This window comes from Nansenia antarctica, assembly GCF_963989245.1.
Source record: "Nansenia antarctica genome assembly, chromosome: 1".
In the NCBI taxonomy this organism is placed as follows: Eukaryota; Metazoa; Chordata; class Actinopteri; order Argentiniformes; family Microstomatidae; genus Nansenia; species Nansenia antarctica.
This window is the reverse complement of record NC_137674.1, coordinates 63,550,805-63,622,893: the sequence shown is the minus strand read 5'-3', so window position 1 is coordinate 63,622,893 and position 72,089 is coordinate 63,550,805. Positions and strand designations below refer to the sequence as shown.

The 72,089-nt window shown below is 43.8% G+C and overlaps 4 protein-coding genes across 5 annotated transcripts in view; 1 reads left to right on the top strand and 3 right to left on the bottom strand.

The window, feature by feature from the left end:
- The window catches only part of ppp1r14c (protein phosphatase 1, regulatory (inhibitor) subunit 14C), a gene marked incomplete at both ends in the record, with an annotated part of 18,939 nt that extends 14,150 nt beyond the window's left edge, over positions 1-4,789 (bottom strand). The window contains one exon of the mRNA XM_080534024.1: positions 4,550-4,789. Within this exon, the coding sequence (XP_080390150.1) occupies positions 4,550-4,789 (240 nt within the window). The remainder of the gene's footprint in view (positions 1-4,549) is intronic.
- Positions 4,790-10,602: 5,813 nt separating this feature from the next.
- On the top strand, positions 10,603-14,701 carry iyd (iodotyrosine deiodinase). The gene is made up of 5 exons (XM_080533977.1): positions 10,603-10,861; positions 12,145-12,342; positions 12,551-12,710; positions 12,825-12,981; positions 13,816-14,701. The coding sequence occupies exons 1-5, from the start codon at positions 10,675-10,677 to the stop codon at positions 13,996-13,998; spliced, it is 885 nt and encodes a 294-aa protein (XP_080390103.1). The 5' UTR covers positions 10,603-10,674; the 3' UTR covers positions 13,999-14,701.
- A 5,856-nt stretch (positions 14,702-20,557) lies between these two features.
- Positions 20,558-49,512, bottom strand: LOC308151933 (structural maintenance of chromosomes protein 6-like; the record flags this gene model as incomplete). Its single annotated transcript, XM_080524828.1, has 15 exons — positions 20,558-20,663; positions 38,536-38,633; positions 38,952-39,104; positions 39,273-39,378; positions 41,356-41,481; positions 41,649-41,794; positions 42,831-42,929; positions 43,409-43,528; positions 43,787-43,888; positions 44,809-44,889; positions 45,041-45,102; positions 45,533-45,669; positions 48,679-48,784; positions 49,005-49,125; positions 49,372-49,512. The coding sequence occupies 15 exons, from the start codon at positions 49,510-49,512 to the stop codon at positions 20,558-20,560; spliced, it is 1,704 nt and encodes a 567-aa protein (XP_080380954.1).
- Positions 49,513-70,918: 21,406 nt separating this feature from the next.
- The window catches only part of slc25a27 (solute carrier family 25 member 27), a 6,794-nt gene continuing 5,623 nt past the window's right edge, over positions 70,919-72,089 (bottom strand). Inside the window, exons 8-9 of one of the 2 annotated variants that reach the window (XM_080533956.1) lie at positions 71,658-71,760; positions 70,919-71,534 (exon numbers count right to left, since the gene is read on the bottom strand). In XM_080533956.1, the coding sequence (XP_080390082.1) occupies positions 71,463-71,534; positions 71,658-71,760 (175 nt within the window). In that variant the 3' untranslated portion in view covers positions 70,919-71,462. The remainder of the gene's footprint in view (positions 71,535-71,657; positions 71,761-72,089) is intronic. The other variant, XM_080533955.1, reaches the window with a different exon arrangement.

Here is a 72,089-nt window from a genome sequence, read left to right as displayed (position 1 = left end):
AGAAAGAATCAAACAAAAACCAGAGCAAATTGGAATGCTATTTGGCCTAAAGAAATCCCTGACTATGTACAGACTTGACATCGAGAGAGGCCACCACAGGCAGACCTGGCTCCCAAGACAAGACAGACTGTGCACCCACTGCACACAAAATGAGGTGGAAACAGACCTGCACTTTTTAACTACCTGCCAATTGTACAAAGACATCAGAGACACACAAGGGATACTTCCCACAGATTACAAACACCCCAAAACATTTTGAAGACATGACTAATGACAAAAAAACTGCCATATCTGCTGTACAACAAAGTACAACAATGTGCAAACACAGTTTAACAAGATCTGTGAGCCGTTGTGACAGTAAAAGGACGTCCAATGGAGCACAACCACCGTAAAGATTGTAAATAAGTATATGCACTATTTGCACCATGCGGATCTCTGTACATAATGTTCACACAGTTCTCATTTATTTGTATTCATATTATTTCAACTGCCACACCTTGTGCACATGTCCACACCTTTCCATTTTTATTTCAAGTTGTCTTTATTTACCTGTATATAGCTCTGTTTAATCCTTTCTTTATTCTAGTCGTACGTTAGGCTACATTCGTTTTTTTTATCTTCACACTTGCTTCGGCAATGTAAACGTATGTTTCCCATGCCAATAAAGCCCTTTAAATTTAAAGGAGTGGAGAGGGGGGGTCAGGAAGGAGAGGAGGGAGGAGACAAAGATAAACTGACAGATGTGGAGGTTGGAGGGTAAATGTGTTACCTTGACAAGCAAAAAACATTCCTCGGGGGCTTTACTGAATCTGGTTGGATCTCTCTCTCTCTCTCCCCCCCCCCCCCCTCTCCCCCCCCCCGCTCCCCCTGGTCTGTTCTAGCAATGCCTATAGTCGTCCTACAGTATCCTTCTCTAGTTTCCCTCCCTCTCTTTCCTCCCTCCTTCCCTCTGTCCTATGAACATGAACAGGAGCATATCCCAGAGGAGAGAGGGGGGAGATTCATCACTGCCAGGATTTACCCTTACGTAATGCAAGAGAGAGAGGGGGGGAGAGAGAGAGAGAAAGAGAAGTGAGGGAGGAGAGGACAACATAGAGGTAAAGACAAAGTGGACATGAAGCACAGATGACAAAAGAGGATTATTGTTTTATTATAGTTGATTATAATTGTGTTGTACAACCTGTGTTTTCAGAACCCCTGCCTCCACACAAGTGCACACACACACACACACACACACACACACACACACACATCCACACGCTCACTGTCATTGAGTTACCAAAAGTAAAAATCAATTTCTCTTAAGTGAAGTATGAAGTCACCATTTCTCCACTCTATTAATTTGAGCGCACAAACACACACACAGCCTTATTCTATTCTGCAAACTGGTATCAGGTTTTTATATGAAACGGATACAGAGACTGACCTTTACACCAGCACAGCACTGCCGATTCAGCAGGCGGAGAACAAATTAACACAAACACACACACACACCAAACCCATAAGAACACAAACCCGAAGCATAGACACACTTGTCAGACAGACACACACACACACACACACACACACACACACACACACACAAGTCTCCCAGTCATCGAGCATCAAGGTGTTAACAGGCGTGAAGGGAGTGTGACTTCCTGTTCCCTGTGTCATGTGACAAAACAACTGAGTCGTAAACAACAACTGGTCAAACACTGGCCTGTCATCATCATCATCACTCAGACGTGTGTGTGTGTGTGTGTGTGTGTGTGTGTGTGCTTGTCCCACCCCAGGTCGTCTACATTGCAGCCAGATTGCGCATATTGTTACGTCATATTGATGTGGTTCCTGAGATGTTAAATGTGTCCAGGCGTTGTGAGATCTGATCATCTGTGCAGCGTCACTGTAATGTATCGGTGACCTGAAACAATAATGGTACATGAGCTTGTGCTGCTAATCTTCACATCACATGGATCCATCCAAGACCAGTTGTTTTGGAGATTGACGTGATTTGTAGATTAGTTACTGTAACCTTCACTGCACTTGGGTTGGCGAAACCTCTGCTTTCAGAGGACACTCTTTGGCTCAGCTCATCTTTGAAATGCAAACCAGAACACCCCCCCCCCTTCTCTCTCTCTCTCTTCTCTCTCTCTCTCTCTCTCTCTCTCTCTCTCCGTCAGAGCAATCTGGGACCGCAAGCCCTGAGTTCTTCACAGAGAAGGTAGTTTGCATACAAAATGATCCCTGATGGAAACTGCAACAGGAAACAATGGATTTCTTACATACAAGCGTGTTACTATCCTGTAGGCATAGAGGACCCAAATCGCTGTGAGCAACACTAGGGGCGATAGAACCGGTTACATTCATGTATTCTGCCGTTGCTTGACGGGAGGAGAGTATTTGCATAGAAATGATTCTAATGTACCGGCGATCAGGGATGAGTGTTTGAGAAAGAGAGAAAGAGAAAGACGGAGGAGAGAAAGACGGGAGGGGGAGCGAAAGATAGAGACAGAGAGAGAGGGAGGGAGAAGGGGAGAGGAGAGAAAGACAGGGGGGAGATAGAGGTGGGGAGAGAGAGAGAGAGAGAGATAGAGAGGTGGGAAGAGAGAGAGAGAGAGAGAGAGAGAAAGAATGCATTGCAGTTGCCTTCCTTCTGTGATTGGGATGCATGGGTTGTTCTCTCCCAGCACACGGGTCCAGCTGGGCCACTGCTGTGACTGGGCTCTATTGGCATAGTTATTTATGAAGCGTGCGATGGTGGACACACACACACACACACACAGTGGATCGGTCTCCCTCAACTACTAGTCTGGTTAGAAATACACATGACTGCACACACTCTACCCCCTCCCCACTCTCTCTCTCCATACTCACACGTTCTCTATCACACATACACACACACACACACACACACACACACACACACACACACACACACAGTCTGTCATGTCTCTGGATGGTAATGTCTGAGATGACAGTGTGTGTGTGTGTGCGCGCGGGCAAAAGTCTCTCCCTCTGGATGGAAGCAGGTCATAGCTAGGGGACCGGATTGGTTGAAGAGAAGAGAAACATAGCATCAGCACATCGTTCTTTAACCCACTGCCCTTCTCTCCTTCCTTCTGCTCTTCCATCCCCTCCCCCTTTTCTCGATCTAGCAGCATACTGTATACTCTATGACAACACAGCAGGAACACACACACGCGCACAAACACACACACACAGTCAGGCACCCTGTGGTGGAGCTTGACTCTTCTCTTTAAAATGTTAAAGAATGCGCCACAGACATACGCATGCCAGTTCTGCGCTCAATACCGTCTACGGTGAAAGACGTCGCCTCCCACGGAGCCAAATGTGGGTTAAAGAGGTCACTAATCAACATAGGCTAAATGTGAATGTCATCATCAGCTATACCGTGGCCTGTATAACACTGCCTTTTTATCTTGGTAAAATATTGTTGTGTGTTTGGTTATGTGTGGTTTGGATTGGTTGGTTAATCAAACAGATTAAACATGGCTTTCGCGTTTATACTCTCTCAAGTATTGCGCATTGATTATTTAAAAATCTTTTTCCAGGAATCTTTTTCATATAAGCCTACTGTGTACCTAAAGCAAATCCACAAACGTGACCAATAAATATCAAACGTAAAACAGTCAAATAACCTCAAATTAAATGACGACCCCAATACAGCGTCAATACCGTCTGTTGACCCGTCAGTGATCCTACTGTACGCGCGCGTCCGGGTAATAACAAAGAAGGAGCCAGTAGTACAATAGACGATCAGTGCAGCTGTGGGGTCTCTCTCCCTTTACCGATCTCTATCTGAAGTCTCTTTTGACTCTCATAAAGTCACTTATCTTTTCGACCCCTCTCCCTGCTCAAGCGAAACCGCAAGACGGGGAGAGAGGAGACAAAAGACCGGAGATCTCTGAGGAGGTGTCATGTCCTCAACCCAAACCAGTCGCCGTGTTTTACGCACTCTGACTCCAGACGACTCCTAAGGTATTATCCACCGACGACCCACAGAGAGCACTTGAATGAATGAATGAATGAATGAATGGTCTTTATTGTCATTAATATAGTACAGGTACCAAACAACGAAATTTGGGAGGGGGGGCTCCCCTGGTGCTAGGAAAAAATATATATACTAAAAACAAGAAGGGAAAAGAGCTGGTTTACATAAATAACTTAAACAAGCATGACAATATTATATATCACCCGTCCTTATCATGGCTATGGATGCATCTTCTGAATAAAAAAATCAACTCAGCGCTCATTAACGGACCTATTCATTGTGGGATGCTGGCATAACGGGCCAGACAGTATAGATTGCAGATAATTGAAACGCCTTTCATATGGTAATGTAGGCTACATCCGACCTGGCGACTATCTTCGTGGGCTTTTAGGTTCGTAACAGTTCGGACACCCTGATAACCCAGATAGATAGATGCCATGTGCAGGATTGTCTGCAAGCGGTCGACAAGACACTTTCCTATACATGGACGCATCAGAAGCCAAACAGTGCAACACAATAGCATGTAACACCTTTACAGCCACACTACTCACTCACCTCGCAGTCGTATAACTCGCTCAGCTGCTCAATGATCCACTCCTCCAGGATAAGCCTTTTCCGCAGTTCCTTCCTGTCGTACTTCACGGTGACTTTGCCCTGCTTCCTCTGGACCGGGTCGTCCCGGGGGGGCATGGGGGGTCCTGAGCCGGCGCAACCTACCCCGGCCGGCGGCTGGAAGAACACCCGGCTGGCAGCCGCGGGCAGCGGGGCGCTCGTCTCGGTGCTGGCGGCTGACATTGCGTGTGGGTGTGTGAGGAGTGGGACTGTGTGGTGGTGATGCTACAGACAGAGTGAGAATGGACACTGTATTTAAACACCTGCTATTTAAAGCTCGTCGCACTTTCCCCGGCGCGAGGGACTGCCGAAGAGGCGGGGCTTACCAGCCAAATTCTCTCAATGTGTATTTAACCCTCTCTGCGCTGCCGCAGCCAATTCAGTGTAGACACCTGAGGGTCTCTGGAAAAACAGAATGTTTCTCTCTCCGATAGATTCGAAGTTTTATTAATTGATTCACAGAGTAAAGTATAATGGTTAAGGATCTGAAAAGTGGATGGTTATGCAGTCACTGATTTTCTCAAAGTCAGGGATGCACAACTCTTCTACTCAAAGGACATTCAGTAGACCTATTATTGGTATTATTGGTATATATTTGTATATGTGCCCTTGGAAACCAGGTATGCGCACTCAAGGACTGATACGTGACATGGGACAAGTGCCAGGAAGAAGCAACCACCGGCAGGACTTTGCTCTACCCAACCCCCTGGAGCTAGGTGCCACTGCTCCATCTCCACAGCTATGGAGGTTTCATATTGTTTACTTTTTAATTAGTTTTGACTGTTGAGTGTACGATCACATCACATCACATCACACTTTCTTTTCACACTTTGTCACACAGGCACTTGACATCACATCACAAACCCTCCCTCTCTATCTCTCTCAAACACTTTTGGTCCAGAACCACTGGCACGGACAGCGACATTAGGCCAATCTCAGCGATTGATTAAGCAGCTCTCTCTCCAAACACAATGGCACAGGCCTATTCAAAGGTAAAAGCAGAGGAAGTCTTAAATAAGAAGCCATAACCAGCAGCACAGAAGTACTCAAACCATATAAACAAGCACAGATCGCCACCAGCCTCGCGAATCATATAAATCATATAAACCACTCATACCAGGCTTGCTGGAACCCCCTAGCGACTCTCCCTTTCTGGGTGTGAAGATCGGTGAGCGGTGGCTTCGGGCGGCATTTAGCCAGTAGTTCTGTTTTTCCAGTCCAGTCCAGTCTACGAAATCCCTTTAGGTCGCTGACAGTAATGTCCATATTCACAAAATCAAGCAAGTTATCCTTATTGATGATTATTATTTAGATCGTTTGAGCTAGCTAGCATAAGCTATTCTGCCGGGCGAGAGGTGAAATGTTAAGTGAACTTGAAAGTGATAAGAGCCAATCAGTAGCTCTTATCGGAATTAAAGAACTACTGATTGGCTAAGCATGCTTACCCTGGCCACATTAAACAGCGGGTTGAGGCATCGGAAAAAAATAAAAAAGACATTTTCACGCATTCGAATGTACGCGAGGGAAAGCAGAGAGAGAAGTGCTTATAATGCAACGCAATGCAAGCAGGCAGAGTAGGAAGTGCTTACTCCTGCAGCAGGTGGCGCTAAAAATGCAAGGTCAAAATGAATGACTCCTGCTGCCCTGGGACCTAAAATACGACTCTTTTAATGAAAACAAACAAACGGTTACATGCACTTTTATTTAAATATTTTCACTGTCCTTTTTAATTTTTTCGTTGGGTAAGCACTGCTTACTCTGCTTATATGGACGACACGTCCTTGATGAGATCACATCACATGAGATCACATCACATCACATGAGATCACATCACATGAGATCACATCACATGAGTGAGATCACATCACATCACATGAGATCACATCACATGAGATCACATGAATGAATGAATGAATGAATGAATGAATGAATGAATGAATGAATGAATGAATGAATGAATGAATGAATGAATGAATGAATGAATGAATGAATGAATGGTCTTTATTGTCATTGCTATAGTACAGGCAGTGGCGTAGCGGACGGGCCCGCAAGCGACGCACCGCGGGGGGGCCCCAGCCACTAGGGGGCCCCCTAACATTGGATCCAATTTATTTTTTTATTTTTTTAAATAATTTAAAAAAATATAAAATAAAGAAAATAAGTGGCCCTTCATTGTGTCAACCTTAATTTTAATATATAGGCCTATATTTAAAAAGATATACATAGTTAGCCGTATCCAATAGCAACATGACTTTGACGTCACACGTAGGCAGCGAGACACAAGGAAAATGAGCAAGCGAAAATACAATACAAAGTACAATAAGCATTCTTTAGGTGGTGGTAGATTCTCTATTCGGACATTATAGCCGCTATATGTGGGACTGTCGGTCCGATATTGTAAAAAAATCTAATAAAAAATGTATGTTTACGGAAGTACATGTCTCAAGTATTATCTCGGCGGTTAGTCGAGTGAAAGAAAAACAACATACAGATGATAATTCACACAATATAATACCACGAAAGCGTACAGCACTAAACAATAACATTTATTTGGGCAGCATCATACTCAAACTCAGGCAGAAGTACATACTGTAATTCAGCATGAGTAGGCTATATATAGCTGTTTCTTTTTTCTATTCTACTATTCGAATCTACTTCTGCTGTCTGCGTCTCCCTGGGTATTCCTAGACCAGATGGCAAACAGTAAAGAAATGCCACAATATACCAATATACGAGATGTCCAACAAAGGATTTGACTAACCCTGGCCAATTTTACGCGACAAGTAGACTCTGATGCAGCGGAGACAGGGTTGCCAGATGGGCTGGTTTTTGGTGGATTTAGAAGTGTTTAGATTGGTTAGGTTGGAAATTCTCAATCCCATCTGGCAACCCTTAGCGGAGAGTCTACAGATATGTTTACAGATATCACACTGCTGTGCACACCACACTTTGTTAAAAGAAATAAAGCTTGTACTATTCTACTTATAATACATTCTACTGATGTAGTGTAGTCTACCATTTGGTTTTAGTTATAGGCTATTGCTCTCACTTGTTTGTACCTTTTGCTAAGTCAAGCATTTAGAATGTAGAGTGCATATTGCGAAATTTCGCAACGTCAATAACGCATCGGCCTTTTTTTTTTTTTTTTTTACTCCGTTGCGAAAGGGCCCCCGCCGCCACCTTGCGGGGGGGCCCCGGGATTTTGCGCTACGCCACTGAGTACAGGTACCAAACAACGACATTTAGGAGGGGTGGCTCCCCTGGTGCTAGGAAAGAAAAAAAAACAAAAACAAAACACAAGAAGGGAAGGAGCTGGTTAACATAAATAAAGGCTATGTACACTATCCACTATACTATACTGTACAGATAGACGACTAGGGTTGTCATATTGCACATAGTGTTATTGCACATTCATTTGAAGTGTCGCAGTTTGCAGGCTTGAAATGTACATATTTGTGCCTCGGCACTACACCTGATTTTTTCAGTCCAGCAGCTGCCATCAATCCGTCCAGACTGTCCAGGGCCCAGAACCTAGGTCTTTGCTGTGTTCAGGGCCTGGATGGCCCTGGGGTAGAAGCTGTGCTTCAGTCTGTTTGTCCTTGCGGCCATGGTCCTGTACCGCCTTTTCGAGGGCAGCCGGGCAAAGTGTTCGTACCCAGGGTGGGTTGGGTCTCTGGAGATCACATGTGATCACATCACATGAGATCACATCACATGAGATCACATCACATCACATGAGATCACATCACATGAGATCACATCAAATGAGATCACATCAAATGAGATCACATCACATGAGATCACATCAAATGAGATCACATCACATGAGATCACATCACATCACATGAGATCACATCACATGAGATCACATCACGTGAGATCACATCACATCACATGAGATCACATCACATGAGATCACATCACATCACATGAGCTCACATCACATGAGATCACATCACATCACATGAGATCACATCACATGAGATCACATCACATGAGATCACATCACCTGAAACCACACAAATCAATCCTTCGCTCATGGGCATTGGAAGGTGGCATGATTGTGTATTGTTATTATGTGTATATTATGTGTATTGTGTTACTGTATTATGCTACTAGTTGTGTTTTCAAAGAGGGGAGCTTATAAGTAAGTAATACTGTAATTGCATTCCCCAGAATTCATGACAATAAACTTTGAACTTGAACTATTTAAGGGGGAAAGCAATTATATCCCAAATCTTTCTGTCCACCAAGCTCAACATGGTCTGAGAGTGGAATGGCTCTAGAGTAGAACTTGAATTGAATGGATTCAACCAGCTGCTGTGTCGTTTACATTAAGATACAATCCTATCCTCACTTAATTAACATGCGTCAGTGACTTTAAAGTTTAAACACTCATTAATAATGAAGCTTATATAAGAAGATTATATCCCAAATTTGACTACTGCATGGGAATGCGAGGACACACACAGACACACAGACACACACACACACACACACACACACACACACACACACACACGCACACACACACACACACACACACACACACACACACACACACACACACACACACACACACACACACACACACACACACACACACACACACACACACACACACACTGTCAACTGTCATTGAGGCCCAGCTGGATTTTATGTAAATGCTTAATCCGTAGGACTGTACTGCCCCCTCGTGGTGCATTTTAGACACAACAGGCCTACTAGGTCTATTGTACATCCTTTCCCTTATCTCCCTTTCCCTGACAAAACACTACTGGTAAAGTGGGTTGGAAAAAATGTTTTACTGCATATATATCACCTAACAAACAGTATTAGCTTGATTTTAAGGTAGGGAGGAAGGAAAGGTGGATTTTAGGATTCTGGCCAACTTATTGCTACACCATTGATAGCATCCTAAACAACTGCATCACAGTGTGGCACGGCAACTGCACTGTGTCCGACCAGAAGGCCCTACAATGGGTGGTGAAAACCGCCCAGCGCATCATTGGCACCAAACTCTCTACCATCGAGTCCAGGCAGACCGGTGTCGACGGAGGACGACAAGCATCATCAAGGATACCTCGCACCCCAGCCACGGTCTGTTTGATCGTCTACCATCTAAGAGACTCCGGAAGTACAGGATCCTGAGGTCCCATACCAGCAGGCTCCAGAACAGCTTATTTCACAGAGCTGTCACTGTGACCAAACAACCACCCCCCCACACACACAATGACTCTCAGTATCTCCCCTTTGTACTATACTGCTGGTTGCACACACCCCTGGTCAATGTGACTCAAACACTCAATTCCCCTTTGCACTACTGCTGTTTACAAATATTACCTTTGCACATACCAAATGTTTGCGCATTGCACATACCTCTTTGATTTAGCCTCTATTTATACATCTGTACATACCTTACTGTACATAGCTATCTTACTACCTTAACTGCACACAACTGTATGTGTATACTCTACCGTTCTTGCCATACTGTAGGCTACCTATCACTACCACTGTCATGTTTTATATCACTATTTGCACTTCTGGTTAGATCCTTAACTGCATTTCGTTGTCTGGTGCTTCTACTTTGCAATGACAATAACATTGAATCTAATCTAATCTAAAGAAGGCCTATTCGATCAGGGCCTTAACTATAGCCGATTGTATGTGCACGTTCATGTGTTCACAAGTTGTCAGAATTTGATTTGTACAGACTGTATAGCCTAGAGTGATTACTGTGTTCAGAAACACAACATCAGGAATCATTACATACAACAACTTGATAATTATTATAACTTGATGTTATGCAGATAATTCCTATGAACATCATACAGATACAATTCCCATACAGCCAATGATGGATATCTATCGGCCCACCAGCAATAAACAATTCTAAGGTTGATCACACTCTCCATGTACGTGCGTGCGTGCACTAGTTTGATTATTAACCGTGAGCAGCCATGCCCCCTGGAATGTGACTCTTTTGCAAGGTTCAGTGACGAGACTGTCAAGAAGCCAGTCCTCAAGAGCAGCAAGTGTGTGCAGGACTATAGGACTTTATCGCGGCCATGGCACTTTTCTCTACTCTCACGCCCGTGTTCGTGGCGGTTTTATGCGTGGTTATAGGCGTTATTCTCAAAAGCTCTCAGAAAGAGCAGACGACTTCAGAGGCACCATCCCAACGCGCCGCGGAGGCCAGGCCGTGGGTGGACGAGCACCTCCAAGATGACACAGATATCAGACCCAAAGACGACGGTACGCCCACGTCCCATTTGAGTTTTTTTGTTTGTTTGTCATAATGTTTTCCTCGCCGATTGAGTGGGATCGTCATGGCTTGCCTGTTGTCCTGTTGCCTTTCTCTGTTTTTTTGTACATAATTGCATGAAGTCGAATGGGTCAAAATCAGAATCAGAATTGCTTTTATTACATCCATGGTACAGGTACACGAGACTAAAATCAACAATAATAGAATCAAGTAAAATAAGTCAAGTAAGTAATCAAGTACAATAAGGTGTTAACGTGATGCTAGTCGTACAACAGCGGGACCAGTCGTAGTGCAGTAGAATAGTAATGCAAAATGCTGTACAGGATGAAATGCAATATCATACAATATGCAATATAATACAGATATGATACAGTACAGGAAGTCAAGTAGTCAGGTAGTGTTCAAGTAATCAGATAGTGAGCACGTATAGGCATGAAGGCATATTTGGGTATAGGTATGAAGGCATATTTGGGTATAGGCATGAAGGCATAGCATGAAGTCGAATGGGCATAGGAACTTGTGGTTCCCCTACCTTTTACCCCAGTTGACTGGTTTCTCCAGCACTATTCTTTGCGCCATAGAGCGTAGGTCAACGACTTCTGCTGTGCTGAGGTGAAACAAGGTGAACTCTTGAATTTGAGAGCAGGAAGTGGAGGTAACAGGTTTGAGGAGAATGTTTCTCTATTTCAATGTAGCACTAGCCACCACTGACCCTCATACAATAAAGCAAAGTAAAGCCACCACTCAACAATGAATAAAACAGGTGAATATATAAATAATCAACATGAATAGAAATGTATTTAAATGTCAGTGTTTCAAACAGAGCAGATAGACAGAGGGTGCGATAAACGTCTCTCTCTCCCTCTCTCTCTTCCTTTGACAGACAGACAGACAGATAGAGGGAGATGACGCTTGTGGGAGATGTGGGAGAAACTGATAATGTGCATGTTCAAAAGGATTCTCTCATGCTTGCATGGGCTTCTCTCCAGCTGCTTAATAGCTGCTTGCAATTTAACGGCACCTTCGGCTTATAGCCTAAAAGGCAGTCTATAAAGTTGGATTCCGTAACTTTTAAATCAAGTAAATCAAGTAAATCAAAGCCAAGGTACTACAAACACATTCAGACAACAAAAAACCGAATGGCTCCCCAACCCTACCTTGTTGTAGGGTTGTAACCCACCTGAAATCAGGAGAAAAAAAAGCTCTCTTACTTAGAACACTCCCAGGCTGTGCATTTAGAGCCTAACCATTGGTGTTGCCTATCTTAATTCAGAGGATAATGAATGGGCGGACAGCGACGGGGAGGAGGACCTGGCCCACGTGCCCTACACACCGGTCCGTTACCCAGAGGACCTTATGGTTCAGAGGTCACATGACTTCTACTCTGTGATGAACCAGAGAAGGTCGGTCCGCTTCATCAGCCCCGAGCCTGTACCACGAGAGGTCATCGATAATGTAATTCGCACTGCAGGTAATCACACACACACACACACACACACACACACACACACACACACACACACACACACACACACTCTCTCTCTCTCTCTCTCTTCCTCTCTCTTTCTCTCAATTGTTAGCACCCATACAAATATGAAATGATACACTCACACATATACACACACACACACACACACACACACACACACCATTTATAGTTGTCTTATCTCCGTGGTCAGGCACAGCTCCCAGCGGAGCTCACACTGAGCCCTGGTCCTTCGTGGTGGTGTCTGACCCTGAGACCAAACACCAGATCAGGCTTATTGTAGAGGAGGAGGAGGAGGTCAACTACCGCCAGAGGATGGGGGACAAGTGGGTCAATGACCTGCAGAGGCTGAAGTAAGTAAACACATGCACACACACACACACACACACACACACACACACACACAAACACACACACAGTCTATAACTATCTCCCTCCCTCTCCATCATTCCTTCTCTTTCCCCTAGAACTAACTGGATAAAGGAGTATCTGGACATCGCTCCATACTTGGTACTGATCTTCAAACAGACCTATGGCCTTCTAACCAACGGGAAGAAGAAGACCCATTACTACAACGAGATCAGTGTCTCCATCTCCTGTGGACTCCTATTGGCTGCCTTACAGGTGAGGTCACACACCTGTTTGTTTTTAACCTTTGCACTTACTGTGTTACCGTTTCACCTGTCACCATAGTCATATACACTAGAGGGCGCACTCCCCTTGTTGAACTGTGATTGTATGGGGGGGTGCCATGTAGTCAACTGTCTTTTAACTTTCTTTTCTTGTGTGATTGACGTAAATCAAATGTTGGTGATTGATGCCACACTTGCTGTGCTGAAGTGTAGCTGAAGTGTAGCTGAAGTGTAGCTGAAGTGTAGCTGAAGTGAAGTGAACTCTGCTCCACTGTCTCAGGTCAATCATTCATTAGCACCAGTAAATGGCAACATGCACCGACAAAGCCATTTACAATGTACAGATAAACCTATTGAAGAGGAATACCAGGCATTGATCCAGTTTGCTGATGTCTTCCCAGCTCATAGGATATCCCACCCTAGTTGACAACATGCCCCCCCTCATGCTGTCACAAAAGCAATGAATGGGAAAGATTGCAAGTACTTTATCTAGGGCATCTCTATTACGGCTATAAATAAATATTATATATATATATAAAATGTTATGCTGTGCAGGTTTGCTAATCTTTGTATTATATAAATCCATTGACATGACCAGTTGTATTATATAAATCTATTGACATGACCAGTCATGGGAAAGTTGAGATGATTTGTAAATCAATGAATCTGTCCAGTACCTTGCTCAGGTGAGTACTTTTTCTCTTTTCTCTTGCCGCACCGTCCAGCTCAATCTCTTGCGAGTCTATCTTGTGACAGACATGCTCGCCACCCAATCACCGTCTCTCCCTGGCTTGACTGACCCACAGTTTGCCCAATCCCCTGTCAGAACGCAGGTCTGGTGACGGTGACGTCCACGCCCCTGAACTGCGGCCCTCAGCTCAGACTCCTCCTCCGGCGGCCAGTCAACGAGAAGCTGCTAATGCTACTTCCTGTTGGTTACCCCGCCCCTGACGCCACAGTGCCAGACCTCAAACGCAAGCCTCTGGACGACATCATGGTGTACCTGTGACATCATCATTAATGGCCAGGGACAAGCACCCTTATGGGTTCATTAAAAGGCCTCCTTTCCTCATCTCCTCCCCTTTCATCCACAGAATTCAAGACCACAAAAGTTGGAATCGATATGGTGTAAATACAAAGTATGATACTCTCTGAAGGCCAAAAGTGCATGCCTATGTCCATTCTAGGTTAGCGCTAACACACTTCACAAGCGCTTGATTGATTGTTTAGTCAATTACATCAGTTGTGTTACTGTAGTGCTGAGCTGGAACAAAAATATGCATGTACACACCAGCCCTCCGGGAAGCGAGTGCAAGACACTTTAGTTTATATATTTGGGGACGCACTTTCCCCAGTGTGTTTTCAGATCTGTACTGATGAAGGGAAGGAAATTCTCCATCCGTTTCTACCAGGGAAGTGTTTGATGTTTTGAGTAAGATTTATGTTTAAAAAAAAATACAGGGGTTGACATGCATGATCCATGATCCTAAACCTGCACCTCTCTGCCCTTTTAATAGCTGAACCTAAATAATCACAAGAACAAAATGAGAAAAAATATTATTGTATTACCGGTATAATATTATTATTATTATGCAGTATACACCATTGTCTTGACTCTAAAGTATGAAACTCAGCCGGCCACTCGTAAAGAGAAAAATAGTCAATACAAATAGAAAAACAAAAGAAAAACGATGAAATATCCTTAATTAAAGGTTTACACATATTTATACTTTCTCTGGTAAGTCTTTATGTTTAAAATAAGTCTTCAGTAATGCAGTTGTCGGTTCTTATAATTACTGTACTACTGCATTCTGTCCAAGAATATACACAATTTTACCTAACACCTATATTATATTAAGGCCAGTCGCACGACAACATTCGATTCTCAGCTAGCCTGGTCCGACTTCGTTGGTGTGAATTGAGAATCGAATGTTGTCGTGCGACAATATTGCATCGCACGCCATGTGCATTGTCTCATTCAAAACAATGGAATCGAATTCGGTGGTGCGACAAAATCGCACGCCGTGTGCATTGGCCTTTACACTGAGAAAAACAATAGTAGAATTACAGTGATCATATTTCTGAGTAATTACTATTGTGAGTACAGGGTATCAACAACAACTTGTGTACACTTAACAAGACCTTTGTATAAAGTCACGCACTACAGTTGACATACTTCACATGAAATGCATGGTTAGTTTTTCACATGACATTCTGAATAGAAAGGCCCCTGTAATGTGTTTTTATGTGTATCTTCCATCCGAAGAGTGAATTATGAAATCAGGAGTCTGGATGTGCGTCACAATATTGTTACATCTGAGGTTTTCAATGAAAGTGTGTGTCGCTGAGCTCAGAACAGCTGTGTTGACATACAAAAAAACAAGAGATTTAAGGTTTGTTTTTTAATATAGACCATGACAACCCCCCAAAATCTAAATTGTGTTTACATTTAGCTGGGTTGTCATGGTAACATTACATGATCATTGGAGGGTTCCAAGGGTGTGCTGTAAGACAGTGACATCACATGGGTGCAGGAAGGTCATGACAGACACATTATGTCATAATGGGGTTGTCAGGTGATATTCTAGGTGAGAGTAGAACAACAGATGGGTTGGCCTGTTAGTACAGAGACACTGAAGAGGTTAGGTGAGTAAGATACTGTATCTTTGGATATTATACATTTGAAATTTGCATTTTTATTGTCTTTAGTCACCTCACTGCTCATTTCATGGGATACTTAGGATCAAATGTGACCATAAATTGTTAGAATTTTATTTTGTTATTTGATTTCGCTTTATGCAGTGTGTGTGTGATTATTTTATTTATTTACAGCATTTGCACCTTGGAAAATGCACATTTAGCTTTGCTGACAGCATTAGCCCCAAAAATTATGTTTGTTTAGAGAAGATTGACTATGGAGGAGTCGAGTAGTGAGGGTCAGGAGGACTGGTGTTCTAGTGGCCTGTTACAGCAGCAGAAGGAGAGAAGGATGGAGAGAAGAAGCAGACTGATGAGAGAAACGCCACAAAAGATCCAACTCTTTGTGGGAATAAGGAGGTGTAATGGTTTCAGGCACAGAGGGAGGTCGACACAGAGAGATGGTTTGGGCGTTGCCCGTTTATTGTCTTTCGACAGAAACACAGCACCCCTACTTGGGTGTGCTGGCGATCAAAAGTCACGTAAACTTATCAAAATAATAATAATAATCAGCCGGCAGAGACAGCGCCTCGGCTCCGTGTCTCTCACTCGTTCTCCCTTTCGGGAATCGCTCGGCCGTCTGGTAACGTGTCTCTCTTGGGCAGGATCTCTCCACTGTGTTCACTGCCCCGGGGGAACAAACACACACAGGTTAAAAAGACCAGCTGGATGATGAGTCTGATTGCTGACACCTGTCCGCAATCAGCCCTGTCATCCATACTCCACCACAGTCTGGCTCCACCTGCAGGCCAGAACGCGCCATGCTCCCCACACACCCCCACCGCCAGATCAAGGCCGGGGGCACATCCAGCCGATAGCCTACTTCCCCCCCCCCCCCCCCCTGCACGGGAGAGGAAGTCAGCCACGACCATCTGCGCCCCCGGTCTATGGACCACAGTAAAGTTGAAGGGTTGCAACGCAAGGTACCAGCGAGTGATCCTCGCATTGGTATCCTTCATGCGGTGGAGCCACTGGAGGGGAGCATGGTCGGAGTAGAGGGTGAATGAGCACCCCAGCAGGTAGTACCGGAGGGCACCGACTGCCCACCGAATGGCCAGGCACTCCTTCTCCACTGTGCTGTACCTGCCCTCCCGCTCCGACAGCTTACGGCTCAGGTACAGCACCGGACGGTCGGCCCCCTCCACTTGCTGGGTCAGCACCGCCCCCAGCCCTCTACCGACACGTCTGTCTGCAGGGAAAAAGGGATATCAAAATTAGGAGCATATAAGACTGTCTCTCCACAGAGGGCATTCTTAATCCCGTCAAACGCCACTTGGCACTGCTCCGTCCATTGGACCGGATCTGGGGCACACTTCCGGGTGAGGTCGGTGAGGGGGCTTGCCAGCTCTGAAAACCCTGGCACAAACTGCCCGTATTAGCTGGCCAGTCCCAGGAACCGCCTCACGTCCTTCCGGGTCCTGGGCCACGGGGCGGCGGCGATCGTGGTGGTTTTATCCACCTGCGGCCGCACCTCCCCACCCACCAGGTTGTACCCCAGATACCGGATGTACGCCAGATACCGGATCTCCCCCCGCCCGATCACGCACTTCGCCGGGTTGGCCGTCAGCCCCGCCTGCCTCAGCGACTGTAGCACCGCGGCCACTCTCTGCATATGCTGCGGCCAGGTGTCCGCATAGATGACAATGTCATTTAGGTACGCCGCAGCATACACCGAGTGCAGCCGCAGAATACGGTCCTTCAGCCGCTGAAACGTGGCCGGGGCCCCAAACGACCTGAACGGAAGTGCGGTGAACTGGAATAAACCCCGCGCTGCACATGCCTCACATTTCCCTGCCAGTCGTGCACGCACCCCCATAGTAACCCACCTAATGCTTGTGGAAACCCGGCCCAATCTAACCCCAAGATTAGAGGGTGCGTGAGGCGCGAGCTAACCACCGCCCGAACACTATGTTTTTTTCCCCCATATCGAATTTCGATGGAGACTACCGGATACTCGTGAATATCCCCATTTACACATTTCACCAATACCCTCGATGCCTCTAACAATGCCCCGGGTCGAATCAGGCGCTGATGGATCATGGTCTGTAAACAACCAGAATCCAACAGCGCCTGGTGCGTCTCGCGCTGTACCCTCACCGGGATGTGAAACGCCTGCCTATCGTCCCGGAGCCGGGGTCGGGGCAGGGCATGGGCCCGGAACTGAAGCCAGTGGCCGGGGAAGGTGGTTTTCAGCGAGGGTTATCGCGGAGGCGAGGTCGCTGGGCCGGTGGTAGGAGACCCAAGCGGAGGTGCGCGCCGGCAGGCCCTCGATGAAGCGTTCCATGGCCACCAACTCCACCACCTCCGCCGCCGACCTCACCTCCGGGTTCAGCCACCGCCGGGCGTGGTCCCGCAGCTGCTGGGCGTACAGGAAGGGGCGGCCGCCCTCCGGGAAGGCCAAGGTGCGGAACCGGCGGCGATGTTCCTCGGGGCTTAGTCCCAGCCGGTCCCGTATTGCCTTGGCCACGGTGCTGTAGTCAGTCTGGTCGGCCCCCGGGAGCCCATGCGCCGCGAGCTGGGCCTCCCCCGTGAACGTGGCGAGGAAGGCCTCCGGGTCGTCCAGCTCCCCCATCTTCTGGGGCCGGACCCAAGGACCTCCCTCTGGTGGTTTCTGCCAGTCCAGGATCTCACGGAACATGGCCCGTTTCTCGGCCTGACCCCGCGTCATCTCAGCAAACATCGCCTCCTGCCCTTGCTGCATGCGGGCCAGGTGCGCCCCCACCAGGCCTAGCAGCGACTCCATCTCTCCTGCGGTCGTGCCGACTCTCCACTACTGTGCCCCACTATCTTTCGACAGAAACACAGCACCCCTACTTGGGTGTGCTGGCGATCAAAAGTCACATAAACTTATCAAAATAATAATAATAATCAGCCGGCAGAGACAAGCGCCTCGGCTCCGTTTCTCTCACTCGCTCTCCCTTTCGATAATTGCTCGGTCGTCTGGTAACGTGTCTCTCTTGGGCAGGATCTCTCCACTGTGTTCACTGCCCTGGGGGAACAAACACACACAGGTTAAAAAGACCAGCTGGATGATGAGTCTGATTGCTGACACCTGTCCGCAATCAGCCCCGTCATCCACACTCCACAGTCTGGCTCCACCTGCAGGCCAGAACGTGCCATGCTCCGCACAGAAGGAACGGAATGAGAGGAAGAAAGAAGGGGTATGAAAGGCTGGAGGAGGAGGAGAGAAAGACAGGAGGTATGGGAAGGAGATGGAGAGGGTGACAACAACAAAACAGTGGAGGATGGAGGAGGGGTGTGAAAAGAAGGAGAGAGAGGAGAGGGAGATGGAGGAAGAGGAGATGCTGGAGGAGATGAGAATGAGGGATAGAGAGAGAGAACTGGAGGAGGTGAATGAGAGGATTCATAGACTGATGGTCATCCAGAAGGAGAGAGAGGAGTAGATATACCAGATGGAGAGATCAGGATGGAGGAGTGTGAAGGGATGGCAAGACTGGACCAGGGAAGAGAGAGAAATCCTGAAGGAAGACCTGTGGAAGGAGGGAGGAAAAAGGAAAGCAAAAGATGACCAAAAGGAGAGCGACAAATCAACTCAGCCTGCAGGAGAGATTGAGCAATAAAACGAAAGAAGAAAAGAAGGAGAGGAAAGACTTGTTCCCCGGACGAAAGACAGAGATGAACAAGCAGGACAAACACAAAACAAGTGGAAAAAGAAAGAGAGAGCTACTGATGAGAGAGCAGGAGGAGAGAAAGAACCCCATTGAATTGGAGAGAATGATGCAACAGCAGAGGCAGAAAGAGGAGGACAATAGAGGAGGAGAGAGGATAGGGAGAGAGGGTGAAAAGACACTCATGAAAGAGGAGGAGAAAACAAGCATGGAAGAAGTGATGCAGATGGAGAGAAAAGTTGAGGAAAGCAAGAGGGGAGATGGAGTGGAGAGAGAGAAAGAGGAGTGATACAGTGATTGATCCCCTCCCCCCCTCCTTTCAGACACATATCTCCATCTTTCCAACTGTGAAAAAGGGTGTTGCTAAACACATTAGTGGATGAAGAGTCAGGAGAATCCAATGGTGAGACAGTACTCTTGTCTTTTTCAGATCATTCTGTTTTCCTGATGCATCCTCCACTGCATTTGTCTTCTTGTTTTTTCTTCACTCTATACTATACATATTAAGTAATTTCTTCATGCGTTATGAAAAATGAAAAATGAAACATCCATAGCAGAAAGTGTGTTAGTGTGTTGTTTGTGTGGGTCATACCACAAAGCTGATTTGTGGGGGTGTCGTTATCAAATATCACTGTGTGTGTGTCTGACTAGAAGAGAATAGTTAAATGTTACAATGTACAATAAAATAAAAGGATTTGCGTGAGTTTAGTTCCTAGTCATCTTAACCAAACCTGTCAAAAACTGTTCTATTGTTTTAAACCAGCAGTGACAATGAAGAACACAGTAATATACATTGACTTGAGATAGTCCTTTAATTTCAATATGTAAGGCAGAAGCAAAAACATTATACAGTAAACATCAGGCCAATAGGAAAGAGCAAAATAATGAATCAAAATAGAAAAACTAAAGAAATACTCAAATATGACATATCTTATCTAAACATAAAGGTACAGTATGTAAACTTTCTAAAAGCTTCCTAATGGTATTTTTTTTATTATTATATATTTTTTTTTTTTACATGAATAACAAAGAACAAAAAAACAGACAGGTCATTGTGGGTATCGCATTCTTACATATGTCCTCAATAGTTTGCTTAGTAATGACTATGTTTAAGAACAAGACAAGAAATATTTCATTCTTAAAGCCAGAATATAAATGCATACAGCTTAACAATTATAAATATTTACATTTGGGTTCCAATTTGGTATAAGAACCACTGGGAGAAGTGCTACCTATCCTTCTTCAGTCTTCCTCTTCCTGGTTCCTCTGGCCAAATGGCAGTGTGGTTTGACCACGGTCAGGGTCTTTCAGGCGGAGGATTTGGATCATCTTGTCCACTGGGAGTGAACTAGGGGAAGACAAACCAGCCATTTAACCACATTTTGCTAAATGAGCCTAGCTACATTGTGCTCTCATGCTAAATTAGTCTAGTTACATTTACATTTACATTTTTGGCATTTAGCAGACGCCTTATTCCAAAGCGACTTACAATCAATACATTTTAATACTAAGCATGTGAATCAGCAGTCCACTATTCGTTGCAGGAAGAGTACTCTAGCTCGGGCCCGGGGCCACTGATAGAAGGAAAAACCTTCTCCCTATTATCGCCTTCTACTAAAAAATTTTTTTTTTTTTTTTTTTATTACTGGAGAAACTGAGAAACAGTACAAGGGGGGCAATAGAAGTTCTAGGGACACAGTAGAGGGGAAAGCGGGTGTCTTTAGGAGACGTAGTGGTGAGGGTCGGAAGATGTCTCAGGAGGAGCAGTTAAGATGTAACCTGAAGAGATGGGGCTTCAGTCTACGACGGAAGATGGGTAGTGACTCTGCCGTTCTGACAGCCGTGGGGAGCTCATTCCACCAGCGGGGAGCCAGTGTTGTGAAGAGACGTGATCGGGCAGCCCGACTGCTGTGTAGAGGAGGTGGGGCCAGTCGGCCAGCCGAGGTGGAGGAGCGGAGTGAGCGGGCAGGGGTTTGGGGGGTTACCATTTCCTTCAGGTAGGCAGGGGCTGTCCCTTTAGCTGCCTGGTATGCAAGCACCAGGGTCTTGAATCTGATGCGAGCTGCTATAGGGAGCCAGTGCAGGGTGCGAAGGAGAGGGGTGACATGCGAGTATTTGGGGAGGTTGAATACCAGCCGGGCAGCAGCATTCTGGATGAGCTGCAGAGGTCTAATGGCTGAAGCGGGGAGCCCAGCCAGGAGTGCATTGCAGTAATCCAGGCGGGAGATGACCAGTGCCTGGATCAAGAGTTGCGCTGCCTCTCTGGTAAGGAATGGTCGTATCCTTCTGATGTTGTAGAGGAGGAATCTGCAGGAGCGAGCCGTTGCTGCAATGTTCTCCGCACAGGATAGTCGGTTATCCAGGATCACTCCAAGGTTCTTGGCTGTCAGGGAGGGGGTTACAGTAGAGTTCTCCACTGTGATGGAGAAGTCTTGGAGAGGGCAGGCTTTCCCGGGGATGAAGAGGAGCTCAGTCTTGTTAAGATTGAGCTTGAGATGGTGGTCAGCCATCCAAGTTGAAATGTCAGCGAGACATGCTGAGATACGGGTTGCCACGTGTACATCAGACGGGGGGAAGGACAGGAAGAGTTGAGTGTCGTCTGCGTAGCTGTGGTAGGAGAGCCCATGTGAAGAGATTACCGAGCCAAGAGACTTGGTGTAGAGGGAGAAGAGTAGGGGCCCTAGGACGGAACCCTGGGGAACTCCAGTGGAGAGGGTTCGTGGAGAAGATAGCGATTCTCTCCAGGTCACCTGGTAGGAGCGGCCCGCCAGGTAGGAAGAAAACCAGGAGTGTGCGGTGCCAGAGATGCCCAGGTCTGAGAGGATGGAGAGAAGGATCTGGTGATTGACTGTGTCGAAGGCAGCAGACAGGTCAAGGAGAATGAGAACAGAGGAGAGGGAGGAAGCTTGGGCAGAGTGGAGGGCTTCCGTGACAGCAAGGAGCGCAGTCTCAGTGGAATGCCCAGCCTTGAAGCCGGATTGGTGGGGGTCTAAGTGATCCATCCTCCGGAGATAGTCAATCAGTTGTTTAGATGCCGCGCGTTCAAGGGTTTTGGAAGGGAAGGAGAGAAGGGATACCGGTCTGTAATTGTGGACAGATGATGGGTCAAGGGTAGGTTTCTTGAGGAGAGGCTTGACTCTGGCTATTTTGAAGGCCGCTGGGACAGATCCAGTGGATAGGGAGGAGTTGATTAGGGTGGTAAGGTAAGGAAGGATGTCGGCGGAAATGGATTGGAGAAGGGGGGAGGGGATGGGGTCAAGAGGGCATGTGGTTGCCCGCTTTGATGTGATAAGTGTGAGAATCTCATCGGGGGAGAGGGGGGGAAAAGATGACAATCCAGAGATCGAGTGTCGAGGGGGGAGTTTGGAAGGGGTGTTAGCATTGTTAGTGGGAACAGTGTTAGCATTGTTAGTGGGAGGAGGGAGCGGTGGGGGGAGAAAGGTGCTGCTGATGTTGTCCACCTTTTTTTCAAAGTAGGTGACAGTCATCGGCGGACAGGGAGGAAGGAGGAGGGGGAGGAGGTGGATTAAGGAGTGAAGAGAAAGTGGAGAACAGTTTTCTAGGATTAGAGGCAGAAGAATGTATTTTTGAATGATAGTAGGATGTTTTAGCAGCTGATGCCGAGGAGGCGTAGTTGGCAAGGAGAGAGTGATAGAGGTTAAGGTCATCAGAAAGGCCAGTTTTTCTCCATTTCCTCTCAGCTGCTCTGAGCTCTAGTCTACAAGCATGTAGCGTTTCAGAGAGCCAGGGAGCTCGAGGAGAGGATCGAGCTGGCTTCAAGGTTAGTGGACAGAGGGTGTCGAAGGATGAGGTGAGAGCGGACAGAAGGGTTGAGGATGCCGCATCAGTGGATAGAAGGGAGAAGGATTCGACAGAGGGTAGGGAGGATAGGACAGAAGAAGAGAGGGCGCTGGGGGACAGGGTACGTAGGTTACGACGAGAGGGTCTTAAGTGGTTAGAGGCTGAGAGGGAAGAGGAAGTTTTGAGGGGAAGGGAGAAGGATATAAAGTGGTGATCAGAAACTGGAAGAGGGGTAACGGTAAGGTTGGAAGTGTGGGAAGATCTGGTGAAGACAAGGTCGAGCTGATTGCCTGCCTTATGAGTCGGAGGAGAGGGGGACAGGGTAAGGCCGAAGGAGAGGAGAAGGTCAAGTACTCCAGATGAGAGAAGCTTCTCAGATTGGAAATTGAAGTCACCTAGTAGTACGAGTGGGGTGCCATCATCAGGGAAAGAGCTGAGAAGGCCATCCATCTCGCCTAGGAAGTCACCGAGTTGGCCTGGGGGGCGATAGATGACAACAATGTGGAGTTTGACCGGGGAAGAGACAAAAGCAGCATGAAATTCAAAGGAGGATGTAGACAAGTGTGCCAGGGGAAGGACAGTGTGTGACCACTTGGGCGAGATGAGGAGTCCTGTGCCTCCCCCTCGACCAGAGGGTCTAGGGGAATGAGAAAAGGAGTAGGCGGCAGAGAGGGCTGCCGGTGTAGCTGTGTTTTCTGGTGTGATCCAGGTCTCAGTGAGAGCAAGGAAATTGAGGGCCATAAGAGATGCATAAGCTGAGATAGCGTCAGCTTTCCGGACCGCCGACTGGCAATTCCAGAGACCGCCTGCGGCGATAAAGTCATGGTCAGTAGAAAGAGGTGGGTAGATGAGATTGGAAGGTTTGCGAGGGGGGATGTAGCATCTAGGTGTCCTCCTGAGTGTCAGAAGAACAGGGATAGGGAGAAAGCACATTGTGGCAAAAGTCTGTAGAGGGGAAGAGGGCTAAGGAACCAACAGAACTAGGAGTAGCTAAGCGCACTCAGTAGACCGGAGTGACTAGAGAAGACAGCAGCAACACTACAAACAACTGGAAGAGAAGGTACTTAGTACCCTGGCTTCTGGCTTCCTCTCAGGACTCCCACAGATAGACTCCCTTGTCTTAGTGTCACGAGTCTTAGTGTCAGGAGGCTGTCGCAGGGGCTGTCGCTCTCAGACAGGCCAGATATTTATGGACACTAGCAGGCTTGTAGCCACTCCTCACTAACGAGCACTAATGACAACGACTGACAGGTGTTCTCACAGTCGCCTGTATGACCTCCCTGGCCTTGGTCTATCCACTATATAGGGGAGCTAGAAGTCTCCTCCTACTACAAGTTAACACCTACCGGTACTTGGTCAGAAACTGGTTAGTTTCACCAGAATTACTCTGAAGCCTTTGTTTTGAAAACAGACAGCTTAACTAGATAATCTTAAAACAGACAGCAATCACCCTATTACTTTCCCTATCACTATTACTAATGAACAGACATGTATCAGTAGTCCAATTTTAACTAGATAGCCTTAAAACAGACAGTTATTTACTCTATTACTAATAACAAGACAGGTAACAACTTATCAGAAGTCCAGCTTACTAGATAGTCTACTTACTCAGAGTGGAGAGAGAGATGACTTCACTGCTAGGTTTCCAAATGTAAGTTACATAATGCTCTTATGCGAAATTAGCCTAGCTAAACAATGCCCTTATGCTAAATAAGCCTATCTACATTGTGCTCTCATGCTAAATTAGCCTAGCAAAATTGTGCTCTCGTGCTAAATTAGCCTAGCTTAACAATACCCTTATGCTAAATTAGCCTAGCTACATTGTGCTCTCATGCTAAATTAGCCTAGCTACTTTCGTATATTTTGGTATCTGTTACTGCAAAAAATGAAGAAGAGTTCTTGAGCAAATTTAAGACTTGTTTATTCAAAAAAGCAGGTTACACAGCATGGCCCCTCAATGGAGCTGGTGGTCCGAATCGGTCACAGGATATTAAGTCAAAGATATGGATATGAAGAAAAAGAGAAAGAGCCCATCTGTGTATAGGATTTTATACCCCCCCTTGTCACTGTCGCTGAGCCAATCAAAACAGAGTCCACGTCATTTTAATTTGGTTAGATACAAAGTTTTGCCAGTGAGATCATAGTAGGTGAGGTCATTTTCTGTCCTGTAAATAGGATGTTATTATCTTATTATCTTCCTTTGCTGTGTATTATCTGCCATACCTGAAGGCAGATAATGTACTCTGCATTGGTTTAATGCAATTCACCCTATGGTCTAATACAATTCTAATGCAATTTATGTTATGGGCGTCTTGCTGGCTCGGGCCCTAATGCAATTATATCTTCCCATGATGATATTACAGCCTCTGCACATGCATGTCAAAAGGCCATTGTGTGTATTAGAGGGCCATTGCTATGGTTACAGAGCATGAAAATACACGACACAGCCCCCCTCGGAACACCCAGAGTGTGTTCCGAAACTAAACGACAGACAGAAAAACTACATCAACCCATCAACACATCAACAACATCAACACATCAACACATCAACACATCAACACATCAACAAATCTTGGTAGAACCTCCACACAGACCAACCCAGGACCAGTACTATGAACCAAAGATAACACATACAAAAAATAGAAAACAACCAATAATAAAAAGAATCTTGTAAATAACAATCACAATGAAACCACACTCAGTTCATCATGCATAATACAAAAACTGAGATACAGAAATTTCCAACGACCGATGTTTCCCTCGTCCTCGAAGCGGCAGGGTCAGAGGTTGCTAGCACATGGCCCCAGTTGGAGAACAGCCTTTACCGCTGTCTCAGATTGATAACACTTTCATAGTCAGGAGCTTCCATTGTCGCGTAACCATTACATCACTTCACAACCGACATCAATCACATGATATAGAAAGAAACAAACAGGAACCGAAGCAAACAATCACAAAACATCACTTAATAAACAAATCATCAAAAGAGGAAACAAAATCAGAAAGCAAAACAGAATCCAGCTTTTGCTCATCAGCTATGTCGGCCATCATTAAAGCATTAACCGGAACATCAGAAATACACTTTCCAAAACATTTGATTAAAATACCAAGTAACATAATACAGATGATAATGACAACAAGAATAATAGCGACGGACCTGATCATATTACCAATACCTGAAAAAGCAGAATCAAAGAAATCCAATGTATTCCAACCGTGTTCTTTACGTAAATCCTCTATACCCTTCTTGTTAGATTCATGGAAATCATACAGAGCGTTACCAGAATCCGAAATATAACTGCAGCATTCACCGCCTATCAAAGCACAAGTACCACCCTGACTGGCCAAAATAATGTCCAAAGCCATTCTATTTTGGAGAGCTACATTCTTAGTTTCAGTCAATTCAGTAGCCAGGGCAGATACTACAGCATCCGAAGCATTAATGTGTTTTTCAAGAACGGATGATAGGGCACTTAATTCAGTCTGAGAGTTGTAGACACCATAACTTGGGAATATTAGGCCAAAAAACTTCTGAGCGGTAGATAACGCCCTACGACTACGATGGTTTGCTTGTTTGTGAAGTACAGACATCTCCTCCCGAGTAACTTTCCTAATCAAAGGTATCAGATGAGCTAAATAACAAAGACCCTCACTCAAAGCAGGAAGCTTAGAGAATGCATTATTATCACACACAAGAAACACACCCTCCGGGAGTTGAAGCTCCGTACCAGGATACAAGAAAATGACACCACCTATACAAGACGCGGCCCCTAGCTGACGAATCGCGCTGCCCTTGAGCCGAGATTGTATGTCAATACAGGTTGTAATATTTACGAGAGGCATGACCTTAAGCTGCGTGGTGCCTTTCTGCCGTCTGGTAGTATTGGTATCATGTAATTTCATTTGAGGCACCATAGCACAATCAACAACTTTACATTTCAATCCAGAAATAACAACTGAACCTCTCCACCGTGTAGAAGTCACACTCCCAGAACATGACAGATGAGGACTCAATGCAGTACCATTCAATTGAACGAACATAGCTTGGATAATATATATCTTCTTCGGACCTGTTGGTTGTGACAAATGTGTAAGCCTATCAATAATAACCTTCCCCACACCGCTAGGCCTATGGTGTTCGTTAACTGCTGCTGTCAGACGTTCCAACACACCAATATCCACACCTGCATAGGAAGAATTTAAAGGAACCAGAATCGTGCTGGGCTGACAAGAAGAGCTCTGGTTCTTGCCCTGTAAAACAAATTGGGCTAAACCCTGCCAATTATAATGAAACCATTCTGCTTTAGTTAACGGTATGGGGAAAAACATAGGAGCAGATGTACTTACAGGGACCTGTTGACAAATCCAGCAATCAGAATAATTCATTTTTGAAGCAAAATCTTTCATGATACTAGTGGCAGAATTAGGGTGGGACCGTGTCCCCAGGTGATTAGAATCATATAACAAATAATCGTCAGTAGCGACTACAATCGCCTTCGTAGAAGCCTTCACAGCAACATTTTCAACCTTTCCTGGTAACTCAACGTGAACATATTCATGCACAAATTTCTCACAGTCCAACGAATAGTAGTGTGGAAAGTCAGGAGTGTTCCTACAAACTTTGTCCTTGAAATTGTTGGATTTACTAGACACCTGTTCACCGATATTACGTCTAGCACACCAATACGAGTTCAACACCTTGTCAACATTAGTTAATGTCACACGAGTTTCTTGCGTGTTGCTTGAGTGTTGATTAAGTGTAACATATTTAGCATCCAGTAAATACCACTCGTCCGCTTCGGCGGTATAGATCAAACAATCATCAACAGTACAACGTGAATGTGGGCAAACAAAAGCTCTACCTGCTGTGATCATTCTTCTCTGACGTCCAGGCATAACAGTGTGTGAGTGAAGTGTAACATTGTCCAAAGAAGTCAATGGGGTAGGAACACTAAGGGGTATATTAGTCTCTGAAACGGCATGGCTTGAGTTTCCTCCTAATTGGCCTTGGTGTATCACGGGATCTGTCTGGTTGGGGTGTATCACTGACAGGTCTGTGTCTCTCAATGGTACCTTGGTCCGGGCAGCCGCCCGGGTTGCTGACATCTCCGTCTGGAGCATTGTCAGGGTCGGAAGGGGTGACAACAGGGGCAACACCAGGCTTGGTAGAACCCCCAAGAGGGGTGTCGCAGTCACTGGATCCTTCACGATCTCCCTTGGCCCACTCATCTCTGGGCTGGACAGGGTCTGGGACGAGGCCCCCGGCATCATCTGCATCACGGCGCAGATACTCACCAACATCTTCGTCAGCCTGGATGTCCAAGCTGTGGACTTCCTCGTCCCCAGGGGTCTCCTCACCATCCTGCTGAGGCTCTCCCTCATCGTCCTCATTGGGTGCCTTGATGCAGTGATGAACGTGATACCAGGTGGGGGACCCCTTGATTTGGATGGCAGTCCCAGTGCACCGAACGACCTCGTATGGTCCTTCCCGTCGAGCCTCATGCCACTTCCGTCTGTAGACCTTCACGTATACTTTGTCACCCGGTTGCAACGCGTCCTTCCTCTCCTGTGCGTTCACCTCCTTTTCACGTTCCTGTTTGTGGAGCACATAAGAAGAGATACTCTTTTGCCGGTTAGTCATGTACTGTACATAGGCTTTCATGTCACTCTCCAAGAGAGCCAAACTTGGCCCTTTCCCACTGGTTCGTGCACAGGGAGCTGTCATTATTCTCCCCATAGCCAGTTCATGGGGAGTCAAGTGCAGCCCTCGAATCTCACTGGAACGACAGGCCATCAATGCAAGAGGGAGTCCTTCCACCCAATTAAGACCTGTATGCTGACAGACCTTAGAAAGACGGTTCTTAAGGACCCCGTTCATCCTCTCTACCATCCCCTGGCTTTGAGGTGAGTAAATACACCCAAATCTCTGCTTGATTCCCAACTTTTGTAGTATAAGCTTTACCGTCTTATCCACAAATTCCTTACCATTGTCTGACGCTATCCTATCTGGAATTCCAAACCTAGGTATGAATTCCCTGCATAGGAACTTTGCTACAGACTGAGCATCCTTTTTTCGAGTGGGGCATGCTTCTACCCATCTGCTGAACCTGTCCACTACAACTAACATGTACCTGTATCCTGCAACAGGACGAATCATGTCCACATAGTCAATCACCAAATGTTTCATTGGCCCGTTTGGGGTAGGGATATGCCCAGTTCCCACTGGTATTCCAGGTCTGATATTGTTTTTCAAACAGACCACACATTGACCAAGGATATGGTCTATTTGTTCCAATAAATATGGAGCCCAAAAACCATATTCCTTGGTGATCTTGCGTCTTACCTCCCCCCTGGCCACATGTGCTAATCCATGGGCTTCCTGTATCAGCATGCCTAATAAATCTGGGGGTGCCACAACCAGTCCCTCATGATTTCTCCATAGACCTGTGTCATCCTGACTAGCCCCCCTTGTTAACCATAGGTTTTTGTCTAGCGCATTTGCCCCACTCTGTAACATCAACAAATCCTCAAGCGTGACCATGCCCTGTAACTGTGCTTCATGTGTGACCAGCAGAACTTTACCTGCTTTGTCTGCTCCTGTAATGGCTTTGGCTGCATCATCTGCAGCCCTGTTACCTTGTGTGACATGTGATGAGTCAGATCTGTGTGCGGCACACTTCACTATGGCTAATTCCCTTGGTTTCATCATGGCTTGTAACAGCTTCATGATTTGAGCGTGGTGCTGAATAGGCGAACCATCAGTTTTCTTAAAACCCCGTCCCTTCCATACAGCTCCATGTAGATGACACACATTATGGGCGTAGGCAGAGTCGGTGTACACTGTCACTCTTCGTCCGGTTCCCAAGTTGCATGCTTCTGTGAGGGCAATCAACTCAGCCAACTGAGCTGAACAAGGCTGAGGAACAGCCTCGGCTTGTTCCACAATGAACCCTGAATTTTGGGATCGGACTATGGCATACCCAGCACGTAAACTTTCTCCTACCCGGTAACAAGATCCATCAGTCCAATACTCAACGTCAGCTTCCTTTAAAGGCAAAGCTAGTAGATCTGCTCTAAGCTTAGAGTACCTCATAGCTTCCTTCACACAATCGTGTGGTTCCCCATCTTCTGGGGTTGGCAAGGTCTCTGCTGGGTTAAGTGTGTTACATCTTAGTAATGTTACATCTTCCCTTTCCAACATCCTGTAATAATTCCTAATCCTAGGCATCGTCAAAGTATACTTGCCTTGATTCAAAAGATTCCTTAGACTGTGGTGGCAGAGAATGGTAATTGGGTACCCCATTGTCAAGGTTGTTGCTTTCTCGTACATAAGATATGCCCCGGCCATTGCTCTGTAGCATGGCGCGAAACCCATTTCTACCTCTGAATATGCGACAGAGTAATAGGCTATGGGCTGTGGACTAGGTCCAATGCCTGTTGGTTGCGTAAGAACAGCGCAGGCATACTTCCCTTTGGCTGAAGAAGAAACATACAATCCAAATTCTTTGGAATAATCTGGAAGCGCTAAAGCTGGCGCTTCTTGTAATTTGTGTTTAATTGTCTCAAACGCCAAATCAGCTTCCCTTGTCCAAGTAATGCAACATTGGAGTTTATCACTACCTGTTTCCTTAATCATCCCCCTCAATGGAGCGACCAGTCTAGTGTAATCCTCCACCCATGCTGAACTATACCCAGTAATGCCCAAAAACATCATCATTTCCCTAACCGTTCGTGGTTTTGGAGCCTTCTGAATAGCTTCCAAGTGTTCATTAGTGACACTGCGATGTCCCTGTGTAATAGATTGTCCTAAGTAAGTTACCTTTTCCTGGCAATACTGTAGCTTCTTTTTAGACACCTTGTGTCCCTTCTCCGCCAAAACCTTTAACAGTTTAACGGAATCCCTGTGACATGTTTCTTCATCTGGGGCACAAAGGAGTATGTCATCCATGTACTGAATGGCAGTACTACTTATCGTCTGCCCTAACCCGTCTAAGTCCTCCTTCAAGACCTGATTAAAAACATGAGGACTGTGTTTGTACCCTTGTGGCATTCTGGTATATTGATAATGTTGACCTTTGTAGGTAAACCCAAATAACCCTTGACTTTCTACACTAAGAGGTATAGAAAAGAAAGCCCCGCATAAATCAATCACTGTAAATACTTTGGCTGTAGATGGAATCTGAGTCAACAGCACATGAGGATCAGGAACTTCAGCTGGATAGCTGACAACTACCTCATTCACAGCCCGTAGGTCATGTACCAGACGATATGAACCATCAGGTTTCGTTACTGGCAGAAGAGGTGTGTTACTTAACGGATATTGAGTTATCTTCAAGACTCCTGCCTCTAACAATCCTTTGATCTGTGGCTCAATTCCATCAATTGCTTCCTGCTTCAATGGGTATTGGTTTTTCCAAGGGGGTTTTGCACCCGGTATGAGTTCAACTCTCAATGGACGAGCTGATTTCACAAATCCAATGTCTGTACTGTTCTTTGCCCACAGGTCTGCTGGCACATTCTGTATCATTTCTTCTCTGAGGTCTTTTTCAGGTTGTACAGGAAGGATTAGCTGGTTCATTAGCTTCACAGTCTGCGGATGTCCTATTCCTTGAGCAGAGATCATCAGTTTTGTGAACTGTCCATCAATGCTCCTCCAGATAGCAGGGTTTTCTTTTGTCGTTACAAATCTGGCTTTTTCTGAGTCTGCCATCATTGCCCCTAAATGCTTCTGTTTATAGTGTTCAGATATCATAAGTGTCACATGAGGGATGCTACCCTCAATCTTATGCTCCTGATCTAGATAAGTGTCACTGTTTATCTTCATAGCCACTCCCTGAGGGCCTAGGATTATACAACTTGTACTAAGCTGTACCTGTTTTGGCTGATGCTTCAGCCACTCATCTGGGTTTGCATCTGCAACTTCTCTAAAATACTGGAGTGTACAATGCAATGGATCAGTAGGCCTTCTGGCCTCTGACATGTGTGCCAGGATATAATTGTCCCACATCCTTGCTGGTTCCATTAGGTCTGGGCTAAGCCCTCCCACCCAATACACCATAGATGCGTTGTTGTCCATCATGACAGACAGCTGTCTGTTCTCTTGTGGCACTGTCACCCGACAGCCGTCAGGTGTGCATTTCACTGTACAGTTCAATTGGCATAGTGCATCTCTCCCTAGTAGCCCTATTGGCGTGTGTTCTGATACAAGTATTGACAGATCTGCTCTCTGTCCTTTGTACTCTAAGCTTACAAGCTCAGTAGTAGGGATCAGCTGTTTAATTCCCTCGAATCCGATTGTCTTCACATATTTCCCAGACATAGGAAGGTGCGTGGCATCTTCAGGCTTCAGACAGGTGTAGGCTGCTCCACTGTCCACCATCAATTCTAATGGACGTTGGTTGACCGACACCCATATGGTAGGTTCATCTTCAGGCCTGTTTGTCACCACCAGCTGGCACCCCCCTCTCGGATCTTCTGGGCACCCCTATAGCCCAGCTGCTGGGCCTCCGTAGGGGTTCACCACTCCTGGAGCCGGTGTAGCAGGGGGCCTATATCTTCCTTTTTGTTTCCCCCCTGCGCCCCCCTGGTTCTTCTTCCAGCAGGTACGGGCTAAGTGTCCATCCTGGCCGCATTGGAAACATGGTCCTAACATCTTCTTCCCGGCTGCGGTCCATCCCTCTTGTGGTGGTCCTTGGCCAGGCTGGTTGTATGGCTGGTACGGAACCACTTGCACCCCTGGTGGCCCCTGTGGGTATGGATACCCCCCTTGTGGCCCCTGTGGGTATGACTGGGGAGGGACAGTTTGCAGTTGCTGTGGCTGAGATGGGACCTGTAGGGCTATGGTCTGCACTCTCTCTCTGGTTTTCTTGCCTTCAGTCAATTGTACTTGAGTTAGTTTTCTGAGTGAGTCTTCGTCTTGTGCCTTCTGTATCTGAATCTTCTTTCTAAATAATTCTACTTGGTGTGCTACGTTGTCTATATAAACAGCCTTGTTCATGTGTCGTAGCCCCACCACTTCTGCTAACTTGTTCTTAACTGGGGTAGGGAGACCTTGTTGAATCTTTTCCCTGATTATGGCTTTTTCTAACGGGTTATCTTCGGCATCCTTCCCTGTCACACTTCTCCATTGAGAGTGCACACGGGCTACAAAACCCCTGGGATTCTCATCTTCTCCCAGTGGCATCACGATGATATTGTCTGGGTGAATGTGAGTAGGGTATGTCTCTCTGATTGCCTTCCACAGCCTGCCTCTGTTTGCTGCGAAGAGCTCTGGGTCATAAACTGATGTACCGATATATTTATGAAGTCCTGCCTTCGTCAATATTTCCTGCATGGTGTCCAATCCTGTAATAAAGGCTAAGAGTCTTTTCAGGTCTCCCATCGCGGCCTGCGGCCCTGTCAGTCTCACGTCCATCTCGTTAGTCCATGGGTGACCCCCATCTTCTAGGACTGGGAGTTTTTCGATCACTTCAGACAGATCTGTATGACCCCAAGGACGATATTCTATCTTGTTATCTCGAAACAGCACCGGGAAGATCCCCTGAATTTCCTCTTCCTCCGATGCCTTCCCTCTTGGTCTAAGGCCATAATTGCTTACTAGTGGCTTCGTTCTTTCGTCCCGCCTTGGTGTCGCTGTAGACCTTGGGAGGTTCGGCTGGGATGTATGATGTGATGTCACTTGAGCTACCTGTTCTAACAGTTCCTCTATCTGTCGTCTGTGACTTTCCTCCTCTCTTAGGCTTCTCTCTTGGAGTTTTCTTGCCCTCTTTCTTAACTCCTCCTTATCCTTTTTCACCCTTTCTTCCTCCTCTTCCTCCGACATCTTCTTCTTTTGCTTTAAGCTCTCTTTCTTCTTCTCTATCTTCAGAGACTCCTGCTCATCTTCAGAACCACTTTCTTCTTTTCCCTTTTTATAGCGTCTTGTCCTTCCCTGTTTTTCGGCCCTGGCTATTAGTTTTCTGATCTGAGCACTGTAACCTCCCTGTGCATTGCTGTCAGCACCGGAACATTCGCCTTCACCTCCACTGCCATCTTCACTGTCATCTGTCTTGTTCTCTGGTTCGAAATCCACGGTCACTTTCGCTCTTCCCCTCTCTAGTACATTATCACCCTCATCTTTGATAGTGAAGGCTCCGTTCGTACTTAGGACGGGGACCTGAGGGTAGATCCGCTGAGAATTGTCCTCCAGTATCTTGGCATAGGGAGGAGGACTGGAGATTGGAGCTGTGTGTGAGAATGGAATGTTCACTTTCTCTTCCATTGCTTTGGCCAATTCATCTCTTTTTTCTGGATCCATGTGAGCTGTTTTCTCATTCCAAGCTAATGCTACTTTCTGCCCCTCTACCTTGAAGAGGTCTAAAATAGCTAACTCTAACCTGCGTTTCTCTGATCTAATCTTTCCTTTTTGATGCGCCTTATGTGCATTGATAAGTATCTCCAATGTTGCAATTAATTGTAAGTCAAAGGTGCCCTCTTCTGGCCATGGTTGTTCAATGTCTGCCCAACGAATATTCCATTTCGTTGACATTTTGCTAATCTCCTTAACAAGAGGATTCATTTTTTCCACTATAGCCACAGGGGATGAATTTGCTAATATTCCCTTATCTATATTAACAGCCCTCACAATTTTACTGGGTTTGGCTCCCATGTCTGAAATATTTATACTGCTCAATATGCTGAAAATATGCTATAAGGTGTACTTTTCTTACAACCCACCTTCTGTTGCCGTATCTGCTAAACAGATGCTAGTCCAACTTTTAACTGTGTCAACTGTCTACACAGAACATTACAATTCAGAACAACGGATTGTTTCAGTGGTATTGTGTATTATTGACTTAAATGTAATCTATGTGTGTGTGTGTGTTTTAATCTAAATGTTTTTCCCTTATTGTGTATGAATGTGTATCACTTAATTGCTCAATCAATACTAATTATAGTTCAGGTCAACTTTAATTATTAAACTACAAAGGCTGTTCAACACAATTTATCAAATTACAAAGGCAGGTCACGCTCTAAGTCTTTCTGATCCACAAACCCTTGATTGATCAATCCTCAGATAGAAACTGTTCTGCTATTCTTTAATCAAAAACTGTGAAAAAGAACTTAACTTGAAATAAAAAGATGTAAAACACGAATAATGACAACAACCTGTAAAGAAATCGATTTATTATTTGGAAGGAATAAAATGATTAATTATTAATTACAATCTGTAAAGAAATCGACTTGTTATTTGAAAGGAATGCATAATTAATTAGACTTAGTCATTGACACTTCATTGATGTAAACCTGTGAAAGAAAACGTTATCATTGGACTATTACAATCTGTCCACTAGATAATAAACATTATGTTCCAACATCTTATGTTCAAACAACAAGTAACCGACTTGTCTTATCGTGTTCCGTCCACTAGATGGCGGCAAGTTCCTTCCATAGATCTGATAGGTTCAGATGGAATCCGATTCTGCAAGCAACCGAAAATGTCCCATCGATTGCCTCAGACCACCCTGCCGTGATCTTCAAGTCGCAACCCATTATTTTCCACAATCCATAAACAACCCAACCGTCAAGCGAAAAGAATGAACGATTAGTTAGAATTATTCATTATATAATCATATACATTGATTTAAAACCTGTGGAGTAATGGTTTTCATTAGACAGTTGAATTATCCATAGACCGTAAAAAACAATAGGCTGTGAAAGTAATAGGTTGTCAAGGGGCTAACTCTCTTGGTGTAGTGGTTGCGCGGCCGGTTGGTATGCGGGAGATCGGGGCTCGACTCCCGCATGAAAGGATGGAATTCTCCGCTGCAGGAGTACGAAGCGAATTAATCAGCTCCTCCGTGCAAGATGCAGTCTATGAATGCCTTGAACCATCTAAAATACCCCGCTGATCAATTCACTCCATCTCCAACTTTACAAATACCATAATCTATGTGTAATGGATTCAACCTTATCTTTTATGCAACAATCTTTATTGCGGGGAAAGGTGAAAGGCAAGGAAGTAAAATGGAGGAAAAAAGAATCCGTCTCCAGTCTCTGCTGGGCTACGCCCCTCTCCGCGCATGTGCCCGCTTTTCACCAGACTTGCGAATGAAACTCAACAAATATCCCCAAACTACTTTAAAATACCCCAACGATCAACCCACTATCCTTATACCACTACAGTCTATGTGAAATGGATTCAATCTTATCCCATGAGATGAGCAATGCAATCGATCAAATTCAGCTTCCCTTTGTAGTAGAAAGGATTTTCAGCTCTGTTGTGTGTTTTAGGGCGAAAAGCGCGTGTGTTTGAAATGAGACACGCAGAAAGGGAGGGGATGGGCTCTACCCCACGGTTTTTCCTTGAAAAACCACGGTCTTTTTCACAACTTTTGTTTTCACAAACAGAGCACATTCACGACTCCGCAATATCAAGATTATCTTTCAATGCAGTTAAACGTATTATTTACCAAATGTTTCACTCTAATATTCTCTAATGCCTTTTTTCCACAGCCTCTGTCTCAAGAGGGACTTGAGCGCCTGCAGGCATAAGGCTCGGACGGCACTAAAGCAATTAGCTCCGCTCACTGCTCACAATGGTCCTTTTGTCTTATCAAACAGGAATTCTCATTCCTTTTACATACAATAACACAATTATCAGCTTCTCGCTAATCTTAACCAATATTGCCGACCCATTAACAAAACGTCTTCCGTTAATTTCCTGTCGACAGCGCATTCGCAAAACGCGCACTGAAGCAATTCATCCTTTGCTCCACCACACACACGATACTTCTACAATATCGTACAATTACACATTTATGTACAAATACAGATTTCTAAATCCGGCTCTTTAAATTCAATCCAATTGTAATTATCTTATATTTCTAACAGATACTCAACACAAATCTAAATTCTTTTGTTTATAGCTTAAGACCATTTAATTACATCAAAGCTGGAAGTCTGACAGAGAGAGAGAGGGACAGAGAGAGAGGGAGGGGGAGCAGAGAGAGGAGGAGGGGGAGCAGAAGTCAATGGGTTACAGGCACAGAGAGAGAGAGAGAGAAAGAGAGCAGAGAAAGGGGGAGCAGAGAAAGGGGGGGAAATGGTACTTACCTTTTTCGTTGGATTGAAGAGTTTGCAAAATACTGTAAATTAAGCTATATTTATTTACTCGTGGACTAGGCTCGCCATATATTTCGTATATTTTGGTATCTGTTACTGCTAAAAATGAAGAAGAGTTCTTGAGCAAATTTAAGACTTGTTTATTCAAAAAAGCAGGTTACACAGCATGGCCCCTCAATGGAGCTGGTGGTCCGAATCGGTCACAGGATATTAAGTCAAAGATATGGATATGAAGAAAAAGAGAAAGAGCCCATCTGTGTATAGGATTTTATACCCCCCCTTGTCACTGTCGCTGAGCCAATCAAAACAGAGTCCACGTCATTTTAATTTGGTTAGATACAAAGTTTTGCCAGTGAGATCATAGTAGGTGAGGTCATTTTCTGTCCTGTAAATAGGATGTTATTATCTTATTATCTTCCTTTGCTGTGTATTATCTGCCATACCTGAAGGCAGATAATGTACTCTGCATTGGTTTAATGCAATTCACCCTATGGTCTAATACAATTCTAATGCAATTTATGTTATGGGCGTCTTGCTGGCTCGGGCCCTAATGCAATTATATCTTCCCATGATGATATTACAGCCTCTGCACATGCATGTCAAAAGGCCATTGTGTGTATTAGAGGGCCATTGCTATGGTTACAGAGCATGAAAATACACGACACTACACCCCAGATATGGATCTTCTTGATGTTAAAATATATAATTGTTTACATTCTTTAACTTCTTTGAGGCAATTCAAAACCCAAAATTGTCAAGAGATGTGATGACAGAAGAAAAACAAACAAACAAATGTACCGTATTTTCCAGACTATAAGTCACACTTTTTTTCATAGTTTTACATTACCGTCTACAGCCGCGAGAGGGCGCTCTGGGCTTGTGACAACTATATGCTGCTCCTGTACCACTGAAGAAATTAACTGAAACATTAACGGGAGCTTGGTGAACTTGTTTACTGGTAACTTGCTTGTTGGACTAGCTGGCTTGTTATGTTAATTTAGCCTATTCAGCCTCCCAGGTATGTTCTTTATGCTATTGTGTAGCTGAATAACTGTTAATGTGTCACGTTAACATACCGGACACCTATTCAGCCTGTTGTTCTGTGTGCTATTGTGTAGTTGAATAACTTGCTTTTCCAGATTAAATGTCTGTTCTTGGTCTTGGATTTTGTGAAATAAATTTCTAAATAAATGCGACTTATAGTCCAGTGCGACTTATATGTGTTTTTTTTCTTCATGGCGTATCTTTTACTGGTGCGACTTATACTCCGGAGCGACTTATAGTCCGGAAAATACGGTAATGGGACGTGACAGTACCTCATGGTTTGCGGGGTGAGGAATATGAACTGGCGGAAGGACTGGCTGTTGGCGATCTTCAGCATCATGTCCATGGATATCCTCCGGTTCACCATGTCCTAAAAAGTGCCAAAGACACTTTAGATCAGTTACATTAGATCAGATTCAACTTTATTGTCATTGATTACAAGTACCAGACAACGAAATGCAGTTTAGCATCTAACCAGAAGTGCAAATAGTGATATAAGAACAGTGATAGGTACATTATGGCAGTTTAGAGGTATACACAGTTATGAGCTATGTACAGTTAATTACAGTTACAGTCAGTTAGTCCCATTTCAAATGTAGTCACATACTTTTCTCACAAATATACGCTAACACAAGATAAATGGGTCAAGACTTAAAAGCCAGTTAATTTCATGAATGTAAAATGTCACCATGTAGACGTCAAATTCATCAAGGCAGCGGAAGGGGGCTTCGGCGATGGCCCAAAGGGAGAGGACGAAACAGACAGTGGAGAAGGAGCGTTCTCCTCTGGACAGGGACCGCATCTCACTCAAGGCCGCCTTGTCACCTTGACCTGGCTGGACCTGAGAGAGAGAGAAAGGGAGGGAGGGAGCGGGAGAGTGAAGAGAAGGAGTTTATTTAGTGATCTATGTATAGAGAGGGAGAGAGATCTATCCATCTATCTATATACAGTATATAGTTCATAAACTGTAGGCTGGCAAATACATGAAGGAGCTGTGGCTTGTCCTTACCGAGATGGTCATGGTTTCATTCTTGTGGTCGAACACCATCCTTCCTGTGTAGCCTCTCTGTGATAGCATGTCGTCAAAGTATAACTTACAGCGACATGACAGTGACCTGGAGAGAGGCGAGCGACAATTGAATTCAATATCAAATTCAAATTTGATACAGGACCTTATGCTTGCCTGCAGCACCACCCAGTGACCTCTACGAGACTGTTATGCGCTTTTTACACTTTTGTGACGACCTGAACCGCTTGGCTCTGCTCAGTTTAACCTAGCTTGGGTTCAGCAGTAGGGTTGGGTACCGAAAACCGGTAACGGTATGGTACCGCTTACTTTACATTTGGTACCTACCGAACCGAATTGCAACAGAGATTTTGGTTCCTCGTTTCGGTTCCTCTCTCTCGCCCCCTGGTGTCCGAAACGGACGTTACATGCAACAGTCAACCGCCCGTTAAAGTTCCACTCAGCTGAGCAGTTGAGTGACAAAGAGTTGTGCCTCAGCAATAAAAAAGTAAAAAGCTGTTTAATGTTGTCGACCGTGTTATTATATAGCTACAGTGTTTCCTCTATGGGCCTCCACAAATAAGTTTTCTCCGCCACTAATTGATTCAGTCCACTAAGTCAACGTTTTCTCCTCAGGCTGCGCAACGAGAAAGGCAGCGAGGTATTATGACCGGAGAACAGTAAAAAAGCAGATTGAAGCTAGATTTAGGCCCGCTTTCAGACCTACATTTCGTTCCGATTTAGGGAGTAGTAAGTTACAATATGTTACAATGTTGCACCTCCTCTTGGTTTGTGTTCGCACTGAAGTCGAGACTGAACCGCTCTCAACACGCGCAAGGCAACGCGCTTGCAAAACAGTTTTGTGATTGGTCCGAATTTAGCGGAAATTTGGATTTCAGGAAATCCCTCTCCCTGTCCCTCTCTCCATCACTTTAGCAACGACACAGTATTGGCAGGGGAAAAGAAGGTGAGTCGAATTTTTATTGACAACGGATTTACATGCTGGAAAAACAAGTAGCTAAAATTCAGGGAACATTTGGACAATAAGAGACACAAGGGAGCTGTGGTCACATGGTCTAATTACAGGGCAATATGCGTGGGGCAAAAATAATCTATTGCCTCTAAAATCCTCACGAACAGAACGGCGGAGGTACGGGAAAACAAGGCTCATGTCGGTGTCATCAAAGGTAAAAGTTGGTTTTCTCAGCTGATAATATGCATTACCTTGCATACCTTGTTATGTACCAAATATACCAAATGCTCCATCTGACTGTCACACTGTGATTTTTCTTTTAACAGTTAGTGAGTAACGTTAGCCGGTTTTGGGCGTGTACTCTCTTGTAGGCCTACTTCGTATTGATGAGCTGATGTCTTTTCAGTGTGTGTGTGTGTGTGTGTGTGTGTGTATGTGACAGTTTATATTCTACGGATGTTGTTCAGTGCTGTATGCGTGTTCCCGGTTCTGTGTGTACTCTTGTGTACTTCATATTTGATGAGCTGATTATCTTTCACTGTGTGTGTGTGTGTGTGTGTGTGTGCATATCTGTCAGTCACATGTATATTATACGGTAACCTATGTTCAGTGCTGTATGCGCGTTCTGCTGCAGCTGTAGCCTCAGGATATCTTGGTATTTGATCACCTGCTATATAAAACATCGCCGCATTAATGGCTTAACCGCAATTTATTTTTTATTTTATTTTTGCCACCCTCTAGTTTTTGGTGAAATTACGTCTTGACGCGCGTGCGCGTTTCATGCGTGTGCACGCGGAATATCGCGTAAGTGACCACCCCGCCACTAATGTGAAAAATCCTGGAGGAAACACTGAGCTATATATATATATACATTTTTTAAATCAAAAGTACCGATTTAAGTAGCGTTTCGGTACCGGTACCGTTTATAAAGTATCGGTTTGGAACCAGTATCGGATAAAACCCAAACGATACCAAACCCTACTCAGCAGTGTGAAAAGGGCATAACAGACTTGATACCTGTGTCTGATAGAAACACGGTGTGACATTCCCCTATCCTATCCTGTTATCTAATAGGACAAGAAGAGAGAGATGCGGTCTGTGGGATCCACCTACCTCCTCAGTGTGGTGTAGTTGGTTATCCTCTCGTTTATGATAGTGCCCAGCATCTGGGTGAAGCGGTTGAGGCTCTTTACCTCCCGGGCCAAGGTCTTGTAGCTCTGCTGGGCCTCATGGAATTTCCTGAGGAGGGAGGAGAGACGTCATCATTGTGTGGACAGTTTCTCCAAAGTGACTTACAAATTGGAGGTTTGACAGGGACAGTCTCCCTGGAGTAACTGAGGGCTAAGTGCCTTGCTCAAGGGCACACTAGTGGTGGTGTTTACCCAGGTGGGTCAACAGTAGTTTACCTGATGACCGTCTCGCGGTCTCCCTGCTGGTCCTGCTGGGTGCTGATCTTCACCTTCAGGCGGCTGATCTCGCTGTCCAGATTCCTGGCCGAGCGTCGCACCTCCAACCGCTCAGGGCAGATCTCAGAAGCTCTTTCTACGGCGGTCTGGAGCACACACATGCGCACACAATGTTTGGAGGCAGAGATTAACAGAGACATACAGTAGACATACAAATGGGGTGTATGCATGGACACAGCAAAACAGGAGAATAGTGAGAATGACAAGCACACACACACAGTTAGAAACCACTAAAGTGTTTGACGAACACACACAGGCTCCGCACACACACACACACACACACACACCAGTAACGTGCAGTGAGGTCATTGGCTGGGTAGGCAGTGAGCTATTAAAAAAAAATCATGCGATTAACGCAGCAGCCAGACTTCAAATGGCATAGCGCATAATATAAAGGCAATCAATAGCCCTTATATCTTTTAACACAGGCTCAAAACTCACTTCTTCAAGAAGTAGGCCTACTACCAGAATCCTTCAAGCACCTATTGTATTGTTAGTTTGCTATTCTTCTCTATGCTATTGCTATTGCTATATTGCTATACTGTATTTTTAGTTTGCTATTCTTCATTTTGCCTTAAAAAAGCAGTACACTCCTACGTTAAATGCAATTATTGTAAGTCGCTTTGAATAAAAGCGTCGGCTAAATGACTGTAATGTAATGTAGGCTAATATACTATACTATAAAGTCAATCACATAGCCCATATACACTATACTATCAAATAGCTGGTCAAAAATGTCATGTATTGTTATCTCATAATAACTACACATAGCGTAGCGCAACAGCCTGTATGGCATTGCCTACATTCACCTGCATCTCAACAGGATTTACAGCAGCACGCAAAACAGCTCAATGACAATATAAATTCACCTGCATCAACAACACAGGATTTACAGCATTTGAACCGGCACGCAATAGCCTACATTATCTTAACTGTTGGATATCCATGATGCTGATCTCAAGTTAGCTGGGGAAATGTAGAACCGCGGCGCGAACAGCAGAGGAATGCCGCTACGGCAAGCCAAACGCAAACTGTCAATCATGCTGTCAGAGGCAGCCTCCACAGGTTTGGAGCCATAACTCGTCTTAGGGTTTTGGCCTGTAAATGAGAGGTCGACCTTACCTTCCATTCGTCCACTTTTTGATCGTTTTTGGCAGTGGACTTCTCCTCTGATTCAAGCCTGTCCTTCAGGGGCGTCACCTCCTTCTCCATCTCTGTCACCTGGCACAGAGGGACACAAGTGGTGTCAGTAAGAAATCACTGAACACTAGGACAGCCGTGCCTTTTTTTACCTACTATAAGAACCGCCTCTGGGGTCAAATGACCATAGTCTTTACAACGGGAAGCTGCTATTTACATACAACGACCCCTAGTTGGCCGGCTTGTAAATTAGCCTGCCTCCTACACAAAAATTGTTTTATCGAGTGCAAAGATATAACATTTATTTTACTCACCCACCCATGGCTGTTCTATTGTTAAGTAGGAACTGGACACTCATATTTTGCATAGTGTACTACTAGATTTCTCTCTCTCTCTGGCAAATCGTCTCGGTACCAGAAAATAAAATGTTATTCTTAGTATTGTTAGTATCATAGGGATGTAGTTGCTTATTAGCCAGTCTAACACCATCTGAAATTGTGGGACTAGAGTTTAAGTTGTTCAGTTATCTCTATATTTCTATTGAAGGTCTATGATCTCACCAGAGCCCAGGCCATTTGGTTCTTCAGCTCGTTCAGTTTAGGGTGCAAGTCTTCCAGCGACGCCAGGCTTTCGTACCTATCCTGTTTTTCCAAACACGTCTTTCTGAGGTCGTCCAAGTTCTGAAGCACAGGAGTACACAGACAACACGGAATGTCAACACAGTTAATAGCTCTCAGGCACAAATGTGTTTTTGTTAAGAAACATTGATTTGATCAGGACCAATTGGTGGCTTAGATTCAAAGCTGATTTTTGATGAATAGATGTACGAGAGAGAAAGGATTGGTGACTGTGTGAGATGCGGAAAGACATAAGCGTACACACACACACACACACACACACACACAGTCGATCATAAATCAAGTCAAGACAATGCCTACCTCCTCTTGTTTTGCTATTGTGGTCAAGGTGACATTCTTAGTCATCGTGACGTAGTGGTAAGCCTCCTTCATCTGTTCCAGCTGTGTGACTTTCATAAAGAACTAGGGACAAAAACACAATCAGATCACCAAGAGTGGGACTCTAACTAGAGATCCACACGCTTAAGTTGGATCATCACGCATACTTCCCATTGACATCAATGCAAGATTTACACAAATCAAGTCACCACAGGAAGGGTTAACTTAAATTACTGTGACCTGTACTGTATTTGCACTGAACTGTTCTACTGCTGTAATTCCCCATTGTATGCGGAAGCATGCTGAATGGAAGGGTTGTGTGCAAAACACATGTCCTTGAGATGCGCAGTGTCCTTATTTGGAGATTGTTCAAGAGTGTTGATGTTACCCCTCAGCCTAATATCATAACTGCTGACATCATAACTGCTGATATGAAGAGTCTTGTAGCTTCAGCATCTTGGGGATCATCTGACCCGTTTTGTATATCCTGTTGTAACATTACCGTAATAGTGTACATGCAAAACTAATTGTATAAGGGGGCATGCCACTGATGCTCATGGGGACACTTGGGGCGTGCTTACCTAGTGTGACTTTACTGTGCTCCCTGCTGCAGCATTAAAATAAAGCTTTTAGAAGTTTGCAGTCATTTGTCAGTACTCTTTTTGTTGATAAGAAATAGATTCCCACACCAGATTCCACCCTAACTATGTAACGGCAGTTTTCTATTGCTAAAGGAAAATCCAGGCTTATTTTGGTACATCTCGCAAGATTTCTTTTTAAATCCAGACTTATTTTGAAAAGCTTGCAAGACTCAAAAATAAGCCTGGATTTTCCTTTAGCGACGTTGATGGAATACGCCTCTGTTCTCATTTCAATCTCTTGAAATCCAGTGGTAAAAAACCTAGGAAGTCTTCTACCCGTAACAAAACATTTGCATTTCACACTGCTATAACATTTGCATTGGATATCTTAACATGTCTATTACTGAGGGCTTTGGGTCATACCTTGTACTTGTCCCCTTCACCTTTGGAATGCAGAAAATGCTTGCTCATCTCTTGAGTTAAGATAGTTATAGGATTGTCCACCTTATGGGAAAAGAAAAAGAACAACAACAAAAATATTTGTAACGTGTAAAATAAATACTCATCGACTCCAGTGTCAGTGATACAGCGTCATCAAATAATTTCAACACATTATAATAGGAAGGTAGCAGGTGATGAGCAAGTCATACAGTACCTGGATGTTGAAGGTATCCAGAATGTTCATGAGCTCCTCCTTTTTCGTGGAGACCACCTGACCTGCAAGTCAGAACCCAGTGTAAAAGTTACATCTGATTTTCAGTAAATGAACGTGTGGAATGCATTACTATCCCAAATGAATGGTTATATTTTTTCTGAGTGGGGCAATCGCACTCTGATATGTCATTTTTATTGGATAGAGATAGTGAAGATACACAGGAAAGTAAGGAGAGGGTATGCCAGCAGGGCACAGGCCGGATTCAAACCCATGCCGACATGGACATAATGTAGGCCGTGGTGCTAGACCACTGGACCACCCCGGGCCACACTATCCCAAATTAACCCTGTGCTACTCACAAGCTTGGTGCATTGATTTAAAGGAAAGATTCACACTGAAGTTACAAGCATATATCCAGTGACTTCAAATGCATGTTTGAATGAAAGATGCACAGACTGAAGAGGTGTATCCCAACATTTTTGGGACATTTACCACTTTTGTTCTTGATTTTGTAAGTCCTCAGACCCTCGCGGGTTATCTTGAGGTCCACAATGATGGCCGAGCCAAACAACTCGGGTTTGTGGGCGTCTTTCCCCCTGTTCCGCAGTGTGATGGAAACATCGGCAGAGCTGGAAAAAGAAAAGAAAAAGATGACAAAACAGGGTAAGCTTTTTTTTTTTTTTCACACAATTAAGATGCCCTATTTCAAGGACACTATGTAAAAAAGGTGTTGTTATTTTGTGACATCAAGCCTTTTTTGGTGGTTACAAATTGACGGTGACCATAAATGCCAGACCTATTAGGACTAATAGAGCTTCTGATGCTGACTAATGGCGCTTTTCCATCAGCAGCCCAGCCCGGTTCGGCTCAGGTCGGTTCAGCCCGCTTTGGCCCGCTTTTGATCAGTTCTGGTTTTCCACTATACACAACAGACCCGGAAATAGTAGGAGGAGTAGGCGATAGTAGGCGGAGTTACGCGTCATAACAGCGCGCCATGGTGGTGACGTATATTTTCACGAGACACAACACAGCCACAACAACAGCGACATGGAGGAACTTGCAGCTATCCTATGCCTTTCCCTCGGCATGTGGTATATTATTAACCGTGGTTTTTTGGAGAGAAAGAGAGAGAGGGAGAGAGAGGAAACGATTTGGTGAGAGAGAAGACAGAAGAGAGAAGACAGAAGACAGAGGAATGCTGAAAAGAGAAATAAACTTATGTGGGCTATCGTAAGGAGCGACGATGTTGGCTTTGATCGTCGGCGTAAACAACAAACACAGGTGGGTTTTGTTATCCTTCACGGCTATTTCTAGTATATGACTGGTTTGGGTTCATTCCGAATTTACAAAACAAATTATCTCTGATTTTTCCAGATGCTTAATTTTTTGCGAAATCTTCCCAGCGCCCCGTCAGCGTGGGCCATCAACAGAGCTAACGAGTGGTGGGATTTCGTGGTCCCTGATTTCACCGAAGCTCTGTAGGTACAGAACTTCAGAATGTCGGAGGAAACATTCATGTATCTGTGCCATAAACTTCGACCAGCCATGGAGAGACGAGACACAGCCTTCCGTTTGTGTGTCCCCCTCAACAAAAGAGTAGCGATGGCACTGTGGAAATTGGCGACCAACTCCGAGTACAGAAGTGTATCACATCTGTTTGGTGTCAGTAACACAACTGTGTCCCAATCCCTCGGCATGTGGTATATTACTAACCGTGATTTGAGAAAGAGAGAGAGGAAGCTATGTACACATAATAAAGTCATGTTTTTTGAACCCTTAAAACCACTGCCTTCACTTGTCTGCTTTATGAACTGTAGTATCATTGTGTGCCGTGTTATTCACGGACAAACACGGTGCCCTTTGCGGGTTAATAACTTCGGTTTACCGTGGGTTAGGATAACAATTAAAACGTGTCCGGATAGGGGAGAGGACAGGGAATCCAAAACCATTTGAATGGTGTAGATCCTACACTCCTATCAACGTCGACAGCGCGGAGCGAATTCCCTGTTAAAACGTTTCTCTGCCCCCACTGTCAACGGGACTTTGAAACAGCAGCAAGCGGTGCTGCGAGCAGCAGCGGCCGGGTGAACTCCCGGTTCATCGAGTTTACGGTTAAAAGCATAACTTCTCGGGGTGTCAGCGCGGTGGTTAAGGGCTCAAAATGACCGTAGACCGATGGTGAAGTTAGCAAAGGAGTATTGTGTTTGTACCACCTCCACAGCCGGTGTTATTCACGGGCAAAGACGGTGCATAATAGCGATTTTTGTGTTATGCTTGTTGTAAATAAAAGTTCTATGATGCATTGAAATGACATTAAACTAAGATAATACGATGGTCAGCATAATTTTTCGAATCTTTATTAATAAGCTATTACAGAAACTGTAGTGACATTTTCCAAGAGCGAATGTGGTATTTCAAGATGGCGGTTAGTGAAGAAATCTATGAACATGGGATGACGATTTCCATTGACCAATCAACGGTGTGCAGCGTCACACGTCACACGCAGCCTGGCAAAAAGATCCGGATCTAAAAATGTAGACCCTGGTATCGAAGGGTAGCTAAAGAAGCGACCCGACCCGACCTGACCCGACCCGGGCCGACATATGGAAAAGCGCCAAAGAAGCAGGCCAGCCCGGGCTGGCCCGGCCTAGCCCTGTAATGGAAAAGCGCCATTAGGCATTTTCAATATGATCGTGCATTATAAACATGGCACCCCAAAGAGGCACGCTTTTCTTAGCAAGTGTGATGGTGTGGATATGATGTTACGCAACACCATTGCAGCTCAGGTGACCTACTGTATGACTGAAAACACCCAAGGCAGTGATTCAACTCGGACAGTTGCCAGTTATGGGTGAATGTTTAAAAGGATAGTTCATCTACATGACATCATGATACATTAGGTTCCTTATCATGGACAGGCTTATTAGAAGGTTTTAAATGATATGCTGAAACGCAGAAAGTTTGGAAGTATTTTCACCAAACTGATGAATTCCATGTGCAATGCAAATTAAGTGATATCAAGCTCTTCTATCAGTGCACGCTCCCATGAGAAATCATATGCTCTTCAAGCACAATGAAACATTCCCAGTGGGGGACAAGCAGCAGCAATGATATATCAGATATTTTGCCAATTCAAAGCACCGCTGTGACGCCCACCAGAACCGAACAGGCAAAAGCTCAATGCCTCAATGATAAGCCAAGATATATTGCCTCTCAGCTTCGTGGAGGAAGAAGGCTTCAGAGATTAGCCAGCCCCTCTGATAGGGCTTTCACACCGGCAAGGAACCGTTCCCGTTTGCGTTCTGAAACCTCCGAACCTTGGTGCTGTCTGGCCAACCAGCCTGCGTTCATACCAGTGTAACCAGAACTATCCGCGTCATCAACGATGGGTGATGAAGGGGCGGGATAAACAAAAATGTCACAACTAGATGGCAGCTACTTCACGGAAAATGAGGATAATATCTTCCACTACACTACAGTATCTGAAATAAACACAATTTTCTATGAAAAAATCTACCTGCCGGTTCCAGACGTGGTTCGCGAACGCGATTCCTTGGCGGTGTGAAAGCCCTATTAGTGCTTCTGAGAGATTTAGGGTTAGTACTGATTTAGTACTGATGACCGGGTGAGAAAGTTACCTTTCTCCTTCTTTCACAAAACATTTCAGGGAGGATCCTCTGTCTGTGGTCTGTGCTTTTCCACCCAGGGCAACTATAAGGGCAGTGAGAATGGCACTCTTTCCACCTGTCAGTTTAAAAACAATATATTAAAAACAAATGGAAGTGTGCAACACAGAGGACACACAACGCAAGCAATCAAACCAATCAGTGTGGGATTACAAGAAAGTAATACAAACACAGAAACATGCAATACAATAGTAGGTGGAGAGAAAATACGAAAAGCGTCTTGTTGTGACATTCAGGATGGACAACAATGCCGTCATGGGAGCAAATGATAAACTCACTCCCGTTGTTGCCAACAACAAAATTGATATTGGGTCCGAAGGTGAAAGGTCCCAGCAGAGAGTGACACATGAAGTTCTTCAGGGTGATGCTCTCGATTATACCCACATCTCCTCCAGATGACTTATAACAAAACAGAGAGAAGAATAGTCAAAACTGCTTATTGCTCAACATGTAGGCTAACATATGAACTCCAGGTGATTATTTTACTCTACTCATTGTATCTGACATAAAGCCAGTACCCCTTAAAACGAATAGTTTTTTTAGCATTAATTAAATAAACAATAGTTTATGTCAGTAATGTATAAGTACAATCTGAGAACCAAGAGTGCTCCTCATCGTGGAAAACATAACGTCACTGTCACCTACCTGCAGGGATGTAGATGGCAATGGTAGGCTGAGATCCACTATGCCACTGTCATCCACTGTGCCACTGTCATCCTCAGGTTCCGGCTCCGCGGTCCGAGCCCGTTTCTGGGGGGTTTCAAGAGTGCTCTTCCTCTTCGACATCCTGCCCCTGACCAGGTCTGTAACATTAGTATGCATTTAACCAGATATAAAACTAACTGTAAGTGAACCAAAACCGTATAATAATTCTAATTATAATACAAACCTCAACAAACAAACAAAAAGAACAGAACAGAACAAAGATAGATTGTCCGCGCGCAACGTCAAAAATTACTGTCATGTGATCTCCAGGGTTGCCAGATTGGGCGGGTTATCACACTGGTCTGGAAAAAAAAGAAATTGGGCGGTTAGGGCTGAATAAATAGCATTTAGGCATCAAAATGTCAGTGCCTGAAAGTTACAAAATGCGTGAAGTTTTCTTTGATGTAGAAAAAGCATATGATATGATATGGAAGGAGGGGCTTTTGAATTAGAGGTAATGTTTTTATCTGGATTATGGATTTCTTTAATAAAAGAACCATCCAGGTAAAAGTAGGGAGTCCAATAGATGAGGTGGGAAATGGAACACCGCAATGGAACACACTTGTCTGAGCTCATGGCTTCCACACCGTCAACAGGTTATGGGCCCAGGCGTGAAGTAGGAGGAAGCAGATGGTCTAGACTGTGCTTTGATGGAGATGAGAGGAATTACGAATTATGAAAGACAAAACTCAGAAGTTTCAGGGACACCGAAAAGTATCGTGCTGACACAGAGGACAACGTGATGAGAGCGAGTGCCTCCGACGGCCGAGGGAGAGAGAGGACTACAGGATTCGACGCCATGTGCTTCAACTGCGGAGAGAAGGGACACTTCGCCCGGGCATGTCAGCGCGGCGAGCGCCAGAGACAAGTGAAATGGTGTGGATACTGCAAGAGCTCCACACACACAGATGCAACCTGCAGGAGTAAAAGGCAAGACAACGCAAAGCAAGCGGTCGATGAAGAAAGTGACGATGAAGAGGAACACGCATATGCCTTCAAAGCAAGCGACGTCCAGCTAGCCGGTTCCAAGCACAAAGGGCTGATGGTGGACACCGGAGCAACGTCACACATAATAACGGACATACACAAATTCAAGAAGTTCGACGACACGTTTCAGCCAGAGAAGCACTTCATCGAGTTGGCGGATGGCACCAGGACAAGCGGCGTGGCGATCAAAAGGGGCGACGCAGAGGTGAACCTGGTGAATCGCGCTGGGAAAGTGGTTAAGGCCAAGCTGAGGAACGCACTCCTGATACCATCTTACCCACGAGAGATATTCTCGGTAAAAGCAGCTACCGCCAACGGAGCTTCAATCAAGTTCAAACAAGGACATGATGAACTGATCCACAAGAGTGGCACGAAATTCGAAATTAAAGAACACAACCGGCTCTACTACTTAAACACGGTGAGTGATGCTCCTGTAGTAACTGATGATTCATGTAACGGCTGTTATGATATCCAAACGTGGCACACAATTCTTGGGCACTGTAATTATGATGATGTTTCCAGGTTACAGAATGTTGTAAAGGGAATGCAGATAAAGGGTAAAATTTATAAGACTAAAATGAATTGTGAAATATGCACACAAGGTAAATTCGTTCAGAGCAGAAATAGGGAACCAGACACAAAAGCGAGGGAAACATTTGAACTTGTACATACAGATTTGGCTGGTCCTATTGACCCAGTAGCCAAAGATGGGTTTAAATATGCCCTAGCTTTTACGGATGACTACTCAAGTGCAGTATCTGTGTACTTCCTAAAAACTAAGAGTGATACGGCGAAAGCTACAGAGAGATACCTCGCAGATATAGCACCATATGGAAAGGTGAAGTGCATTAGGTCCGATAATGGGACTGAGTTTACAGGACAGGAGTTTCAATCTCTGCTTAACAAGAACCGCATTAGACATGAGTTCTCAGCACCGTATTCGCCACACCAAAATGGCACGGCTGAGAGAAACTGGCGCACACTATTTGATATGGCACGGTGCATGCTAATTGAGAGCAATCTGCCAAAGGAGATGTGGACGTATGCTGTACAGACAGCGGCAGTAATACGCAACAGGTGTTTTAATAACAGAACCAAGCAAACTCCATTTCACACGCTGACAGGCAAGAAACCTAACTTATCTAGGATGAGGGTATTTGGGTCGGCGTGCTACGCATAACGACAGGACAAAAATAAACTGGACCCACGAAGCGAGAAAGGGATTTTTGTAGGATACGACAAAAATAGCCCTGCATATTTAGTGTACAACCCAAACACTAAGAAGGTCATGAAACATAGGCTAGTGAGGTTTGCCAAAAAGCCTGTCCTGGTAAAAGAGACGCAGACAGACCCAATTATGACTGATGATGACTTACCTGGGACAGGCTTTGTGGCAAACCTCACTAGCCTATGTTTCATGACCTTCTTAGTGTTTGGGTTGTACACTAAATATGCGGGGCTATTTTTGTCGTATCTCGATTCGCTCTCAGTGTTGTCTTGCATACGCAGCTCTCCGCGGACAATCATCGGTATATCTTCTTGTAAGTGCTACGATAACATCCACGGAAATATCAAACAGAACTAAACTATAATCGAAACAAGCCAGTGGTATTATATATAGTCAGTTATAGGCTGTAAGGCGATCAACTTCTCCAGAATCGATTTAATTGAGTCGTCACTTCCAAGCGAGTTCGTTTAATCTCAACGAGACGTTCTTGATATCACTTCTTAAGATGATATGATCCAATCAAATATTAGGCACCACTACTGAACTGTTCATTAAGATAATATTTATTCAAGCACATCAGCAAGCAATAATAGTTCATTTCCATGGAAAAGTGTCTCGTCTAGTTTCACCTCTGCAGGCCCATCTCAGCTAGCCGTCAACAAGTTAACCGCAGTGGCTCCACCAAACCAGAGTCCCTCTCACCTCCGTACATAGTCCTTTATACAATTCATTAAACATTTTGGGCTGGGTGATGCCCCCCCCCCCTCTATCTGGTAGTTTTCCAAGTGTCAGCACAAATCCGTTGCAGCTGCAGCAAGTCTTCCCGTTAGCATTGGCCTTCAATTCCTCTCCTGTGTGGGTGCGAGAGTGTACTGTATGTTATCAGCTTGAGTGTCCTGCTAGCGTCTCGTTCCCATGGTGATATCCGTACTTTGTATGAGCAGAGCATTGTGTCAGTGTCCTTATCAGAATGTCTTGTTATCAGAATGTCTTGTGAAAACACAACTATTGAAGTTACACAGTAATATTAGGATTTGATTTACAAGTTAGAAGAATAGACTTATCATTAATCATTAGTTATGAAAGTACAGAAAAATAGAATATTATAACAGCAGGTGTAAAATGGTTGTTAGCACATAGGTAAAAATAAGTAATTTACAGGCAGTTTGAATCATAAAACGTTCTTTTAGTCAGGAGCTTGTATTTCTTCTTGTCGCTCAAAAACAGAACCTCTCTTTTGGCTTTGCGTGACCTTCCTATTGTTCTCAACTGACCGCAGTCACATATTATTTACATGAGCACATAGTACATGAGTTATCACTTCTAGTTATTTTAATACAAATTCCCAACAAGGCCTAGATGACGAGCAAACAATATTTGTTTACTTTATGTTTATAAATCTGTGCCATTAGACAATTATGTCAAAACAAAACAAAAGTCAAAATGACAATAAAAAAGTCAAGAGAGGTGTCGTATTTTGCCAGAGAAGGCAAATATGCTGATCTTTTTGCAAAAGAATTGCTGAGGTGGGAGTTTTATTTTTATTTATTTTTATTTGAGTGTATATTTCACTGTAATATTATATATATATGTATATTGTGCCTCAGTCAGCAGGAGTTTTATTTTCATTTATTTTAATTTGAGTGTATATTTAACTAATATTCGTATATTGTGCCTCAGCAATAAAAAAGTGAAAAGCTGTTTAATTTTGTCGACCGTGTTATTATTATATATATTATGTCATTTTTAAAAATCAAAAGTACCGAATTAAGTACCGTTTCGGTACCGGTACCGTTTTTAAAGTATCGGTTAGGTACCGGTACCGGATGAAACCCAAACGATACCCAACCCTAAATTTATCACGCCTCAATTTAGAATGATTACACCATACAATAGCCCAATGGCATATAAAGGAAGACTGAAATACAATCATAAACATCAGTTCCCTTTAAATCTTGAATTAAACTAATTTTCTCGGCTGATAACAACATTGTTAATTTTATTACGAGCCACTTTCCCTTCGCATGAATTACAGTTAAGTAGGCATTAACGTGTTCGAGTGCGGCTCACATGCCTGTAATAACTTTGCATAACTAGTAGGTAATGTGGGTACCTCAAGTCAAGACCTGACGTAGAGCTACGATCGTTTCCACTGTCAAATTGACTCACGTTGAAATTGTATGATTCACTATTTTGACATGGTTTTCTACGTACGCCAAGGGTAAGATCACATTTTATCCATATTCTATAAATGAGGCCCCTGGTGTTAAAGAAATGCCTGCAGTTTACCATGAGTCTGGTCACAATGATTAGATGGTCATTGGTCACAATGCAATGAGTAAGGAAAATGAAATGGCAATAAAATGGGGAAATAAAGGAACGAAAAGAAAATGGAAGTGACAAATGAGAATGAAATGACAATAGCAAAGACAATGAAATTACAGTAACAATGAAATAGAAATAGCCTAGTTTGTTAAATGCTGATGTTCCTAAACATTGTTTTAATGTAACAAATGATCCACTGCTCCAACCAGCCTGTGTTGTAGGTCATATATGGGGAACTGATACAACTGTGTTGTAGGTGTTTAGCGTTGATTTCATCCATGCAACTATGTTGGTGTTTATTGTTTATTGACTCTATAGAACAGTGTTGGTGTTTCATTTTTATTCCATACATACAACTGTTTACTTTTTATTGACTGAAATTGTTCATCCCTGTTCAATGTGACTACCAGGGTCCACAAAAGTGATGCTACTTAACCCTCCTTCTCTCTCTCATAGATTGACAAAACCAAAGATGAGATGACAAGGACATGAAAATGGACATTTGTGAAATGTTTGTTCTTGAATAAGTTCCTGAAGCATGTAATGTCCATTGTACTTGTTTTTAACATTTGTGATATTTGAATGTTCCAATCCTGACGAAGCTTGTAACATACCATGCGTTTCACGTTTTAAAACTTTTTAGTTCTGTGATATTTGAATGAATTGAAGAATATTTTTGACTTGACCACTTGAAAAGATTGTAATAAAAACTTTGTTCAGTTTTCTTTCGTCTGAACTGTATTGTGTACATTTCAAATAGACTTTTAACTGCAGTTTTCTCATCATTTGGGGCGACCATCTGTCATGTGGGGTAACCAACGATTGGCAATAACTGTACTAAATTCAAAATAGAATATCCATCAGTTTTGGCTCAAATATTAATCAACTGTATACCATGCTTAAGCATGCAAAGTGGATATTATCTGTACACATTTTAAATCAGTTTTATGGGTTTTAGAGCGAAAATTGGTATTGTAACTGCATTACAAGGGAGACACTGCCATTATAGAATAAACGTGTCAAATCGTGGTTCACAAAAAATGAAAGGGCACACAAGCCTGTCTTTCTTAAACTGTTTATTTAATTACTGATACTTGTTAAAATATTAGTAATGTTGAGGAAATATATACTTTTTTTAGATAAATTACGGTCGCCCCAAATGACTTTTTTAAGGCTGTGTCCTATTAATTCAACTTTTAAAACACTAAAATCTCTTAATTTTGAGTTTTTGCATAAATGTATATGTACACTACATTCCAAATGTTTGAACAATGGCCAAATATATCCTTATTTTTAGTATTTAAAAATTGGCCTGTTCAAAAGTCTTATCCGTCAATGACCCATATTGTCTGGTCTATCAGAATTATCAGGGTCCTGAGACACGCCTGTCGTTTCTGTCACCTCTGCTCTTATGCTAGGGATACTTCTCCCCCCAGGTAAGTCATCATCAGTCATAATTGGGTCTGTCTGCGTCTCTTTTACCAGGACAGGCTTTTTGGCAAACCTCACTAGCCTATGTTTCATGACCTTCTTAGTGTTTGGGTTGTACACTAAATATGCGGGGCTATTTTTGTCGTATCCTACAAAAATCCCTTTCTCGCTTCGTGGGTCCAGTTTATTTTTGTCCTGTCGTTATGCGTAGCACGCCGACCCAAATACCCTCATCCTAGATAAGTTAGGTTTCTTGCCTGTCAGCGTGTGAAATGGAGTTTGCTTGGTTCTGTTATTAAAACACCTGTTGCGTATTACTGCCGCTGTCTGTACAGCATACGTCCACATCTCCTTTGGCAGATTGCTCTCAATTAGCATGCACCGTGCCATATCAAATAGTGTGCGCCAGTTTCTCTCAGCCGTGCCATTTTGGTGTGGCGAATACGGTGCTGAGAACTCATGTCTAATGCGGTTCTTGTTAAGCAGAGATTAAAACTCCTGTCCTGTAAACTCAGTCCCATTATCGGACCTAATGCACTTCACCTTTTCATATGGTGCCGTGCTATATCTGCGAGGTATCTCTCTGTAGCTTTCGCCGTATCACTCTTAGTTTTTAGGAAGTACACAGATACTGCACTTGAGTCATCCGTAAAAGCTAGGGCATATTTAAACCCATCTTTGGCTACTGGGTCAATAGGACCAGCCAAATCTGTATGTACAAGTTCAAATGTTTCCCTCGCTTTTGTGTCTGGTTCCCTATTTCTGCTCTGAACGAATTTACCTTGTGTGCATATTTCACAATTCATTTTAGTCTTATCAATGTTACCCTTTATCTGCATTCCCTTTACAACATTCTGTAACCTGGACACATCATCATAATTACAGTGCCCAAGAATTGTGTGCCACGTTTGGATATCATAACAGCCGTTACATGAATCATCACTAACCGTGTTTAAGTAGTAGAGCCGGTTGTGTTCTTTAATGTCGAATGAGTTCGTCATGTCCTTGTTTGAACTTGATTGAAGCTCCGTTGGCGGTAGCTGCTTTTACCGAGAATATCTCTCGTGGGTAAGATGGTATCAGGAGCGCGATTCACCAGGTTCACCTCTGCGTCGCCCATTTTGATCGCCACGCCGCTTGTCCTGGTGCCATCCGCCAACTCGATGAAGTGCTTCTCTGGCTGAAACGTGTTGTCGAACTTCTTGAATTTGTGTATGTCCGTTATTATGTGTGACGTTGCTCCGGTGTCCACCGAAGTGTCCCCGCAGTTGAAGCACGTGGCGTCGAATCCTGTAGTCCGCTGTCTCCCTCGGCCGTCGGAGGCACTCGCTCTCATCACGTTACCCTCTGTGTCAGCACGATACTTTTCGGTGTCCCCGAAACTTCTGAGCTTTGTCTTTCATAATTCGTAATTTCTCTCGTCTCCATCAAAGCACAGTCTCTAGACCATCTGCTTCCTCCTACTTCACGCCAGGGCCCATAACCTGTTGACGGTGTGGAAGCCATGCTTGCTAACTGTCTCTCTGGTAATCAAGAAATACACAGGACTGCTCACATCTGTTAACATTCCGGAAAGAGAAAGATTTATCTGGCGCTGTCACATTTATAGACATGAACGTAATTAACATACGTGAACCTGCGTATGACAACACACAGCGTGAGTATGCAAATGAGGTCAACATATAGCTAAGCTACACTAGCTAGTTGGTGCAGTTCATCCTAATGGTGAAAAACAACACGGAAAAACAACTCGTTGGGGTTTGGCTAATATCATTAGACAAGCTTGTCCACAACCCAAAAAACTTCTCTCACCAACGTTAATCGAAGTTTCGGGATATATTTCATCGACACTCCCGTGGATTTCCGCGTGCAACGTCAAAAATGACTGTCATGTGATCTCCAGGGTTACCAGATCACACTGGTCTGAAAAAAAAAGAAATTGGGCGGTTAGGGCTGAATAAATAGCATTTAGGCATTAATGTCAGTGCCTGAAAGTTACAAAATGCGTGAAGTTTTCTTTGATGTAGAAAAAGCATATGATATGATATGGAAGGAGGGGCTTTTGAATTAGAGGTAATGTTTTTATCTGGATTATGGATTTCTTTAATAAAAGAACCATCCAGGTAAAAGTAGGGAGTCCAATAGATGAGATGGGAAATGGAACACCGCAGGGGAGTGTGATGTCCTACACTATTCTCTATCATGATTAATGATATCTTTGGAAATATTTCGGTAGATATGGGAAGATCATTATTTGCAGAGGATGGGACTCTGTGAAAAGGGGGTTTTGGTTTTCACCAAAAAGAGGAATAGAGGAAATACCCAGTTAAAACTATATGGAAATAATTTAGAGGTAGTTGAGACATTTAGATTCGTGGGAGTATACTAACTTTGACTTCAGATTAACATGGAGGGAACACATTTAAAACATTGTGGATAAATGCCTTGTAGGGTTGGACTGGGGAGCTGATGTAGCATCCGTGAAATGTATATATGTAGCACTAATTAGATCAAGGCTGGATTATGGGAGTGTGGTATATGGATCAGCAGCAAAGACTGTGCTTGGAGAATAGGCTAGGACCGTTAAGTAGACATTATCTTATTTTTCATAGTATTTGTGTACATTGGTTTCACCATTTAGAAATTACAACATGTTTTATACATAGTCCTCCTATTTCATGGTACCATATGGGACAGATTCATATAATGTCCAAATTAAGCACTGATGTTTAGTATTTGGTTGACAATCCTTTGCATGCAATAACTGCCGGAAGTCTGTGACCCATTGACCCCACAAGATTTTTCTCTTGAATTATCTTACAATCTGTTGATTTTGGCAAGTGTAAGATTTTGGCTATGTTTCCTATAGTTGTTTTCAGATTTTTCAGCCTAATAATGGCTTCCTTGACTTTCATTGACACCTCTTTGGTCCTCATGTTGACACACCAATAGCAGACTCCAAAGGCAAACACAAAGCCTAGAATCAATACTACACAGTGATAGCTCTGTTATGCCTGTGCAAATGATGTGATGGAACACACCTGACTTAGCAGAAACACCTGTCAAGCCATTGTTCCATTACTCTTGGTGATTTAACAATTTATAAAATGTATTGTGATTTCTAAATAGTGAAACCATATTATTTAGCCTACATGGATACTCAAAAAAAAAACGGAGAATCCCTACTTTGACCTAATAGTAATATTGTTTGATTTTCAAATCCAACATTTTGGAGTATAGAGCCACAAGAAGAAAACATTCTTCACTGTCCCATTACTTACTCAGGCTACTGTATGTCCATTAGGATGCTACAGGGTACTCACGGATTGTTGGTGCTTTGTAGCCTATCATTCAGTCCATTTGCTCTGTCCACAGTGAGAACAAACCTAAGAATGGAGGCATCTGTGTGGCCAATCACACAACTCCCATTGATGTCATCATCTTGGCCAATGATGGCTGCTATGCTATGGTATGGATATTCCCAGGATGAAACTGTCTAGTGTTGATACCCTAACGGTAGGGTATCAACACTAGACAGTTTCATCCTGGGAATAACCCTAACCCTAATAAGGGGTGACTTTCTTATAAGTTGTGTATGAATCCTATGGGCATGGTTAGCATCATGTGTGTGCCACTGGCAGGGTTTGAACTGGGGACCTCTTGCCTGGATACCACAGATGTAAAGCAGTATACCAAGAAGACATCCTCGTGGTACATGTATATCTAGGCTAAGGCTTAGAGGTTACAGGCAGGGATTCCAAATCACCTCTGACTGCTACATGTGGTATCATATGGACAGCATATTATTGTAAATGTGTCACCCACATCTGGAGTTGTGTTGTTATGAAGCTGAGTGTGAACCTTCTTCTTCAGGTTGGTCAGGCACGCGGAGGGCTTATGGGGGTCGTCCAGAGAGCCATGGTGAAATCCTGCCCCCACATCTGGTTTGAGCGATCTCAAGTCAAAGACAGACACCATGTGGCCAAAAGGTAACACTGCAGCTGATTGTTGAGAAACACCACACACACACACACACACACACACACACAATTTGTCATTCTCAGACTATTGTTAAAGGGACTTAAACACAGTTTTGGTCCATAAAAAAGCACTGCGTCCTACCCGACAGTCGGTTTGCATATAAACATGACATTACTGCCAGGGGTGTTCTAGGGGAGTGTAATGTCCAATAAGTCCATTTCGGGAGTTAAATTATTATTAGGCAGGGTGCTGTTGTTTGGAACTTCGAACTGAATGTTGCTGCTACGGCCAGAGGTGGCAGATTTCCAACAAACGTGCGCCCTGCTCCTTTAAGGCTATTATATCAAAAGCTGCCAAGTATTGATTCTTTCTCTTTATGTATTCAGTAAGTCTGTTTTTATAGTTAATACAATTCTACCCTAAAGCTATATTACCGTATATTGGTTAAATATATACAGTATATAACAGTGTTCATACTAGTTACTATTGTAAGTACAGGATATCAAATGTTCTTACAAATTGTCACACTTAACTTACACAGTACTTTTGGTTAGTAAGGTCAGGGTTAGGGTTGGGGCTGGGGTTATTGATGTAAGTGTAGCTACAATCCTTGCAACTACACAGTAATATTTACCAGATTAAACACTGACAAAAAACACAGTTCAGAGTCAGGTCATTCAGATGACCTGGTCATTTGTAGAATCATTGTTTCTCACTTGTCCATCAGATGGAGCTGTTAAACACAAAGGAACAAACAATGAGGGAGTCGTCAAATCCTGTACTAGGTACACAACTCTGGAGTGTGTTAAAAGTAGACTACTGGTTCATTGGTGTTAATGAAACTCAGTCAGTTGACAATAATAATAATAATAATAATACATTTTATTTATAAAAGCACTTTACATATAAAATCTCAGAGTGCAGTAAGACACAGTAAGATAAAGCAAAAAAAAAAACATTCAATTAAAAGGCTAAAAAAAGGCTCTATTAAAAAGGTGAGTTTTAAGGCCTCGTTTAAAAGCATCCACAGACTGTGGTGCCCTTAGGTGGTCAGGGAGAGCATTCCACAGCCTGGGAGCAGCCGAGCAGAAGGCCCGATCTCCCATCGTGCGGAGCTTGGTCCTGGGGGTCTTGAGGAGGTTGGTGGCAGTAGAACGGAGGGTACGTGAGGAGGTCTGAGGGGTATGGAGGAGTTCCTTGAGGTAGGGGACAATGAATACAAGTGTGATATGGAAAGGATATACTGTTGCATGCTGTCATTCATTTTAGTTATACATGTTTGTGGCTGGATAGGGAACATTTTAGATCGTCTGTATCCGTTGTTGTCACTGTTTGCGTTTTCTTACCTCGAGCCCTGCGACATTTCACCACCAGTACGATGGTCACCAACAGGTAGGGGGACACCACCAGTAAACCACACAGCAGTCTGGGCAGAGAGATGGAGGGACCTGGAGAGAGGGAGGAATGTGGGGATGATGGACCTGTGGATGAACATGGAGATAAGATCAAAGTGGGTGCCGACACTAACTAACACAAGAGAAACAAACAACGTTACAAAGAAAAAAACAAGATCAATCTGCACAAATTCCATGCAAGTGGTATCTACCATGAAGTCGATGAACATTTGAAAGATAACGGCTCACCTCTCACTGCCACCCAGCTCGAATCTGATGGTCTCATGTTAGGGGATTTACAGTAGTAGCTCCCTTCATCTGATTTTGATACTGTGCGGATGGTCATCTCTCCTGTGCTCTCATTCCTGATGAGGGATCCATCTTTATAAAACTCCACACTGACGTTTTGCAGGGCATCCTTTTTCTCGTCTCTCTCTAAACAGCGAAGGGTCAAAGACTCCCCCTCCAACACAGGGTGGACTGGGCTCTCCAGGATCTCATGATCTGTACAATGGATCACAATCCTTACTTGTCATAACACATACCGTTAGCCTCATAGCATAAGTCATGCTTCACTTGTGGTCAGCCACAAGCTTTGTATGTACCGGTAGTGTCAAAAATGCCTATGTCAAAGAGATGACTTGAGCAGATAGTGATTTTGGAATGTAACAAGCATTATGATAGGCTGATGTCATAGGCAATAATGCACAGTGAATCAGCAGTGTTAGGAGAGTAGATTTAGGCCAAAATATGACTCAGGCAATTATGCTATGAGGCTAACGATACAACACACTGAACACAACAGGACACAACTAACATACTAACTGTGTAAGCATTATTCCCAATATCAAGAAACAACATTCAAACCCGGGATGGATATTCAAGATATTGAAGTGTTACCACTTACAGCTCACTGTGATGTTGACAGCGTTACTGTACTCTCCTGACCCAGACTCGCACCAGTACACTCCGGTACCTACAAATCGTCGGCTGTTAATGATGCATGTGGATCCTGCCGTATATCCCCAGTCAGTACCACACCGGGACCATTCTCTCCATTTTGTGAGCCTCTTCACTGTCCATCCAGTAGAGTTCCCATGCGCCTCACAGTGCACCATGAAAGGCTTACGCAAATAGTGCTGAACTCTGTCGGGACTGACTCTCAGAGAGGCTGCAGCAAAATCATCTGAGGTACAGGGTTACAGAAAGAGAGAGAGAGAGAGAGAGAGAGAGAGAGAGAGAGAGAGAGTCAACCTGAGGTGTTCCTGTCAAGTGGGAAACATACAGCCTAATATCAGTCTTTCAGCTTGGGAGTATGAATTGTATCCCTCTTCTGTGACACCCTACAATACACACACATGCACACACATACACACACACACAGGCACGCACACGCACGCACACACACACGCACACACACACGCAGACACACACACACACACACACACACACACACACACACCTGAAACGGTCAGCCTGACAGCTTCACTCTGCAGACATTTCTCACGGATCTTCCTCCTTAAGCCTCTACAGCTGTAGTTGCCAGTGTGAGATAGTTCAACAGGACCAATATGGAATTCAGATTCAAAAGTGCTGTGATCGACAGGGCGACCATCTTTATACCACCTGTACTTCATATACTCCCTGTCAATGACTTCACCCCCCTGAACGTCACATCTGAGAGTGACATTTTCTCCAATGAAGACCTTTGGCCAGTTAGGATGGAGGGTTATAGTAGCTTTAGGTCGATCTGTACAAAGACAACATGCATAAAACTGAATAAACTCACATAATTTACTGCACACAACCTTTTTTGAATATACTGTTTCAAGTGTTCATCAACATTCACATTGTTTCAGTTTAAGTGCTGCAGGTAGAAGAACACAATTTGCATTTGAGTTACTGCCTTGACAAGATGAGTAGTGATTATGATCAAAAAGATTATATAGACATATTGTATGTACACATTGACAAGATTTCGTAACCATCACCTTGGGTGTGTCCAGAGTAAATGAGTGTAGTCAGCACTAAAACACAGAGAGAGAGAGAGAGAGAGAGAGAGCAAATGCAGTATATCAAATGGCATTCAACATGTTTGAAAAAATTTAACTGGGCAAAAAGTGAAATGTATTATCATTTTCAGGAAGTTATCATAAAAGAAAATATAGAATACACACACACACACACACAGTACTCACAGAGTAGCGCACAGCGTAAGGTGCGCCCCATTCTATAACTCCTGTATGTCTTCAATCGAGACTCAAAATGAGACCAATTCAAAAGAAGAAGTTCAAGTACAAGAGAAGAGGATGATGATATAGGCCTACAGTGTCCAGCCAGAAGAACCACCACTTCCCTTTCGGTGGTCTAGTGATGAAAGACTACCTCTTTTCAAAGGAACATAATGATTTACACACACACTCAGGGGGTATAGTCTTATATATTTTCATAGAAAGGAGAAAGAGCACCTCCAGACAGGGGAAAGAGCACTATCGAAGCACAATTCCTTCAGTAGCACCAACAGCATCTAGTCTTGACTGAAAGGGAATGCATGTTTTTTTAATGCAGAAACAAAAGCCTCTTCAGAGGTTCATAGTTTCATAGAGCTATGGCTGCCCTAGTTTCTCTGTCATGATCAGAGTTCCGGTTCCAGGCGCCACCATCTTCACTTGCTAGAGTCAGCATTGGAAGCAGTTGCTGCTTGTGCTGCAATTTGTGTCTACTTCTGGATAGGTATGGCACTTGTATGCCCCCTTGTGTTTGAAATATGAATTACCCAGATAGTTTACAATAGACCTATTGATTGATTGATTGAAAACTTTATTAGAAGATTTGCAGGAGTAGGTACATGAAAGTACATATTACATACAAGGTCAACTAACAGGATAAAAACCCAAGAAAGCCACTGGCTTATTTCAATTGGGGTCCTTGATTCTCAATTCATCGTTACATGTAAGACAGACAAAAAAAACTAGTACTATCTACAAGACAATACAGACAAATAACTAGTACTATCTACAAGATAAACATACCTCCATCATGGGAAGAACAATATAACAAAACATTAGGTATGTACAGCGGGTAGGACAGGTGGGGACATACACCACAGGTGGGGGCGGGGGACAAAACACAAAGTATGTACAGTGGGTAGGTCGGGTCTTTTAATCAGATTTTTGATTTAGAGGGTCCAGTTACGGATTGCAGCCTCCTGTAAATGTTTTTTGAGAGTGGTTTTGAAGGTGGGCAGTGTTTTGCACTCCTTTAAGATTATAGGAAGGGCGTTCCACATTTTTACTGCATAGTTTGCAAACGAGTTTAACCCCTTGTTTGTGGTGCAACGCGGTTGAACGTGGTTCGTGGAGCTTCCTCTGGTATTGTATGTGTGGACGTTGTTCACTTTTTGGAAGTATGTTGACAGGTACTTGGGTGTCTTTGTGGTGTAGCGTATCTTGAAGACCAGGCCCAGTGCAAGCTGCTGCACTCTGTCAACTACTCGTAGCCAATCAAGGCTAAAAAAATGAGCAGCGGTTAGATGTGTCCTAGGGTTGAGGCCTAGCAAAAGCCTAACCAGTTTATTTTGGGCTGTCTGGAGTCTTGTTTTTTGGGCCTTTGTGGTTCTATAGTACCATGATGTTACGGCATAGTCGAAGTGACATTGAATGAGAGCTCCTGATAGGGTCCTCAGTGTGTTTTTACTGACAAGTGAGGATATCCTGTACAATAATCTAGTTCTATGGTTCACGTTTTTGATTACTTTTGCTGCCATTTTATCTCCGGAAAGATTTGCCTCTAAGATGGAGCCCAGGTATGTAATATCCTCTTTTCTTGTGATATTAATGTTACCCACTTTTATTTTGAAATTTACAGCCTTTCTGAGTTTAGATGGGGATCCGTATAGGATGGTTTCAGTTTTACCTACAGTATACACTTGACTACAGTATGTCAACACCTTGATCTACCTTGATGAAATAAGCTGCTACAGTATGCAACAGTATTCTTACTATTACTAAATTACACATAATGTCTGAGAATTGCTGAGATGATGAAGAAGTCCAGAATTGGGTTCTGATTGTTTCAATTCCATCACTCCATTTCACAAGGCTTTGGTCTCATGCACAGGCCTCTGTTTGGATTGTTGAAGACATTGTTAGACGGTTATAACAGTAGGGTTTGGAAACCTACAGTTACCTGAGAGAGGTACAACAGAAAATATGATAGTGAGGTATTTTGTATGCATGGGTAAGGTGTTAGTCTTTATCTATAAGGTCATATAGATAAAGGTCATATAGATAAAGGTCATTTAGATAAAGGTCATTTAGATAAAGGTCATATAGATAAAGGTCATATAGATAAAGGTCATTTTTTCCCTTTCCTAACACCAGGGGAGCCACCCCTCCTAAATTTCGTTGTTTGGTACCTGTACTGTAGCAATGACAATAAAGTCCATTCATTCATTCATTCATATCACCTGACTTTTAATTTTGAAACAAAGTTTCAAACTTAAACTTACTATTATTTACTACTAATATTTTTTTGTTTTTGAAATAATAAGTACATGTGAAAATGCATGTCATGTCATGATTTTAAAAGGTTTGAATGCAGGGAAATTAAAAGTTAGGTGCAAACCCTATGTGTCAATGTCTACTCCCAGAGCGACTGGGGACCCATTGATGGGTTGAACTGTTGGGGAGGAGCTGTGGGACCTGGGGGACAGGGGGATGTTGCCCCTATCTCAACTCCTGTTGGATCCTGGGTGAATCTGAAGGCTTCATGTAGTATGCCTAACTTACTCATCTTTAGCTGCTGCCTGATTCTTTTGCTCTCTACTTTCCTCTAGTTATCATACCTGAGAAAAGGTGTTCAGCATGAAAATGCCTTATTATATGCATTCAATTCACACAGACATGCTCAAATGCAGTGGATAAATGCAGTTTTACACGTGAGTTTAGTTGTTGTTGTTGTTGTTGTTCTTGAGTCTTGAGTGAGGAAACTGTACGTGTTGCAACTGCATGTACCAGTGACAACATGAGGAACCAAGCATAAAAATGTGTTGTTTTTTTAAACATTTTTCTTTTCATAAAATGTAATAATATGTATTATCATATGCATTCAATTCACACAAACATGCTCAGGAATTGTCCATTTATCAAATGCAGTGAGTGGATAAATGCAGTTTTACATGTGAGTTCATGTAGTTGTGGTTCTTGAGTTTTGGTGTCATCTGTACATGTTGCAACTGCATATGTAACAGTGACAACATGAGGAACCAACCACAGGCACATGTCACAGAAGTCATGTGAAACAGGAGGTTTCTGCTTAAAGGTCACAGCCAACTTGTTTGTTAGCCTACAATATGGCATTCTCAAAGCCTAGGTACTTTAGAAAACTATTTAAATTTGTATCATTTTTGGAATTTGTATTGTTGGTGATCTACCAGTCATTACACATGTGAACACCACGTTCTTGGAAGTACTTAAATGACCAAAACGATTGACGTAGAGGAGGCGTTCCACATCTATGTTGTGTTTGATCAGTGTTGAGTTGTGTCATCTTATCAAGTTTCAACTTGTGTCAGATTTGATCTACATTCGACAACAGTCAGCAACTTCGTCTTGTGTTAGAGAGAAATGAAACAACGCGCCTGACTTCCCTCCACTGACTCTATTGATGTTTTGCTGTGACTGTTAGTGTTTTTACATTTATCTACCACATTGTCCAACAGCTTTGTTGTCCCTAAACTTTATTTATTTATTCTTTATTTCTTATATATGGCTACGGCTCAGTATTTAGCAGCCTGGTTTTGCTTTCTTAAAATTGTAGCTATACTACAATACTGCTGTTTTTGAATTTCTATTCCCACATATGTGACATGGTCTGGTAGGAAGGGCTGCAACTCTGCAATTGTCAAGTTGCGCAAATCAGTGCTTAATTTTTAAAAATTGTTTTTGGGTTTTTCGCATATTACGAAAGTTTAAGTGTTGAAGAGCCCACTCAATATAACAAACAGTTTTAGGGTCACTAAATACCTATAATTTGTTAGCAAACTTAGCTAGAGTCTGTGATACTTTTAGTCCTACATAGTGTATCTATGATAATAACAAGGAGAGAGGTGCAACAAAGCTATTTAGGGACAACAAAGCTGCAATTGCTATAAAGGTGAACGTGGTTCACACAAGAAATAACCAAAAACGTCTCTGTAAAATGTTTTAATACTAGTATACTAGTCTCCTTTCCTTAATAGACCTTTGACCTTCGGAACATCTCAAAAGTTAAACATGGCTTCCTCCCTCTTCTCCTTTTCCACCTCTGGGGCCTCATTTATAAAAAAAGTACTTGAATGTCATCTTTGACTTTCACGTAAGCACATTTTTCTAAACGGACGTAAGCATTATTTAAAAAAAGGGCTGAGATGGTTTAAAGTTGCGTACGTGCTTCCTTCTATAAATACCAACGCAGGTAAAATCAACGCAGGTGAATGAGGTTTGTATTAACGCCTGTGATAGCGGCTCAATTAGCGGCTGAATTAAGACAAGTGCTATAATATAGGGTAGGCGTTCGTCTGGAAGTGGGAGAGGGCAGAGTAGGGTGGCTTCTCTGTAAGTTGCATTTGTAACGTTTGATCATGACAACTAACCAGGCACATGCTTATACTCAGTACTCAAGTTGTAAAAGAAAATCAGGGGAGGTGGTGGATTTTATCATATGAGGACAATTTTAGCATCCCCTCAGCGTCAGTGACTTCAGTGTCAGTGACTTGGTAAAAATGTCATTGCATGTGTGCGTGCCCCCTCGCACCTTGAAATCGCAGTAATACCATGTTCATTGATAAAATGACATAACGTATGGAAAGAGGGGGGCGATTTTGACTGTTTTTATTTCTGGGGGGATGCCATCCCCCCTCAACTCGAGTGCTGCTTATACTGTAATAATATAATGGTCTTATTCTTATCAGGTGGTCTTATTCTTATATGGCTGCGAACTCCCTTTGCGAACTCCCAGACACCGGAGAAAATCCAGTATAATTTAGCGCGTGGCCGGGCAAGGTCCGTTGTGGAACGCACTAGGCATGTTGAAGGGGAGATAGACAGCTCCGGAGGGATATATAGGAAGACTGAAATACAATCATAAACATCAGTTCCTTTTAAATCTTTAATTAAACTCATTTTCTCGGCTGATAACAACATCGTTAATTTTATTACGAGCCACTTGCATGAATTACAGTAGGCAGTGCGGCTCACATGCCTGTAATAACTCTGCATAACCAGTAGGTAATGTGCGTACGCAAGGTCAATACTCGACGTAGAGCTACGATCGTTTCCACGGTCAAATTGACTCACGTTGAAATTGTATAAATCACTACGTTGACGTGGTTTTCTACGTACGACACGGGTAAGATCAACATTTTATCTGAGTACTTTCTATAAATGAGGCCCCCCGAGTCGATCAGAGATTCCTACGATGAGCTATGGTAACTTTCCCGCACCTACCCCCTACAGGTGAATGCACAAAAGAGGTATTGTGCGGTAGGTGCGGGTAAGTTACCATAGCTCAGCGTAGGAAGTTCTGATCGACTCGGGGTTGGTCTCTGCGTATTTAGGAGACTCAGGCGCATAAAGAACATCTGGGGCCTCATTTATAAAAAAGTACTTGACTGACATGGTACGTCATCTTTGACTTTCACGTAAGCAAATTTTTCTAAACGGTTTAAAAATGCGTACGTGCTTCCTTCTATAAATACCAACGCAGGTAAAATGAACCATCTAAAAATGAAACTTAAACACTTTCTCTTTTGTCTTTATCTTTATTGAACATATGTTCAACGTTTTATGTTTTACAACGACAAGATAAAATACAGATTAAAGAAAACTGATAAAAATAGAAAAATACACTAAAAGCAAGGTGCAGTACAAATAAAAGTGCAAAGAGTGCAGTGTCGGGAAGGCAGGCTCACCTCAGGTCAAAGGCCAGGGAGAAAAGATGTGCTTTGACTAGTTTTTTAAAAGCCTCAATGCTCTCAGCGGCTCTGGGGCCTCATTTATAAAAATAAAAAAGTACTTGAGCGTCATCTTTGACTTGCACGTAAGCACATTTTTCTAAACGGACGTAAGCATTATTTATAAAACGGGCTGTGCTCGTTTAAAATTACGTACGTACTAAAGTCTATAAATACCAAATGTACTTGAGAATGAACTTTGTATTTACGCCCTGTGATAGCGGCTCAATTATAGCGGCTGAATTAAGCCAAGTGAGCGGGAGAGGGCAGAGAAGGGTGGCTTCTCGGTAAGTTGCATTTGTAACGTTTGATCATGACAACCAGTAGGCTACTCAAGTTGTAAAAGAAAATCAGGGGGGATGGTGGATTTTATGGACAATTTTAGCATCCCCACAGCGTCAGTGACTTCAGTGTCAGTGACTTGGTAAAAATGTCATTGCATGTGTGCGTGCCCCCTCGCCCACAGCCACAGTATTTTACTCAATATGCGCAAAACTAAATGTTGAAATAGCAGTAATACCACGCTCATTGATAAAATGACATAAGGGATGGAAAGGGGGATGGCAATTTTAGAAGGGGGATGATTTTGACCGTTTTTATTTCAGGGGGGATGCCATCCCTCCGGTTTTGAAGAAAAGCACTCCATACCTTTAAGAGGTGATAACCACTAATAAACTGCCAAACCAAAAGGTCCATCATATCAAAACATAATCTAGGGATGTATAGGAATTTAAAAAATCACATCTAGAATTTGCCCACCCAGATGGTAAGGAAATGTTAATTTTGGGGTTTGGCCCAATAATTGCTACTACCCGCTCGCACAGCTCGCGGAACAGCAGTGCCAGCAGAGAGGAGACGTGGATAAAGAGACCTGCCGAGCACTCATCATGGCAGCATTTGCCAGTATGAGGGCACGACGCCGAGAAGGGTGAGCACCCGGTAACGAACATTGAATGTGAAAGTTATAATAACGTGTCTTTCTGTGATCAGACCGAGATGACCTGAGGGGAGTACCCCAGAACGAGAGCTCGAGTGACGAGCATGTTACAGAATAGCCGGAGAGGCACAGCCAGGAGTGCCCTCCGGAGAAGCCTGAGTGCGATGGAGCCTCAGCCCCCGGTACGGAATGTACGCCAGCTACCTACCGCCAGTCCCTCCAGTAGAGAGACCCCCGTTATCCTTTTTTGACGTTTTGAAGTGAATGATATATACTTTTTCCCCGATGAGTGAGACATCGCCCCTTCCCCATTAAGTAACCTTTCCCCCGACATCTAAGTTCCCTGCCCTGAAGTGTGATATGTGATTTTCTGTTATGGCTCTGCCGTCTTCTTGAGTGGGCAGTGCCCCGACAGACCTTCCTGATAGGAATAAATATGTCAAAGCGCCTAAAGATGACCACTGTCTCCTCATCTCTCTAGCTCTGTGTGTACAATTTCCCCTGGTCAAGTGAGCGGGTTCCCACAGCATGTGTATACATTTAACCCTGGACATTCCCTTGCCCAAGCTTTCTTCCTCTTTTGTTGGGGCTGTAATCTCCTCATCATAGCTTTAACTCCTGTGTGGGTGTGTGTAAAATTCAACACTGGACATTCCCTTGCCCAAGCTTTCTTCCTCTTTTTTTGGGGCTGTAATCTCCTCATCATAGCTTTAACTCCTGTGTGGGTGTGTGTAAAATTCAACACTGGACATTCCCTTGCCCAAGCTTTCTTCCTCTTTTTGGGGGGGCAGTAAACCCTCATCATGGCATTAACTCCTGTGTGGAGAAATGGTTTCCATTACACAACGGGAGATCAAACTCCCTACCTGGGGGGTATTCCATCAATAACGCTGAAGGAATATCCAGGCTTATTTTGATATGGTTTCCTTGACTTTCATTGACACCTCTTTGGTCCACATGTTGACAGACACAAATAGCCGACTCCAAAGGCAAACACACGTGTCCAACCACATGTTCCCCTGCTCTGACCCGATGGTAGATGGGTGATATAGCCACATCTCTGTTCCGGAATATTGGTACTACAGAGAGACACAGAGACACTTGACTATGCCACCTACTTTGCAGTGTATCTGAAGGTATAGGGACCTTTTCAAGTGCCATACTACAATGTTACTAACATTAGAACACACAGAATAGTGAGATTTGTTGTTGTTGACTTTATTTCGTTATTAAGTTGTTGTTGTTGTTGTTAAGCTTCGAACATACAACTAATAAACTCAATACAGTATTTAAGCATGTGTAAAAACATTATCCTTTTGAGAGGCAAGTAAATACCGGCACAGGCCTGTTTTGTTGCTATGGCACCTTTTGTGGCAGTGAGAACACTTGGGCTATGTTCATATGCTGTCATAGTCCCAGATTGCATTTTTTTGTGAAGGCAGTGCGTCATCCTGGTGTACTATACTATACTATATCCAGCCACAACATACTCACTAGGGCTATGAAATAGTATGTTAGTATGCGATTTGAAACAGCCTTAGCACTAGCTCAAACAGCTAGAGGAGTCTATAGGGTTTCAAACTTCAAAGACCCATCTTCAAACTACACTACGTGAGTTTTTCCATCCGTGACTGACAATGCCCTTGGGAAGACCCAAAAATGCCCCCCGAAAATCAGTTGACGTCAGAAAAAAAGCTCTTTAAAAAAAGCCAACGTCTACCCTCCAAAGACAGTATGACTGAGTCCACACTGGTTTCAGAAGGAGCTGACGCCCATTGTCCTTCTGATTTGTTCAAATGTGAGCCAGAACGTCATGGACCAGGGGGCCTGCAATACAAGAGATAGCAAGGCCAGTGTGAACGTTCAGCATGCTGTGAATTAATCCTACATATATACTGTGAATGTATTCGCCTTTGACCAAACCGACAGTGTAGAACAAACAGAACAAACCATTCTCATCCAGGTAGGGAGGAAGCCTTTGTAAAGGGATGTGAACCCCTCTCCCTTCACAGACTGGACCAGACAGTCTAGGGATGACTTGTACAAAAGGCCCCTGTGGAAACATTAAGGGTTTTTTGAGTGGGCCAGTCCCACTCTCAAATGTTTTCATCTGTATTGGATAGAGAGTGGAGAGAGACAGGAAAGTATGGAAGAGAAGGCCACGGGCTGGATTCAAACCCATGCCGACATGGTCATAATGTGTGCACTGTGGGACATGGTGATAGACCACGCCCCTGTGGAAACATGAATGTGTAAGGCACATATGCCTCTTTTGTGACTGTTTGGATCACTTGATCCAGATGTAAGCTGTAAGATGTAGGCGTCTGTACATTTTCTAAAGAAGAATTGTAGTTTATAGGAAGGATGATTGGTATGCCTCAG

Excerpts from the sequence above, each read along its gene's own strand:
- iyd (XM_080533977.1), top strand. The coding sequence starts at position 10,675 with ATGGCACTTTTCTCTACTCTCACGCCCGTGTTCGTGGCGGTTTTATGC. Across the intron at positions 10,862-12,144 it reads TATCAGACCCAAAGACGACG|AGGATAATGAATGGGCGGAC; the intron begins GTACGCCCACGT and ends ATCTTAATTCAG. Across the intron at positions 12,982-13,815 it reads TCCTATTGGCTGCCTTACAG|AACGCAGGTCTGGTGACGGT; the intron begins GTGAGGTCACAC and ends ATCCCCTGTCAG.